We start from the raw sequence: 72,089 nt of genomic DNA on the forward strand, positions 1-72,089 counted from the left end.
CGAGAGACCTGCCCCAATAGTAAATAAGTTAGTAATAAGTATAGATACTCTTTTGATCCCGTGAGGGAAATTTGGTCTCCCAATCCGTAAATTAGTGAAGCACACAGAGCACACAGTGAACACACAGTGAGATGAAGCACACAATGAGCACACAGTGAGATGAAGCACATACTAACCCGGAGCAGTGAGCTGTCTGGAGCGGCGCTCGGGGATCAGTGAGGGGTTAGGTGCCTTACTCAAGGGCACTTCAGCCGTGGATGTGGGCCACATTTTTTCTACTGGTCGGGGATCGAACCGGCAAGCCCGAAGCTTGTCATAGGCTATCATAAAAAAGTTGCATTGTTTGCATGATAAAATGTAATCAGGTAATCCCCAACAATGTAACTGTAGTCTGATTACACTTTTTTTTTTATTGTAATCTGGGCTGATTATAGTTACTTGATTGTTACATGTAATCCGTTACTACCCAACCCTGGCTGCACGTGGCATTTTACATTAAGTCGTCCACTCTCAAGTGAAGGGAATACATTTCTTGCACATCAGACAGCCAGTAAGTCTCGCAGAGAAGGACGTTGCTGAGCACGCCCACATTCCGTTTTTCTAATGTGGCGCAGGTGCAGCACAGCACCGAACACTTATTTCTTGGCAGACGCGGTCCCGTTCCCCAACGCCGCACTCTCTACAGGTGAGACTCTCTACACGTTCAACTTCAGGCTCTGCCGCGGTGCGACGCCAGCCTCATAGTTATTGGAGCCTACTCAGGTAAAGCATAGCCTCTACTTCAGACTCACTCGGGAAAAGTCGGTAAATAGTTTGATAAAACAATTCACATTGTGGATTTCATACTTGTGATATGTAGATGGAATGGACGCATTAACATTAATCTTAACATTATCTGGACCACAAACGAGCTCTTTCCTTTATAATTTACATTAAATCCGTCCAAATGTTTGGGACAGTTGCGTTGTGTTCAGCCGCGCAAGAGGGGCGATGTGGAGGCGTTTACCTGCATGCTGGTTAAAACTCGGCGTCCTCAGACTGCGCAGCAAAGCCTGCCCTCCGCAAACATCGCGCACATGTTGAGATGGGGTGGGGGGCAAGGAGATTCAAATGGAGAAGTTTATGTTTGCGAGCTTTAACAATTTAAAACCCAACGGTTTATCCATTGTGGCTTTTATCTCTGCAGAATCTTTAAAAAGTAAGCTACTACCAGTCAGCCATTCAAGTCCTTTGTGTATCTTTGTTACAATCCTGGTCCTTTTTGGGACAAAAGTATTGATCATAGGCCAAGTCATCCCACGCAGCTATTGATATCTGACGACACGCTGACAGGGATCCGATTGGTATGATTGCTTTCATTCTTTCCTTAGGTGTGAACAAACATTACACTACCAGCACACACACGTTTATTACATTAAGCACATTGGAGGCTCTACTTATTTACCATGATCCCCCTAACTCAGTGATTTTCAACCAGTGTGCCGTGAGAGATCAGGTGTACCGCGGGAAATTGTCCAATTTCACTTAATTGGTCCTAAAACATTAACTATTTAGTTGTTGCAAAGTAGGCTAAGATATTGTTGAGTAGGCTATCTGTGCCTGCAATGTAGCCTTGAGAACTGGCGATGAAAAATAGATTAGAAAGCTAGATACGCATTCGGCTCCAGAACGTAATCATGGTGGCGGCAACAATCAAGGCCAATGGAGCAACAGGTGTCTCTGATTGTCGGCAAGTGTTGCCCAAAGACAATAAGGGCCCGTCTACACGACTCTGGTTTTTTGAAACCGGTGAATTTATTAGATCGGTTAATTATTTCACACAAACATACGGGTATTTGCGAGGTAACCAGGTAGGCTACGCCATGTTGATGGTCAAATTATCAACCAACTCTGATTGTTTGCACCCCAAACAACTTTGACAACATTTGGGAGAGATTCTTAAGAGTGGAGTCTTTTGAATAAAGCTTGAATTGCAGGCATTAGTTAAAAGACTACAATCTTTCAAGAATCTTTCCCAAATCTTGTCAAAGTTGTTTTTTGTAAGGTGGCCATTAGGTGTTTGCCTCAAGCAATATGACGGCCGATGAGAGCGATAGATAAGTAGGCCTAGGCCTATACTTGAAAAGCAAAAAATGCAGAATCTGAACTGATCTGTAAACAAATGAGATTACACTGTGTATTCTGTTACATTTTTGGTTGATGTTGTGCCGCTGGATTTAAAAAAAATAAAATGTAGCCTACCATGGCTCAAAAAAGGTTGAAAACACCTAAAACCCTAACTGCAATCCCAAATGTATTGGTATGCTGTGTTAGTAAAAGGTAGATGGGTAACATCGTGTTTGTATTTACATCGTGTTACATCAAAGTTGATCAAAGATGTGGTGGTTGCTGCTATTTGATGTTGCCCTGATGAACTGGGAAAAGGTCGTAGGTCATACTAACTACATGGTAAGGTCGTAGGTAGGGTTGGGTATCGTTTCAATTTGAACGATTCCAATTCAAATTTCTTATTTCGATTCCGGTTCCTAACGATTCTCGATTCCGATTTTTTATTTTTTATTATTATTTTTTTTTAATTTTTTTTTTTATTTTTTATTTTTTAAAAGGCAGGGTCAAAAAAAGTTTAGGATATTTTAAATGAGCTAGCTAACCAACGGCCTCTCTCAGGGTATCTGCACATTTTCCAAGTGCAAATTTAAAGACTTTTAAGACCTTTTCAAGACATCTAAATGAAAATTAAGACTATACCACGGCAAAAAGATATATATGGCTGTTTATGCAATAGTTTTTTTTTCCTACTAATTTTAACCCCCACCCCATTTTGGATGTCTACAGAAGTTACCAAATATATTTTGGCGCAAGAAAAATAATTGTGTGAATTACCTTCACAGCTATAAATGCCCAATTTTAGGGTCTGGGCTGCTTGCTTTTGAAGCTGGCTGTACATATTTGGTTTTGCTTACTGCTGAGGCTGACTTCTTCACCTGTGTCTGTAGTAGCCTAGGGCTACTTGCCAAAGACATGTGCACTGGACTGGATTCCCTTCAATATTTTTTTCAAAGTTAGACTAAGCTATTTATATATTTTAATAAGCCTACTTTATATAATTTACTATGTGCATCTATTGTCCAATATGCAGCACAGCAAATTAAAGTTAATCTACTACTTTATATGTTGCATACCAGTTGTATCTAAACCAACCAAAGCTTGACTGAAACATTGTAAAACCATTGACTTGTTTTAAATTAAGAGACCGGTCCTCCTTGCATGATCCTGCTGAAAACTGCTGGTTTCATCTCAAGCACGCACGTGTTATGAACGCACTTATTATTATTTTTTTTTTTATGTAGCAGTTGCCGACATTCAAAAAATATGCGGTTATATTTCACAACTTTTGCGAAGTAGGCCTAGCCTACTGGAAAACGCTGGCAAGCAAGCTGCTGGCAGATATTACAGGTAGGCTATTATAACTTAGACAGATATTTTCTTCCCTAGGCTAGGCCAGCAACACACGCTGGAAAGATGCAAACAGATCAACTTAACATATACAGTATTTCCTCCTGATTGTGAAGCACTGCACATACAGTGATGGCCAAAAGTATTGGCACCCATGCTAAAGTTGACTGAAAAGAGGAATATAAAATCATCTTTTGGAAATTGATCTTAATGCCTTAAGTGAAAAATGAGGAAATATCTAACCTTTAAGGACGCCAATTTTCTTAGTGAATGAATAATGTATCATAAATAAATAAATGTTCTTCCTTAAAATACAGGGCTCATAAGTATTCCCACCCCTATGTTAAATTCCCATAGAGACAGGCAGATTTTTATTTTTAAAGGCCAGTTATTTCATGGATCCAGAATACTGTGCATCCTGATAAAGTTACCTTGGCCTTTGGAATTAAAATAGCCCCACATCATCACATACCCTTCACCATACCTAAGATTGGCATGATGTTATTTGAGTTAGCCTATTAGCTGGTTTGATTTGCATTGAGCTCAATGAGCATCAAACCAGCTAATAGGCTAACTGAAATAACACCCATCTAACACTAAATCTGCCTGTCTCTATGGGAATTTAACATAGGGGTGGGAATAAAAAAAAATCTTAAAGATAGTCCCGGTTCCAGCCAATACTCGATATTCGATACCCAAGCCTAGTCGTAGGTCATGCTAACTACATGGTAAGGCAACGGGTAAGGTCGTAGGTCATACTATCTACATGGTAATGTGGGGAAATGTTTGTTTGTGTGGAGACTGAAGTCCAGCACACCGAGGACATCCATGCCTCCCTCTCCCTCTGTCCGCACAGCAGCAGGAGCATCAGGCTGAGTTAAGAGCGTGTTCAGTTAAGAGAATCAGCGCAGAATGGCCCTCACTAGGATCCTGATTGCTGGAGGGCTGCTACTCTGCCTCTACACACTCTGCTCCTCCACAGCAACGCCAGAGCCGTGAGTGTATATATACACACACACACACACACAGCAACACCAGAGCCGTGAGTATACACCCCCCCCCCCCCCCCCCCCCACACACACACATACACACAGCCACGCCAGAGCCGTCAGTATACATACACACACACAGCAACGCCAGAGCCGTGAGTATACACCCCCCCCACACACACACACACACATACACACAGCCACGCCAGAGCCGTCAGTATACATACACACACACAGCAACACCAGAGCCGTGAGTATACACACCCCTCGAGGCTAGTGGGGGCATCTATTAGATGGAGGGGGTAGTGGAAACCAATTGAGAGATAAAGGACTATAAGAAAATAGATGCTTTGTGGTTCCCTTTTGGAGGTGGGATGTGTAGTCTTTGGTTCCGTGTAGTGCTAGGCGGTATCACCAAAAATGTATATGACGGTTTCACGGTATATGACGGTATTTTTTTTTTTTCCATGCCTAATCAGGTGTTCAGCATTTTCTACTGAACAGAACAGAATTCATGTGGATGTCTTGTTAGCAACCATGACAGTCAGGATCTCTGCTAGTCAGCTAGTATTGTTCAGTTCGTGTCTAGAACATGCTTTACTTGCTACCTGGATAATTTCAGCGAATATTTTTAAGGTGAGATGAATGATAAGCCTACTAGCCAAATAGTTACAGCTGTGGAACAATCTTTATGGTATTCCGTGCAACCCCCTAAATAAATCCCTTACTTAAGGAGAAATTAAGCCTTAAGGGTCACAAACAGGGGTCCTGTCTGAAACAGTGTCGTGCGGTGCAGCGTTCCAAACGTTGTCTAATCAAATGCACCGGTATGGCGGTATATCAAACATTCATATCATAACGAAAATATACACCGGTATTCTGTGAACCGGTATACCGCCCAGCATTAGTTCCATCTATACTGCAGGTGAGCTATCTCCTCATTTGCAAGCATGAGTGGCATTAAAACATCCCCTTAGTCCTGGGCTTGCCAACCTTTTTTGGCAGGTAAGCCTATTTTGATGTCACAAAATGTTGGCGACCCATACTCATTCACAATATGAGCGCGCATCTCATCTCTGGTGTAACATCCAGTCGAGAGCGGTACTTTGATTTTTAAGCACATCAATCAAATATATCGCGCTGTCTTAAGTTTATTTTTACGTTGCTAGATTGTAATGAACAATCCATACTAGTTTCAAGAGGTTTTTATAAATATATATTCTTATGTAACATGCTTGTACATTTTAAGATGCCTTATACTCAGCCGACCCCATTTGAATTTCAGGCGACATGGGGTCCTGACCCCAAGGTTGGAAAACGATGCCTTAGTCATTTAATGGTCATTTAATCTGTACGAATGCTCAGAGGGAGTGTGGGGAAACACATTGCTGTAATCTGTACGAATGCTCAGAGGGGGTGTGGGGAAACGCCTTGCATCTCTGTAGGTCGTTCCTGGTGACCTTCCCTGCCCAGATGAGGTCGGCATCCGAAGCCAAACTGTGTGCCAGCCTCCAGAGTCCTAACGAGACTCTGCGCATGTCCATATATCTGACCAGTGGAGACAAGAAGAAGATGCTGCACCAGGAGACCTCAGACACAGACTTCCACCGCTGCGTCCACTTCCAGGTCAGTAGCTCACCTGCAGGGCAGGGGCCAGGTACATACACACCTGGAGAGCAGGGGCCAGGTTATTTAACCAGGTTATTTTTGTTATTTAACAGGCCCCATCGGTAAATAAAGACTCTGTGCAGAGTATCAAAGTAGAGGTCGAGGGTCGTACATCTCACTGGACTTCAGAGAGTCTGGTGAAGTTCAGGCCAAAACCTGATCCCGTGACCTTCATCCAGACAGATAAACCCATATACAGCCCAGGCCAAACAGGTACGTCCTCCTATAGACGCTTGATACAGCCCAGGTACGTCCTCCTATAGACGCTTGCATATACAGCCCAGGCCAAACAGGTATGTCCTCCTATAGACGCTTGATACAGCCCAGGCCAAACAGGTACGTCCTCCTTTAGACGCTTGCATATACAGCCCAGGTATGTCCTCCAATAGATGCTTGATACAGCCCAGGCCAAACAGGTACGTCCTCCTATAGACGCTTGCATGTACAGCCCAGGTATGTCCTCCTATAGACGCTTGCATGTGGTCGCAGAGTCAGTTGTAAACACCCAGATGGTCCAGTTCGAGGTCTGATTCTAACTCTGATTCTCACTTGCAGTGTATTTCAGAGTGGTTACCATGGATACGGAGTTCATTCCCCTTCAGCAGAAGGTGAGTCCTGCTGAGTTTTCTGACTGTTTGTGTAGTGAGATAGACGTCCTCTAAGGAGCTGTACTGTAGTGAAGTAGACGTCCTCTGAGGTAGACGTCCCCTCAGGAGCTGTACTGTAGTGAGGTAGACTTCCTCTAGGGAGCTGTACTGTAGTGAGGTAGACGTCCCCTCAGGGACTTGTGTAGTGAGGTAGACGTCCCCTCAGGAACTGTTGTGTAGTGAAGTACTCCCTGTTATTAAGCCTGATAATAAGCCTATCATTGGTCCTTAATGGTGTCTGTTAGTCACTTGGGGCGGAGCAAACCAGAAGTCTGGGTATTTCTCATGTTTCTGATATTCTAAGTGACACATACTGCCCATGTTCTGCTCTTGACTTTAAAATAAGAAATGCCAGATTTTGAAGCTGCTCTGCCTCAAGCTCATAACTGCCTACCTGGCATGTGAATTACTTTAGTCAACGGAAATGTACGTGTGTGGGCTGAATCTCTTAGCTGAGTGCTTTTTTTCTCTGTATTTTTTTGCTCATATTGGGGAGTTTGGCCCTCTCTCTCTGAGGCGTAATTCAACATACAAACTGAATGTCTGGCTCCCTCTACTGGTAGGTCCTAGTAACTGTAATTGCCAACGGCTCGGAGCAGTTCAATGCACTGCTATGTAATCGATAGAGAGAGAGAGATAGATAGATACTTTATTGATCCCCAAGGGGAAATCCACCATCCATTCCAAATATTCTGGTCTCTGTGTTTAAAAAACAACACTATAAAGCACTATAAAGCACTATAAATCATTTAAATAAAAATAAAAAAGCACTAATCATTTCTCTTCTGTCTCCACAGTACAGCCTGGTGACACTTGAGGTGTGTACATAACGGTGTTTTATATTATATTTATCTATCTTACGTGCCTTTATGTTTACTCCCCCACACCATGCTGTGTTTCTCCCTCGGAATTATTCTGTAGATTAATACAGTAATCTCATATTCCACTTGAAAATATCCTTTATTAAAGGAGAATTCCGGTGTGATTTTGACCTAAAGTGTGTTGAAACATGATACCGAGTGTGAACGTATGTCTCATAGCTCACAAAAATAATTCCGTGGAAATGCATGGATTCCAGTTGCTGCTACTGGAAGCAACTGAATCCATGCATTTCCACTGAATTATTTTTGGAATCTGATCCCTTATCATACCTGTTCGTTTGTACTCGTCGCTCGACTTATCGTGACTAAATTCAAGATGGTGATCGAACGGTAAAATTCCTTAAGGTACTGTCTGTAAATAAACTACCAGTGCTTTTTCAAAGTTCTCCATGTCTCGTTTTAAATGTCAAGGCCCTCGCAAGTCTACCAATGAAGTATGGAGCTACTTTGAACCTCGTAAATGGTGTAAAACAGTGATTTATTTGCATGGCTAGGCCGATGCCCGAGGCACCGCAACGAAACACTGTTGGTAGCATTGGCTAACTAGCGCCAGATTTCTGAGTGCAGGGGACAAGCCGAGGTGAGCTATGAGACATACGTTCACACTCGGTATCATGTTTCAACACACTTTAGGTCAATATCACACCGGAATTCTCCTTTCAATTCCTTTATTAAATATCCTTTATTAAATTCCTTTGAACTTGACCATACATATTGTGTGAGTCTAAGGAAAAAGTGCTTGTAGACTGAAATTGCAACAGCAGCACAAGTTTTAGAGTTCTGTTTTCTCAAAATGTGCGGTTTCATCAGAGTATTAAACTCTGTCGCTTGTTGGCCGTTCTCAGGATCCCCGTGGCAACACCATTGGCCAGTGGCTGAACGTGTCGTCGGAGCGTAAGATGCTGCAGCTGTCTCACGCCCTCAACCCAGAGGCTGACCAGGGCTACTACATGCTGTCTGTGACCGGAGAGCAGGGCGCAGGGTCGCACCAGTTTCAAGTGAAACAATATGGTATGTTGTTGTTGTTGTCTAGAGTGACACGTGTGTGTTGTGTGCTGGTAGCCCGGCATGGACAGAGGCTTCTTGTCCCAAAGTGGGCGTGTCCCTTCGTGCTAGTCCTTCTCCAGAGTCCCACTTTCATTCCAAACTGATGTACATTCTACACTCATATTCATGTGCAGATGAACATTCCACTCATATTCATGTGCAGATGAACATTCCACACTCATTCATGTATCTGTACATTCCACACTCATATTCATGTGCAGATGAACATTCCACTCATATTCATGTGCAGATCAACATTCCACACTCATATTCATGTGCAGATGAACATTCCACACTCATTCATGTATCTGTACATTCCACACTCATATTCATGTGCAGATGAACATTCCACACTCATTCATGTGCAGATGTACGTTCCACAAAAGGTTGTATATTTAGCACAAGAATATATCTGTTATAAAGTCATCCATGCATTTAGAAGACGGGTTGGAAAACTGTCTTGGTGGACAGCCACCAAATCCATGAAGTGATGAGTCTGACATTTTCACTCGATACACATTTGGCCTACAACATTTTTAGTCTGTTCTTGTCAGATGAGCAATCCTAAGAAAGGTTACACGCTATACAGCTTTGTTTGTGTTTATATATAATATGTTATACATATATAATATGTATAGCTATACAGGTTTGTCAGTATGTTTTTTAGGATGTTTAAGAATAGTGTAAAGCCAACTGGCACGTTTAGGACAGTTTTTTTGTTACCATGGCGTCTCTTCCTCCTTTCAGTTTTGCCCAAGTTCGACGTGACGCTCAACAGCCCAGAGTCAGTGAGTGTGGGAGCAGCAGAGATCCGACTGCAAGCATGTGCCAAGTGAGTGACACGGGGACGGGTCATTCTCAGGAAGTGACACGGGGATGTGTAGAATTCTGGGGTAGACCTCTAAAGTTCATGGCCATGCTGCTGGAGGTCCCACGGCTGCTGGAGGCCTTATGGCACCTGGAGTATCAGGGACCGCCCCCGTGATCACGCTGTTTTCCCCACTGAGAGTGTTCATGTGCTTTGCCGTCAGAATGTGTGAAAAACATGGATGCCACAACAAAGGTTAAAACATATGCTCACTAATCTTCAATACAACTGTGTTTGCTTAAAAATATGGTGGAATATGCAGATTTCAATTGACAAAAATGGCAAATTCCCAAGTTCACATTAAAATTGCTGGACATGAAAGTCCACATGGACTACAGATGAACTACGTGACGACAAAAGTGACGACGAGCCCCCAACTGGGCAACTCCGGTGAAGTACAACAATAACATCTTCAAATAAAGTGATCCGGTGAAGTACAGCGGCCATTAAATGGATACATCTTCACACAGTGATCCGGGCTGCATCCCAAAGCTCTCCTCAAAAAGTAAAGAATAATAGAAAGAAAACATAAAACGCACAAGGTAAAATCATTTAAAAATAAAGAACAATTAATAAGAAAAAAAGTAAAGTAATAAACGACAAGGTAGAATAAATATGTAGAAACAGTTTGGTCTTAAATCTATATTTAAAACTGGCTACAGTTGGGGCCTTTTTTGATGTCAAAAACCAGTAGGTTTTACTAACAGGTTTTTCACCTGGGACCATGGAGACATGTCTGATGGGTATTTAGGTCCTGCTCCATTTACTGATTTAGAAACAAGTAGTAGTGCTTTAAAGTCAAGTCCCTGCACTGGCTTCCAGTAAGTCACAGAATTAAGAATTGGAGTAATGTGGCCAGTTCTTTTAGTTTTTGTTAGAATCCTAGCTGCATTTTGGTATCACCTGAAGCTGTTTGATAGTCTTTTTAGGAAGGCCTGTGAACAGTCCATTGCAGTAATCAACCCTGCTGGAGATAAATGCATGAATGAGTTTTTCTAAATCATGTTTTGACATCAGCCCTCTAAGTTTGGCAATATTTTTGAGGTGGTAAAAAGCTGATTTAGCTATCGCTTTCATGTGGCTGTTGAAATTTAGATCACTGTCAATTAATACGCCAAGATTTGTAACCGTACCCTTTGCTTTAAACCCTTTTGTGTCAAGGAGAGTGGCAAAGTCTTTCCTCCTTTTTACCAAATATAATTACTTCAATGTTTTCTTTGTTCAGCTGAAGAAAAATTTGAGACATCCAGGTGTCGATTTGTTCTATACACTGACACATAGATTCAAGAGGACCATAGTCGTTTGGTGACGGAGCTAAGTAAATGTGTCATCTGCCACATCACCCATCTTGCAGTACAGCTGCAGTTGATGGAGGTTTTCACCTGTTAAGTGTTGTGATTGTGTTGGTTTGTAGCCTTTAAGCGTTGTGATTGTGTGGTCTTTTAGCCTTTAAGCGTTGTGCTGTGTGACCTTGTAGGCCGTGACCTTGACCTTGTAGGCCGTGACCTTGTATCCCGTGTTGTCCCTGTTCTCAGATACACGTTTGGGGCGCCTGTGCCAGGGAAGGCTACTCTGTCTTTGTGTCGAGAGTCGGATATCCAAGGAGGCGATGGCGTTGATCCCACACTATCAGTATGTTGGGAAGAACTGGTGGAGGTAAAGATATACTTCCAAACTAAATGATCAACATCCTAGTTATTCACTCTTCTGTAAATGTTGCCTCAATATGATTGATTTTGATATTAACGAAATTAACATTAAAATGTAAAATAACATTTATGTTTGCCACACATTTATTTCATTTCTGCATTTAAAATGAAGTTATAACAGTAGGGATTAAAGGGCCAAGTAGACCATACTTGTCAACCCTCCTGTTTTTTCTGGGTTTCTGACCTATTTTAACTTTTTTCCCACTGCCTTCCCATCTTAATATTTTTTCCCGTAAAATATCCTAATATTTTAATAACATTAGCCCTACCACCGCACCTGTCAGTCTATGTAGCCTACTGTTGTCCTGTTGCTACCCCCTTGCCCTTCCAGCGAAGCAGATGTTTTCAAAGCATTGTTTTGCTTGCTTGAAGGCGACTTGGTGATATTAGTCTATTTAAGATAACAGCGTGGTTGTTGTGAGCATGATTTTGATGCCAATCTGTAAGCCAAGTAACGGTAGACCTAGCTCTACACCTTGTTTAGCTAGTGCAGCAGTTTTGTTGTATGATCGATCTCCCTTATTTTCAACGCTCAATGTTTGACAGCTATGAAGTAGACTGACAAACACTTCCTGAGGCTGTGATGATGCAGGTTTGTGGAGTGTTTAATTGTAACTGTGCTTGTTTTGCCCACAGATGGACAAGTCTGGCTGTGGCTGTTATGCATTCTATATGGCAACATTTACACAGCAAGACTTGAACAAAAAACTGAGGGATATCCTAATATTCAAGGCCACAGTAGTTGAAGAAGGAACAGGTAAGCCAAAGCGACCCTTTTGTAAACTGTTTGTCCACCAAAGGTTCCTTGTCTATATTTCATTTTGTCTTCAGGTATCAGTCGTTCAGAGGTCAAAAACATAGATTTGGACTTCTCTCTTGGGAAACTCTCCTTTGTTGATACACCAAACGTAATTGAGGACGGGGCAGTTATGGAGGGCAAGGTAGGTGAAAAGGTCGTCTCTGCAAACACATCTGCCATGCATGCACTACGGTCATTTAAAATTCTTCTCCATCTTTCAAATGCCTCTCCGTCAACTGTAGTCTTATTCCTCCCCTGCACATGGAGCTTGTTCAAAATATGGTGAGGGTTTTTAGTTTTGGTTGAATATAACGTTAGCACATGTCTAGGTCTGTACTTGCTGTATTATTGGGTAATGGGGACTGAGTTTGGGGAAAGTTTCCTCTCTGATGTTTTGTTTGTGTTTGGTTCAAATACCATCGAATGTGACATCATCTAGAATTGCTGACTATACCTTTGACTTTTGACCACCAGCCTCCGGTATCTTGCCAAACAACCTTTCACTAGACTTATGGACTGTACCTTTAAGTATTTTCACATACTGATCTTGGTGCTGTGTGAGGGGAAAGTGATTCAGACACTGGCCTTGGTGTTGCAGGATTTGATCGAAAAAAGGAGATTCAGCCAGTTGTCTTGTCTGATCAGTGCTATGAGGTACATTTCTGGAACCAGTGGCAAAGACTAGCCAGCGGAAAGCACAAAGTCACACTGCGTTAGTGTTAATTTCGTCAGACGAGACGAGAGGAAATATGTTCGTCAACAACCTTTTTTTTCATGACTAAGACGAGACTATGACGAGATGGCAGTAATGTCCTGAAACACTGACTAAGACTATCTTAAGATGCGTTATTGTTGACGAAAAAAGACGAGACTGAAATGTTTTGCATGAAATAAAAACTAAGATAAAATCTCTCCATTTTTGTCTACAAAATGAGAAGACAGAATATCTAGCTGTTACGTTTTCAAAATATTCCGAATGAGTTCATATGCAACATCTTTCCTGTAGGCTAGTCTACGTGCTGTTGCTGCAACCCTGTGGCTGCAACACCTCCACATTGACCCCATCAATGTGGACTGGTAGCAGAGTGGGCTTAGACCTGCGGAAATCCACCACCATCTCCTTGGTCTTTGAAGTGTTAAGTTGAAGATGATTGAGTTTGCACCATTGCACAAAGTCCTCCACCAGGCTCCTGTACTCCTCCTCCTGCCCGTTCCTGATACACCCCACAATTGCAGTATCATCAGAAAAACTTCTGCATGTGGCATGACTCGGTGTTGTAGCAGAAGTCAGATGTGTACAGGGTGAACAGGACTGGAGAGAGCACAGTTCCCTGTGGCACTCCGGTGCTGCTGATCACAGTGTCAGAGAGACAGTTCTTCAGTCTGACGAACTGTGGTCGCTCGGTCAGGTAATCTGTAATCCAGGTTACCAGGTGAGCGTCCACACCCATCTGCAAGAGCTTGTCTCCCAATCTGAGGGGCTGGATGGTGTTAAAAGCACTTGAGAAATCAAAGAACATGATTCTCACAGCACTCTTCCCCTTGTCCAGGTGGGAATGTGTCCTGTGTAGAAGATAAGTGATGGCATCGTCCACGCCCACTTTCTCCTGGTAAGCAAACTGTAACGGGTCTAGTGCATGGTGTACCTGGGGTCTGAGCATGCCTAAGACCAATCGCTCCATTGTCTTCATCACATGTGATGTGAGAGCGACAGGTCTGTAGTCATTAAGCTCACTAGGGTGTGGCTTCTTAGGGACAGGGGTGAGACATGATGTCTTCCACAGTGTTGGAACTTGTCCAAGGCGTAGGCTCAAATTGAAGATGTGCTTCAGTGGCTCCCCCAGTTCAGCAGCACAGGCCTTGAGTAGCCTTGGGCACAGTCTGTCAGGCCCAGCTGCTTTATTGCTGCGCAATTTCTTAAGTTGGACTGTCACTTGATCTTTTGTAATGGTGAGTGGTGTAAGGGGAGGGGAGGGGAGGGGAGGGGGAGGGGTGCATCTGGGATCTGTGTGTCTGATGGCTGTTGACTGAGGTCGTTGTCACCTCATTGTTTGTGATCGCCATGTGGGGGAGGGGTGCAAAATCCAGTGATGGTGGGGGTACGATAGCCTGTGATGATGGAGGTGAGTGTTGCGCTGGTATTGAGGGGGTGTGAGGGTGGACAGACCACCACCATTGGAGCTGGAGCAGGGCAGTCAAACCTGTTGTAGAAGTGGTTCAACTGGTTCGCCCTGTCCAGGTCCCCCTCCACAGAGCTGCTGTTCTTCTTCAGGCCAGTGATAACCTTCATGCAGTCCCATGTCTCCTTCAAGTTGTTTTCCTGCAGCTTCTGTTCCACCTTCCTTCTGTAGTCCTCCTTAGCTTCCTTCAGCTTGAATTTGAGTTCCCCTTGCACGCGCCTCAGCTCTGCCATGTCCCCCTCTCTGAACGCCATCTTTTTCCTGTTGAGAAGGGTCTTCACATTGCTGGTTATCCAAGGCTTGTTGTTGGGAACGCAGCGTACAGTTCTGGTGGGAACAACAATGTCCATGCAGAAGTGCAGGTAGTCAGTTGTGCACTGTGTGAAGCTTCTCTCATACAAATTAACATCCCCCAGAATGTCCATATGGAAATTTTCATCATTTAATGTCAACTATTTAACTAGTTAGACTGATGATGCAAAGTTTGCTAGCAAGTAAGCTAATATGGTAAGTTCGCTAGCAAGTTAGCTATGGCTAAGATGGAGAGTCTGTTTGGGGAATGTGTTGTGTTTGGGCGCATATCGCCATCTAGCGAGGCGGAGTAAAACATTAATACTTTGGCCTATGACAGTGTTTCTCAAACTTTTTCAGTTTCAGGACCACTTAACTAACCCTAGCTAAAAAAAAATAGTCTACACAATAGGCCTACTCACTGAACCACCTTGCTTATTGTCTTTGCACTTTGCTTATTGTGTGGATTCATACTGTATGATTTAAACTGGCATATATTACATAGACAGTGTTGCAGAACTGTTTTTACAGTTGGTTCAATATTGCAAACAACTCATCTATATTATATTTTACCACGTCTGCTCGCGGACTACTTGGGATAGCTTGCGGACCACCAGTGATCCCCGGACCACACTTTGAGAAACACTGGTCTACGAATATGACAGTGGTCCAGTCAAATCTTTTACTGTCTATGGTCAAATCCCAGCTGTGCATGTAAACATACTGACTGACAAAAAATCAGAATGAGTAATTATAACAGACGAGTAGCCCTGTGGACACAATATTGTTGGAAAATTGAGATGTGTGAAACACTATTTGACTCAAATGGTAATCAGAAATAATTTGTTTTAAAAAAAAAAAGACTAAAATGTGTTGACTAAAACTGACTAAGACTAAGATACCTTTAGTTTTCTTTTGACTAAAACTAGACTAAAATGACGAGACTTTTAGTCGACTAAAATTTGACTAACAAAAATGATATTTGAATGACTAAATATGACAAAGACTAAAAAGGACATTTCGTCACAAGACTAAGACTAAATTAAAAATAGTTGACAAAATTAACACTACTGACTGCGTTTCCTTTCTCTACAGATCAAAGCGACCCATTACAATGACACTGGCATCGCTGGGAGGATGGTCCATCTGTTCAAAGGTCCGAGATGGAATGCAAAGCTTCTGCTGAACCTGACCACAGACTCCGCTGGAGTGGCCCAGTTCTCCCTCAACACAGCTCCTTTCCCAGGGGACTTTGAGCTCTTTGTAAGCTGGTCACTACAGTCAGTTCTCCCTCAACACAGCTCCTTTCCCAGGGGACTTTGAGCTCTTTGTAAGCTGGTCACTACAGTCAGTTCTCCCTCAACACAGCTCCTTTCCCAGGGGACTTTGAGCTCTTTGTAAGCTGGTCTTCTGGAAAAATCAGTGAATGCACTGCAGAAAAGCTACGTCTAGTGTCTATGTGAACGTGTTCTGTATAGATTGTGCACAAGCTAATGCTAGTATATTTTAGTCTCTGCGTGTGAGTGCATGATGTGTATATTCTACACAAGCTAGTGCTAGTGTAGTTGAATCTTTGTGTTGGCGTGTGATGTGTAGGTCGTACACAAGCTAGTGCTAGTGTAGTTGTGACGGTGCTTTGTGGAAGATCCAGGCATTCCTCCTTTCTCGTCTCTAATGCTTCTTCCTTTCCAGGCCAGCCTAACTACAGACACCGACACATACAGACCATATAACACCCCATACTATGACTCGGAATCAAAGTCTGTGTCCAGATTAAGAACAGCATCTCCAGACTCGGCGTCATCCAGCTCTCTGTCCATAATAGATGACAAAATAAATGGTGCTCTTCAGTGTGGCAAAGACGTACCCATCACCATTAAGTACACCTTCACTGGGGAGACTTTCAACGCAGACTCTGTGGATGTCATTTATATGGTATGTGGAATACAGGTTCCATTCCAGACATCTAAAGTCATTTGAATACTTTATGTCATTAGTTTTCCTTGTTTGTTGCAGGTTTTATCAAGAGGACAGATTGTTCATCATGGCTTTGCTGAAGCTTCAGTGAAGGGTTCTCCACCAGTAACTCAGGGTGAGGTTTCTTTCCAGTTGTCCGTCAGTGCTGAGATGGCCCCCTCAGTGCAGGTCCTGGCCTACTGTGTCTTACCCAGTGAGACGGTCCTGGCTGACAGCAAAACCTTCTCAACGGAGAAGTGCTTCATAACCAAGGTACCACACTACAGCATGATGTTGTCATGGTAGCACACTACAGCATGATGTTGTCATGGTAGCACACTACAGCATGATATTGTCATGGTAGCACACTACAGCATGTTGTTGTCATGGTAGCGCACTACAGTGCAATGGTGTAATGGGAGCACACTACAGCATGTTGTTGTCATGGTAGCGCACTATAGCATGTTGTTGTCATGGTAGCGCACTACAGTGCAATGGTGTAATGGGAGCACACTACAGCATGATGTTGTCATGGTAGCACAGTTGAGCATGTTGTTGTCATAGTAGCACACTACAGCACGATGTTGTCATGGTAGCACTCTACAGTGCAATGGTGTAATGGTACCACACTACAGCATGATGTTGTCATAGTAGCACAGTAGAGCATGTTGTTGTCATGGTAGCACAGTAGAGCATGATGTTGTCATGGTAGCACAGTTGAGCATGTTGTTGTCATAGTAGCACACTACAGCACGATGTTGTCATGGTAGCACTCTACAGTGCAATGGTGTAATGGTACCACACTACAGCATGATGTTGTCATAGTAGCACAGTAGAGCATGTTGTTGTCATGGTAGCACAGTAGAGCATGTTGTTGTCATGGTAGCACGCTAGATGAAGGTTGTGGAAAGTTGTCTTTGTCCTCCTCTGCTGCTCTGTGATTGGTTGATAATATGCTGTTGTGTACACAGGTGTCGGTGCAGTTCTCCCCCCCTAAATCGGTTCCTGGAGAGAAGAGCTCCCTGCAGCTGTCTGCTCAGCCTGGCTCTCTCTGCGGCCTCAGCGCTGTGGATCAGAGCATCTACATCCTGGAACCTGGGAAACGACTGAACGCTGACAAGGTTACCAGCACCATGACGACATAGATCTGACCCAGAGGGGACCGGGCCTCTGATGCCCATATGTGTTACTGCCCATTACGGCCTGAAGAGAGGAGGAGGAGGAGGAGGGGGGGGGGGGGTGTGTAATGATAACTGATGAGCGGAGGGGGGTGATGATGCGTTCCTCTTCCCCTCCAGGTTTTTGATCTGTTACCACCGATGGACTCGTTTGTTGATTATGAAGTTGAAGATCCAGTAGAGTGTCTGAAAGTGAGACCTCGGAGATCTTCTGCAACTGATGCCTTTGCAGTTTTCCAGGTCTGAAAAATAAGCACTTGAACACAGAATAAGTCCATATCCTAATGTCCATAATATCTGTGAAGGAGGAGTCTATCTGCGTCTGTGTCTGTTTTAGAGGTTGGGGCTGAAGGCTGCAACTAACCTGGTTTTGCGTCTTTGTCTGTTTTAGAGGTTGGGGCTGAAGGCTGTAACTAACCTGGTTTTAGGGACACCAGACTGCTTACTGTACCGGGGGGAGACGTACCACAAGGGATTCCGTAAGAGCACTTAAACATGAAACACACTGTAGACCTTGAATTGAGACACTGTAACCTAATTTAACAATGAGGCTCATTTTACTTGGTGTTTGTAGACCTGACCATTGACCAAGGCCTCTGATTACGTCAGCTGCTCTGGCCTCTTTTTCCTCCGCATGAAGTGTGATGCATGAACATCACCTCCATGTCTTCCATTTCCGCGGCCTTTGATCCATACTGGGCGTATGCTGGAGGGACGGTGTCCCAAACTCTGACTTAGTCGAGAGGACAGGACCTCTACAGTCCTGTGTCCATGCCATCGCCATAGCAATTAACACTACACAGTCCTGTGTCAATGCCATCTCCATAGCAATTAACACTACACAGTCCTGTGTCAATGCCATCTCCATAGCAATTAACACTACACAGTCCTGTGTCAATGCCATCTCCATAGCAATTAACACTACAGTCCTGTGTTAATGCCATCGCCATAGCAATTAACACTACACAGTCCTGTGTCAATGCCATCTCCATAGCAATTAACACTACACAGTCCTGTGTCAATGCCATTGCCATAGCAATTAACACTACAGTCCTGTGTCAATGCCATCGCCATAGCAATTAACAATGGCTCCCAAGCCTCTCCGAAGGCCTCCAAGCCATTTGTAAAGCAGAGAGCAGGACTCTGCTGCACAGGAGCAGAGAGGGCAGTTACTACAGGACTCTGCTGCACAGGAGCAGAGAGGGCAGTTACTACAGGACTCTGCTGCACAGGAGCAGAGAGGGCAGTTACTACAGGACTCTGCTGCACAGGAGCAGAGAGGGCAGTTACTACAGGACTCTGCTGCACATGTTGTAGGAGTTTGTTTCTCCTTGATGGGGTATCCCGAGGTGGCCTATGATTTTGTTTCTCCTTAATAGGGTATGCAATTGCTGCAGCAGGTAAAGCAATTGCTGCAAATGCTGCACCAGTTGCTTCAGTGCCGGACAATGTTGGTGTGACTGTTCGTACAATCTTCCCTGAGACGTGGATCTGGGAACTGGCAGAGGTCGGGTAAGTGGCCACGTAGAATCAGGGATCCTGTTTCCAGCACTAGATCCCCATCACCATTGCTCCCCATATCCAGCCCCATCACCATTGTTCCCCATATCCAGCCCAATCACCATTGCTCCCCATATCCAGCCCCATCACCATTGCTCCCCATATCCAGCCCCATCACCGTTGCTCCCCATATCCAGCCCCATCACCGTTGCTCTAACGTTGCTCTAACGTTGCTCTTCACAGGGGGTCTGGAGAAACACAAGTCCCTCTCACTGTCCCTGACACCATCACCACCTGGGAGATGGAGGCGTTCTGCCTGTCCCCCCAGGGCTTCGGTCTGGCCCCCCCAGTTCAGCTCACTGTGTTCCAGCCCTTCTTCCTGGAGCTCTCCCTGCCCTACTCCATCATCCGTGGAGAGACCTTTGAGCTCAAAGCAACAGTTTTCAACTACCTGCCCCAGTGCATCATGGTATTGCAACAGTTTTCAACTACCTGCCCCAGTGCATCATGGTATTGCAACAGTTTTCAACTACCTGCCCCAGTGCATCATGGTATTACAACAGTTTTCAACTACCTGCCCAAGTGCATCATGGTATTGCAACAGTTTTCAATTACCTGCCCCAGTGCATCATGGTATAGCAACAGATCATGCTCTGAGCATAAGGACTTTGAACCTTCTGGTAGCCAAAGTGTGTTCTGATTGAATTACTTAATTAACTGTGTGTGTGTGTGTGTGTGTGTGTGTGAAACTCGATTCCCTCTCTAGCTTTTTATTTCAACATACCGTATTCGCCCCACAGGGTTACATTGTAGAATCATTCGACGTTGGTATGAAACATGGTGCCCATGATTTGAGTTGTCCTAACTCTTTTTATATATATATATATATATATATGGCTCTGTTCAATAATATACTGTGTAATTCAATTCAATTTATTGTGCTTATAGAGCGCCGAAACATTACACATGTATCATGGCGCTTTACAGAATGTAGGCAATCAGAGAAAAAGGAAAGAAAGGAAGAAAAGAAAAGAAAGAGAGAGGCCCATGGGTAACAGGGGCGAGGAAAAACTCCCTAGAATTGGAGATACATATAGGAAGAAACCTCGAGCAGATCCACGACTCAAGGGCCTGACCCATCTGCCTAGGGTCAATACAGGACAGTAAGGTCTGTATACATGACAAATGCATATGATAGTCAGATGTAGAGAATAAGACATGGTGTTAAAAGCACTTGAGCTAGTGCTTGAGCTTGAGCTGTGTACCGTTGCATCTCGTGTGTGTGTGTGTGTCTGTTAAACGAGTCCCTCTCTGGTAGGTCACAGTGTGTGTTAAACTCAAATCCCTCTCTGGTAGGTCACAGTGACTCCAACCCCTTCATCAGACTTCACTCTGACTCCCTCCTCTGATGGCCAGTACTCCTCCTGTCTGTGTGCAGATGGGAGAAAGACCTTCAAATGGACACTGGTGCCCTCTGTATTAGGTGAGTAACGCTGAGAGAGTTAAAGGAAAGTGGGTAACTTTATTAGACTCTGGTGCTCTCTGTACTCTGTGAGTAATGCTGAGAGCGTAGAGACACTGTAGTAGTGGACACTGCTGAAGCTGACCTGGGAAACTTGCCTGCAGGAGAGATGAGCGTGACGGTGAGTGCGGCCGCTGGGCCGTCCCAGACTCTGTGTGGCAATGAAGTGGTGACCGTCCCAGAGAGAGGCCGCGTAGACGCAGTCACTCGCTCCCTCAAGGTCAAGGTAGGCCTGCCAGTAGTCCTGCACAAGATCAGTCATTTTGAAGTCCCAAGAAAATCTCCAAAGAACCTCTAGAGCTAAAATCACACTTCTAACATCTGTAACTTCTCTCTTGTAAGGCTGAAGGAACCGAGAGGGTTAGAAGTTTCAGCTTGCTCTTATGTCCAAAGGGTGAGCTCCAATCTTCTGTATCTATAGTTCACGTGTTGTCCTTATGCATACTCTATGGAATGTATTAATAGATTCTTGTGTTAAAAGGAAACTGATGCTATTCTTGCATGCACTGTTATGTCCATGTAATTTGGCCAGACCTTTATTCGTGTTAGACCACTGGCCATTGGCCTGCTTGGCCCTCAACTCAGTTCCATGTTGTATCCACAGGGGGCGCCCTGACGGAGGAGGTGGAGCTGACCCTCCCAGGGGATGTAGTTAAGGGATCAGCCAGAGCCTCTGTGTCTGTGCTAGGTACCAACAGTCACATACAACACACGCTTCATATGCACAGCAGAGCCTTACATTGAGCCTTTCATTTGCTCACTGACTGCTGAAACCCTAACCACGTTTGTCCAAGAGAGCCTTACATTGGCTCACTGTCTGCTGAAACCCTAACCACGTTTGTCCAAGAGAGCCTTACATTGGCTCACTGACTGCTGAAACCCTAACCATATTTGTCCATGTTTGTCCAAGAGAGCCTTACATTGGCTGGCTGACTGCTGAAACCCTAACCATGTTTGTCCAAGAGAGCCTTACATTTGCTGACTGACTGCTGAAACCCTAACCATGTTTGTCCAAGAGAGCCTTACATTGGCTGGATGACTGCTGAAACCTTAACCATGTTTGTCCATGTTTGTCCAAGAGAGCCTTACATTGGCTGACTGACTGCTGACACCCTAACCATGTTTGTCCAAGAGAGCCTTACATTGGCTGACTGACTGACTGCTGAAATCCTAACCATGTTTGTCCAACACTCCATGCCTCCTGCAGGAGACATCATAGGTCGCGCTCTGAAGAACATCGACAGCCTCCTGCAGATGCCTTATGGTTGTGGGGAGCAAAATATGGCCATCCTCTCCCCAAATATCTACATTATGCAGTACCTGCAGAACACTGGCCAGCTCACTGCAGACATTAAGGAGAAGGCCACCAATTTCCTCAAAAGTGGTGAGATGTTCTCTTCCTTTTGACAGTAGAGGGCAGTAGAGGGCACATGTCTATGTTCATTATTATGTATCCATCCTGGATAGTGAACCCCTGAACAATATGGCACCTCTAACTTTAGAGTTCTGTGTGGTAGGCATGACTAATGACTATTTCCCATTTACCTTTGTAGCACCAGGTTGAACCCCTTTTGCCTTCAGAATTGCCTTAATTCTTTATAGCATACACTACCAGTCAAAAGTATGGACACACACACACACACACACACACTTAGCATAGTTTTTTATTTGATTCTTTTTTTTTGTACTACATGGTACAACAATACCTACAACATCCAAAGTATGACAGAAGACAAAGCTCTCTAGAAATATATTATTTCCATGTGCCACATTTCATATTCTTCACCGTTTACCTCTATATCAAATTTGTTGATAATTGATAATTTTATTGATTTGATATTATTAAAGCCAACTTCGTTCTTTTGAAGCGGTGCCTCCCCATGGCCACGCCCCTGGACACGCCCCTGATCTTTAGCAGATGCTCTCGATCACGTCTACATGCCTAAATGCATTGAGTTACTGCCATGTGATTGGCTGAATAGATATCTGTTAATGAGCAGTTGAACACATGTGCCTAATAAAGTGGCTGGTGATTTGGAACATAATTATGAGTAATCAACAGGATACCAGAGGCAGCTGAACTACAAGCTTCCTAATGGAGCATACAGCACGTTTGGAACAGGAGATGGAAACACATGGTGAGTCCATCCTGGTTCACAAAGTAAGACACCTGTAGACCACAAGACTGTTGATGTTCTATCACATGGTTTTAATCTGGACGTGGTTGATGTAATAGATACTGCATGCTCCGACCACAAATCAGTAACGTTTAATGCGCCGTTTCCCATGATGCAACACATGGCTACTAAAACGTCACAGTGCCACTCAAGGAGGTCCTCCCCCTCTACGGCCTCAAGTGCATCCTCCCCGATCCTCATCTGCACTGAGCACTGAACAGGTGGCTGTTTTTAAAGCTAATAAAGCGTAACTCTAACCAAAATGCAACCTAGGGTCGTCTTGTGAATGTACCCGAGTCAAACTTTCATTTAAAAGCATAATTAGGACAGAAGCGCCACTTTTAAGATTGACAGTATTGTAATGCCCTTTATACTGGAGTTGATGAATCATCTCTTGCAAGAGTTAGTACAAAACGCAACCGCTAGACTGCTTACCAGGACAAGGAAACAGGAACACATCACTCCAGTACTGCCGGCCGTGTACTGGCTTCCTGTTAAATGTACAATCCAGTATAAAGTGGCATTGACTGTTTTTTTAAATCACTAAATGAGCGTGCTCCCGGTTATGTCCAAAACATGCTGAACTTTTCCACTCCATCACGAGCACTAGGATCTGCATCCCACGCAGAGCTGCAGAGCCCGAGCGAGGAGCGGAGCGGATGGAATTTTGTTGGAGCGCTTTTTCCCCTCTGTTGCGCTCCAATTTCGCTCCGATTCCGCTCACACCAAGCGGAAATGCATGCCCAAATCCACCCAGATTTCATGTCTTCGGAATGAAACCAAGAGCGTTACATTTCAAAGATATTGGCCATAGTAAGTTCGTTAGGGATGGAGTTGCTAAATATTTTAAAAAAGGAAACTGAAAGTCATAGCCTAGGGCCTACTGTACAAGCGTACTATTCCTACAAAATAACTAGATGCTAATAATTTAGAGCAAGAACAACCATGTGGTGGTTCCAGTGAGTAAAGATTCATTTTGGAATTTAAGAAGATGTGGAATTTTGCAGAAACATGAGCGTTACGGAGAGCAAAAACGTGAGCAATTAGAATATGCTTCATATCAAGTAGCCTAAGGCTGAAGTATAACTTGGATGCTAAACCTGTATTATTTAGGCAATTAATCCCACTGATCCTTTTAGTTTTAGGTTTATGTGTATTGACGTTACCAAGCTTGTTCGTTGTTGCACTGTCTGTGTTGCATTATCTTTTACAATAAATGTTCTATAGTGACATTGCCGTTGCTCTTAGATCTTTGGGATTTACGTTTTCTAAGGTGACGATTCGGCTTGTAGATTATTTCTCCCTCTTTTAAATTGGAGCGAGCCTGGAGCGATTTCACTGGAGCGGGAGGATTTTGAAGTGGAGCGAGATTGAGCGGAGCGGCCTGATGTGCATTTGAGCGGAGGAGCGGCCGAGTGGACAGCCACCGGAGCGAGGAGCGGCCGAGTGAACAGCCACCGGAGCGAGGAGCGGCCGAGCGGTCAGCCACCTGAGCGAGGAGCGGGATATTCGCACCGCTCAGCTCCACTCACTAGCTCTGATTCCACGCACGCCTGGACACACCCCTTTCCCGCAAACAGAAAGGTGACTGTGCTTTCAGTATCCATGCAACGCCTCTGGAACAGCTTACCACCGGAACTCTAATCGGCATCACCTGTGACTGTTTTTAAATCTTTACTAAAAACCCATCTCTTCAGCCCCAGCTGTGGCGCAACTGGCTGGGGCACCTGCACCGTACGGCGGCGGCCCGGGTTCGATTCCCGCCCCGTGGTCCTTTCCGGATCCCACCCTTGCTCTCTCTCCCATTCACTTCCTGTCACTCTCCACTGTCCTATCATTAAACGCATAAAAAGACCAAAAATGTAATTATATAATAAAAAAACCCATCTCTTCAGACTTGCTTTTAATAGCCACTGAGCCTGTGGAACTATGGATTTGATGCCACTTGTATTTTGTCTGTATATTTATACGTCTGTCTCTCTTTTGTTTTTGTCTGGAGGTGTCAGCTGTAGTTGATGCTTGAATCATCTTTTAAACTCTGTCTTTTTTAACTGTGAAGCACTTTGGAATGTAATGTGCTATAGAAATTAAAATGACTTGCATACAATGCTTAGACCACAGCTCTTACCTCTGGACAGAAGCAAACTCAGCGTTGTGTCCATCTCTTCTCCCAGGCTCACTGCATTTGTGTTGAGGTCGTTTGGAAAAGCAAAGTCCTTTATCTACATTGATCGATCCAAAAGTTATAACGGATGCGAGCACTTGGCTTGGAGGAAACCTTCGACCAGATGGTGTTTTCAATATGCAGGGGAAACTCTTCAACAACAGAATGAAGGTCTGACCTGTATGATGCTACTCATAAACAAACTCCTTATTTGGGATGGATGCTGAATTTTCAGTGTTGATGAGGGTTTTTCATTGTGTTCTAGGGGGGTGTAAGCGATGATGTAACAATAACAGCTTACATCGCTGCATCAATGCTTGAGCTGAATATGAGCACTGTTACGGTAGGTAAATCTGTCTCAAACCATCTCCTCTATCAAAGGTTTCATTCAGATGCTTTTTCTTTTCCATAGCTGTCTGAACATGACTAGAAAGTCATACCCCTTTGTACCACTCATGACAAATATAACCTTTGACCAGAAGGTTTAAAAAAAGAATCTATTTTTTTACTTCAGCAAGAAACCATGAGGTTCCTGAAGTCCTCCGCCAGTAAGCGCTCCAACACCTACACCACCGCTCTGCTGGCCTACACCTTCAGCCTCGCTGGGGAAGCAGACCTCCGAGCTGAGCTGCTGAAACACTTGGACAGTGTAGCGACCTCTGCTGGTAGGAGACACTGCAGTGTGCCACAACCGACATTGATGAGCAAACACGTGCACCTGCTCCCTTCATCTCCTACGGCTCGTGTCTTTTTATCTCCTACGGCTCGTGTCTTTATCTCATACGGCTCGTGTCTTTATCTCATACGGCTCGTGTCTTTATCTCCTAATCTCCTACGGCTAATGTCTTTATCTCATACGGCTCATGTCTTTATCTCCTAATCTCGTACGGCTCATGTCTTTATCTCATACGGCTCGTGTCTTTATCTCCTAATCTCCTACGGCTCATGTCTTTATCTCCTAATCTCCTACGGCTCGTGTCTTTATCTCATACGGCTCATGTCTTCTCAGGGAGTCTCCTGCACTGGTCTCAGTCCTCATCAGAGCAAGCTGATTCCCTGGCGGTGGAGACGAGCGCTTATGTGCTGTTAGCTGTTCTCACCAAACCCGCGCTGACGGCTGCAGACTTGGGCTATGCTTCCAGGATCGTCAACTGGCTGGTGAAGCAGCAGAATCCGTATGGAGGCTTCTCTTCCACACAGGTGCTCCACACACCTTTCCTTTCTAAACGTCGTGTGTGTGTGTGTGTGTGTGTGTGTGTGTGTGTGTGCTGGTCTCCAGCTTCAGTGTTTGCCCGTGCTGACAGCTGGGTGGGTGTGTGCTGACGGCTGGGTGTGTGTGTGTGTGTGTGTGTGTGCTGACGGCTGGGTGTGTGTGTGCTGACGGCTGGGTGTGTGTGCGTGTGTGCTGACGGCTGGATGTGTGTTCTCTCAGGACACGGTGGTGGCGCTGCAGGCTCTGGCTCTGTACGCCACCAAGGTCTTCAGCCCACATGGGTCCAGCACAGTGACCGTGCGGTCAGCAGGGGGCGACACACACCAGTTTGATGTGAACCAGCTCAACACACTGCTGTACCAGGAGGGGGCGCTGCGCCACGTTCCTGGGAAGTACAGAGTGGACGTGAAGGGCTCTGCATGCGCTTCTGTGGGGGTCAGTGGAAAAGAACTTCTCCTCGGTTTCTAAACTATTGATGATGGATACTCTGTCTGTGACATTTCTTCACATCTCTTCTGTAACAGGTCGCGCTCTTCTACAACATCCCCACTCCCAGTAAACATTCAACCCTGAGCATTACGACTCAAGCCAAGCCTCTGACTGAGGGACAGTGCAACAAGGCCGATGGGCAGCAGGCCTTCAGCCTCCACATCACAGTCCAGTATGGAGCGCCATGCAACGCCTGCTTCTGTTCTCTTTGACTGAACTAGTCTGACCGCATCCGTTCTAATAGTTATTCCTCCTTTCTTGTGCAGATACACATCTGTTCTAATAGTTATTCCTCTTTTCTTGTGCAGATACACATCTGTTCTAATAGTTATTCCTCCTTTCTTGTGCAGATATAACGGACCACTGCAGAGCACCAACATGGCGATAATAGATGTGAAAATCTTATCTGGGTTCACTGCTGACACTGAAAAAGTAAGTTGTCCAATGTCCCTCCTACATCTGTTGCTCTGTGTGCACCATCCATAATGTTACTGATGGAGGCTGTGTTGCTCTGTGTGCACCATCCATAATGTTACTGATGGAGGCTGTGTTGGTGTGTGTGCACCATCCATAATGTTGCTGATTGAGGCTGTGTTGTTGTGTGTGTGCACCATCCATAATGTTGCTGATGGAGGCTGTGTGCACCATCCATAATGTTGCTGATGGAGGCTGTGTTGGGGTGTGTGCACCATCCATAATGTTGCTGATGGAGGCTGTGTTGGTGTGTGTGTGCACCATCCATAATGTTCTTGTGTTTTAACAGCTTCAGGGCAGCAGGTTTGTGGACCGAGTCGACAGCAAAGATGACCACATCCTTGTGTATCTGTCAGAGGTAAGGCCATCTGTAAGAATCCTGGTTTTCACTGAAACATGCTGCACCTACTTGCGCTCTGTCCATCTGATGTGATGTGTTTCTTTTGATTTCCAAACAGGTTCCAAAGGATATACCTGTTCACTGCGAACTGACCATCCGACAGGATCTGCCAGTCACCAACCTGAAGCCAGCAGGGGTCAAGGTGTATGACTACTACCAGACCAGTAAGACTCCATAGACCAAGACCAGCATTACATATATGTATAATTACATTGCCATGGATATATGTATAATTACATTGCCATGGATACAGCAGTGCTAGTAAGCCCCTGACCAATGAAATCTCTCTCTCTCTCAATCAGGTGACCAAGCTGAGGCTGAGTACTCCTCCCCTTGTGCAGGTCAGTTAGTCTGCCGAGTCCTCTAAAGAACAATCACCACAACAGGTCCCAATATTCTATTTAACGTGTGTGTGTGTGTGTGTGTGTGTCCTCCCCTTGTGCAGGTCAGGGGACAGCTGAAGGAAGAGGTCATTAAGTGGAAATTATTTTGACATTTCAACCCTTTAACTTGCTGATGTGTTGACATGATGATTTTGAGATTGTATATCTGTAATAAATACTGCAATCCTAGCATTTGTCTCATGTTCATACTGTTCGGAGGATTGTCAGTTGAAGACTATATGTTTATGAAAGAATATGAAAAACAATATTACCGTACATCCCTGCTGAAAAAAACAGCTAGAAACCAGCTTATGCTGGTCTTTGCTGGTTTTCTTCCAGCTATTGCTGGTCTTTGCTGGTGTAGCTGGTTGGGCCACCAGCTGGATATGCTGGCGTGACCATCGGAGGAAGCTGCTCATGCTGGTGTGACCAGCCTGTCTTGTGGGATACAGCTGGTGCAAGATGGTCATGCTGGTGACCAGCCTGTCAAGCCGGTCATGCTGGTTTGCTAGAATGACCAACATAAGCTGGAATGGCCAGTTAAACCAGCACTGTAGACCAGCAACACCAGCTAAAATGACCAGCTTGAGGTGGTACGACAAGCAAAACCAGCTGAATTACCATCATAAGCTGGGAAAACCAGCCGAAGGTATGTTTTCGCAAGAGTTTTGCTGGTCTAGCAGGTCAACCATCATAGGGTGGTCAAACAAACTGGTTAACAACAGGGATGTAGAGCTCAGCATTGTCATTTTATGAAGGAATATGGTTGAAAACAATATCATGAAACAAGGAACATTGTTATATATGGGTTCACGGCATCCTGATAAAAAAAACCCATAATATCCACAAGTGGTGATCATCAGGGACTTGAGGAGATCTCAAAATGGATCAGTAGCAGCTCCCGCTACGGACAGGTGGTTTTTATTATGATTTTAAATTTGCCTTGCAACTTTAGCTTAATAGAAGTGGTTGAGAAGAGGGCAAGTGTGCCGCGCTGCTGAGAAGTGGCTTTGACGTCACGTGACATGGCAATGTTTGCAGTGATTTGGTATTTTCTTCAAGCTGTGGTTCCTAGGTTTAAGAAGAAACACATTAACAGCAAATCTACTCCTTCCCATTGTACTTGGTACAACTCCTTTTAACCTGGATCTTTATGTTTAACCTTCTATACTAATGAGCCCATGAGTGCATTCACATCTTTATTTGTAACCTGGGGTACTTCTATACTAATGAGTCCACAGAAAATTTCGACGACACACAGTGCACAGCTACAGTAGTCCCTAGATGCAGAGGCGATTCTAGAGTCTGGGGGCCACAAGCAAAAATTTCAAGGGGGCCCTACCGACCAGTGTTCATCACCATTATGTTAGGCTATAAATAATCTGATGCCAACGGAAAATTTATTAAATAAAATCCAAATGTTCCAAACATGAAAGACTTTATCCAAAGAAGTTTATCTTTTATTCTTAAATAAGCTACTTGGTTGACCCATCTCCTGACAATGTTACAATGTGTATTGTTTGCTTACAAGAATTATTAGCATGCAGAGTGAGAAGCGAGCTAAAGGAGTTGGAGCTGGAGAAAAATAGCTGGGCCTATAAACAGGAATGGAAATAGCTGGGCCTATAAACAGGAATGGAAATAGCTGGGCCTATAAACAGGAATGGAAAGAAAAAATTGCGTTCATCTTACCCGGTTTCACAAATGCAAAACCTGTGTATCAGATATGCAAAAACGCTGTCACGATAAATATCATACCACACTACAAAACGCAGCTATTTGCTCCAAACAAGCACAGAGGCGCAATATTGAAGCGCTGGCCGAGGGCTATGCAGAGCTAACAGGATCCAGTGCGATCTGGGGCCTCATTTATAAAAGGGTTGCGTAGAAACCATCCTTCATTTGATCTTAGATCATGTACATGAAATGATCGTACATGTGATTCAGAGAAAACGAACGTACGCACAAAAAAACGTGCGTACGCCACCCTTCCAGATGTGCCCATTATAAATCACAAATGAACGTCAACTTGTGCGCAGCCGGATGGTTTTAGGTCTCCGCCTTGTAAACACCCCCTCATCAATATCATTAGCATATGTGTTAATGAAATCAATGGCCTAAAAGCTGTAGCTTATGTAAAATTATATATTGAAAACATTGTATAGGCCTAGCCTTTGCCATCTGATGTTAACTAGCCTATATGCGTCAGTTCGAATAGCTTACCTAATTATGTTTTTTCCAGCAAAGCTTTCTGGAAAGAGATCGTATGCATCCATGTCTATTGTCCTGTGCTCGCTTTCATTCCTTTTGCTTGCAGGAATGTGAATAATCAACATTTCGTATGTTTAGGCCTACTTTGTAGAAAAAAAAAGGGTAGGCCTATGAAGGAAAGACCTCTAGGCCTATATAATCCTGTACGTTATGGTACGGTAGGCTACGTATCCAATATGACCCAGGGTAATATGCTGATTTAGCCTACTAAACAGAGGACTAAATTATAAGCGTGATATGTCATGTAGGCTTAACGTTTCTTTTAGGGTAGGCTATGTTTTTGCTGAAAAAGTAGCCTAGTTAGCCGGTCATTTTTCATTCATTCTGCATATCTTTGCTATCATTTTCTTTCAATAATGTCCAATGGCTTAAACATTGTCCTTTATTGTTTGCTTTAGGCTTACCTTTATATTTTATCCTACATTATTCAGCTCACGTATTGTCATCTGATCTTGGGCACTGCCAGTCAAAAAAAGCAAACAGGTGCGCGCTCTGCACCTCTTTACGCAACTCCGACGCAACACTAAATATGAAGATGCCCTGCTTTCAGAGGATAACTTCCGTCCCTTGGTTGTGTAGGCTATATATGATATAAAATATCGATAGCCTACATTGTATAGCTTACAGTCAAATATTACCTTTTTGTTACGAAGCGCAAATTAGGATGTAGTGGAGGCTAAACGCGAGTAAACGCAGTTTATCCACCTCTGAAATTTCATAAATAGAGTTTAGGCCTACCCACCTCTTATTAGAGTTTATCCACCTCTCAAAAAAGTTTATTCACTTTTAACATTCAAAACTGTATGATCAAATACTATCCTATATTCCCAATACTGCACAATAACCTCCAACATTATCAAACTGTTCGAATGCCTTTTTGAATGCCTTCCTCTCCTAAACGAGGGCAATTGGACATTTGATGGTCAATATTAGATTGGTGAAAACACTAAATATACTAGATCACCTGTAAGAATGTTTCAATTATTCCATCGTAGGTCTTGGTGTTTTTTTTTTTTAGATATTGTGAAATAAGTAAGCTATACGTCTTTTCACTTTCTTAAGTGGGCTATAGTTCTCATTAGCAGTTTTATGCCAAACCATGAAACAATAAGCTGCGTCCAAAAACGTCGTTAAAAATCTTCTGATATTGATCATGCATATGGCAAAGAAAGACATGAGATCGTTGGTCTTGGAATTTTGAAAAACACTTAGACCTCAGATTACTTGCAGTACCCCGGCATTACCACAAGGAAATGGTCGTACGTCAAGTTTGAACCTGACGTGGAGATAAGCACTTTTCCACGTCAAAGACGGTTTTTATAAATCTGAGCGTTGGCATGGATTTGAGCGTACGCACCGTCTAAGATCAAATCTGTGCGTAAGAACGCTTTATAAATGAGGCCCCTGGTGTTCTTTCTCATATTTGTTAAGCACCAACTCACAGTCTGATTGGTGAATAGGCTATTTGTAAATCAATATCGTAAAATGAAAGATTTTAAAAATTAGGACTGCCAGAATAATTTGACTGGGCCAAACAATATCAGTGGCGGCAGCTTTGGCCGCCTGTTGCCGACCCATGTCGTAGATTATAGTTTAACTCGAGGTGTGTCAATGATATTGTAACAAACTGCTAGGTTGTCTCAAAATGGTCTTTATTGGTTACGCACCAAAACACACGAACGTCATTAAACAGGCAACACAAGGGAGGTCAATTAAACAAGCACGATACACAAACAGGGTAGTCACATACAATACACGGGGTAAACACATGAGGTACAACATAAAGAAAGACTATATCAGCTAACACATACATGACAAGGTAAACGCCATTACTCATACTAAAACCAACATCAACATTACACACACACACACACGCACAGCATTATGGGAGTACAGTCATAACAGCTAGGCTCAGATCATTACAATATTTTAATTCCATGTCGACTGAGCCGACAGGGATTTTATTTATTTTTTAAAAGTATAACGCCCATTCAGCTGACCGGGAGTTCAGAACTGCGTTAGTGTTTATTATCTTCATGACTAGGCTAAGGCTTACAGGAGGAAGGCAGACAGAAGTATAGCCTAGCCTGCTGGGTGTCTGTGTCAGTTTGAGGATAAAACGATGCATCAAAGAGTCAAAATATTGGCAGCCAAAGAGAATTGTTGATAACAGAACAAGTGACGGTGTAAAATTAAAAATCTTTGGCGGCACAAATTAATGTGATTAAAAAAATGAACGTGTATGATTGATCCTTACTCATACTCATACTAACACGTTATGCTGACAGCCCTAATACAAACATAAACTTAACCATCTCCTTGCTTAACTAGTTGTAACTGTCGCTAGCTAGCTGAAGTATATTGTCGTATAGATGTAGCAAACCATGTTCAATCTTTCTGCCAATTAACATTAGCCTACTGTATAACTTCATTGAGTAAATGTCAAATTCCGATGTTGATCCGTCATCACTGCACCCTCGATTGACGTTTACCACAGTAGCCTAAATATGTGTGGATTCTTTGAACTCTTTTGAACACAGATCATAGCCTAGGGCCTACATGTACAGATGTACTGTTTGTAGCCTACAACAGGACAGGAGCATGCAAAATCTCGCTTGTCCCACCGGCAAACACCTTGAGACCAGGTCAGGGGCCCCCTAGCGGCTCGGGGCTCCAAGCAGTTGCTTGGTTTGCCTGTTGACAAGGTGCGCCTCTGCCTAGATGGTGCCCTCATAACTGTCAAAAAGTTGAGTGTGGAATGGACATTTTTTGCCCTCAACGGCTGCCATCTTGGCCACAGAGCAGAGGAGGAGGAGCGTTTTCAAACTTGTGGTGATTGCGGTGGAAGCTGGAGCAGCAGCAGTGGGAAACACACTTTACAGTAGAAGTATACTCTTTTGATCCCTGTATAAGTATATATACTCTTTTGATCCCTGTATAAGTATATATACTCTTTTGATCCCTGTATAAGTATATATACTCTTTTGATCCCTACATAAGTATATATACTCTTTTGATCCCTGTATAAGTATATATACTCTTTTGATCCCTGTATAAGTATATATACTCTTTTGATCCCTGTAGAAGTATATATACTCTTTTGATCCCTACATAAGTATATATACTCTTTTGATCCCTACATAAGTATATATACTCTTTTGATCCCTACATAAGTATATATACTCTTTTGATCCCTGTATAAGTATATATACTCTTTTGATCCCTGTATAAGTATATATACTCTTTTGATCCCTGTATAAGTATAAGTATATATACTCTTTTGATCCCTACATAAGTATATATACTCTTTTGATCCCTGTAGAAGTATATATACTCTTTTGATCCCTGTAGAAGTATATATACTCTTTTGATCCCTACATAAGTATATATACTCTTTTGATCCCTGTAGAAGTATATATACTCTTTTGATCCCTGTATAAGTATATATACTCTTTTGATCCCTGTATAAGTATATATACTCTTTTGATCCCTACATAAGTATATATACTCTTTTGATCCCTGTAGAAGTATATATACTCTTTTGATCCCTACATAAGTATATATACTCTTTTGATCCCTGTATAAGTATATATACTCTTTTGATCCCTGTATAAGTATATCCCTGTATAAGTATATATACTCTTTTGATCCCTGTAGAAGTATATATACTCTTTTGATCCCTACATAAGTATATATACTCTTTTGATCCCTGTATAAGTATATATACTCTTTTGATCCCTGTATAAGTATATATACTCTTTTGATCCCTGTATAAGTATATATACTCTTTTGATCCCTACATAAGTATACGTATACTCTTTTGATCCCTACATAAGTATATATACTCTTTTGATCCCTGTATAAGTATATATACTCTTTTGATCCCTGTATAAGTATATATACTCTTTTGATCCCTGTATAAGTATATATACTCTTTTGATCCCTGTATAAGTATATATACTCTTTTGATCCCTGTATAAGTATGTATACTCTTTTGATCCCTGTATAAGTATAAGTATATATACTCTTTTGATCCCTGTATAAGTATATATACTCTTTTGATCCCTGTATAAGTATGTATACTCTTTTGATCGATCCCTGTATAAGTATATATACTCTTTTGATCCCTGTATAAGTATATATACTCTTTTGATCCCTGTATAAGTATATATACTCTTTTGATCCCTGTATAAGTATAAGTATATATACATACTCTTTTGATCCCTGTATAAGTATATATACTCTTTTGATCCCTGTATAAGTATATATACTCTTTTGATCCCTGTATAAGTATAAGTATATATACTCTTTTGATCCCTGTATAAGTATATATACTCTTTTGATCCCTGTATAAGTATATATACTCTTTTGATCCCTGTATAAGTATAAGTATATATACTCTTTTGATCCCTGTATAAGTATATATACTCTTTTGATCCCTGTATAAGTATATATACTCTTTTGATTCCTGTACAAGTATATATACTCTTTTGATCCCTGTATAAGTATAAGTATATATACTCTTTTGATCCCTACATAAGTATAAGTATATATACTCTTTTGATCCCTGTACATGTATATATACTCTTTTGATCCCTGTATAAGTATATATACTCTTTTGATCCCTGTATAAGTATATATACTCTTTTGATCCCTGTATAAGTATATATACTCTTTTGATCCCTACATAAGTATACGTATACTCTTTTGACCCTGTATAAGTATAAGTATATATACTCTTTTGATCCCTGTACAAGTATATATACTCTTTTGATCCCTGTATAAGTATATATACTCTTTTGATCCCTGTATAAGTATACATACTCTAGTATACATACTCTTTTGATCCCTGTATAAGTGTATATACTCTTTTGATCCCGTGAGGGAAATTTGGTCTCTGCATTTATCCCAATCCGTGAATTAGTGAAACACGCTCGGCGCAGTGAGCTGCCTGCAACAACAGCGGCGCTCGGGGAGCAGTTGGGTGGGGTTGGGTGCCTTGCTCAAGGGCACTTCAGCCGTGCCTACTGGTCGGGGTTCGAACCGGCAACCCTCCGGTTACAAGTCCGAAGCGCTAACCAGTAGGCCACGACTGCCCCCTAATCCCGGCGCAGTGAGCTGCCTGCTACAGTGGCGCTCGGGTTTACAGGTGTACACACAAGTTAGAACACAGTACGACTATGTCACTGTTGAATAGAGGACACCAATAAAGTTATATCTAAATGTGATTGACATTTCTGTTAAGTGCACGAGTTGGTGTTTGATTGAAGTCTACGCTATCTTGTTGAAGTTCATACGCTATGCGAGCTAGCACACAGTGTACTGACGGAAGTACGCCATCTGAGATGGACGCTGTGTGAAGCCCCGCCTTCCGCCGTGACCCCAAGGGCACAGGTGAGCTCAGGTGCTGCCCAGGGAGGCACAGGGTCAACACGACCACTGAGGCACGGGGTCAACACGACCACGGAGAGAATATCCTGGGGCCCTCACACAACCCTATGGACATACCACAGGTCATTATGGACCCAGGCTACACAACCCTATGGACATACCACAGGTCATTATGGACCAAGGCTACACAACCCTGTGGACATACCACAGGTCATTATGGACCCAGGCTACACAACCCTATGGACATACCACAAGTCATTATGGACCCAGTCTGAGGGCTAGGAGCTGTTGGTGCATCTCATTCCCTAGAGGTTGGAAATCCAATAACTGCTTTGCTGCTGTACCCACAGCTGGACACAGCATTCTCATGTAGCAACATTAGTTACATTACTGAGGCCCTCCGCTGGACACAGCATTCTCATGTAGCAACATTAGTTACATTACTGAGGCCCTTCGCTGGACACAACATTCTTATTCAGTTCCATCTCTAGAAGTCCCCTGAACATTCTAAAGGGTATGAGAGGCGGGGCCTGTTGGTCACATGGCACTCAAACTAATCAGAGGGCTGAATATGATTGGATAAAGGCCTCGGGTGCCACATTTGAACTGAAGAGTGTATAGAGCAGCAGAATGAGCAACAACAATTAAAGGGATAATCATCAAGAAATACAGTATAAGCTCTATAGGGGGCGCTAAGTAGAAATACAGATACGCTCTATAGGGGGCGCTAAGTAGAAATACAGAATACGCTTTATAGGGGGCGCTAAGTAGAAATACAGTATAAGGTCTATAGGGGGAGCTAAGTAGAAATACAGTATAAGGTCTATAGGGGCGCTGAGTAGAAATACAGTATAAGGTCTATAGGGGGCGCTGAGTAGAAATACAGTAAAAGGTCTATAGGGGAGCTGAGTAGAAATACAGTATAAACTCTGTAGAGGGAGCTGAGTAGAAATAGGCTACAGATAAACTCTACCATGTTACAAACTCGAAACAAATCATACTGGTCCTAAAAATAAAGTATGATCACCAGAAGCAACAGTGGTGACCCCAATGCATATCATATGGAAGCCATTCCACTAACTTTCCCATGGGGACCGAGATGCCTATCGTAAACGTGCTAATTACCAACCATTTCGTTCGAAAATTCTAAAACAACAATGTTTTTTAATACTTCAAAATAACATTTGTTAAATGAACCTTACATTTTTCAGTAGCCATACATGTGTAGATTTGAACAAAATCTAGTTTAGTTCTTACCGGGGCTTTTACTGCCTGAAATATCTGATTTTGTTTACCACGCTTGGAGTTTAGTGCTGGGCTGGTGGGTACTTATTCCCAACCTTTCTCGCTGCACATCAACGGTTAGCCCGAGAATTCTCGTCATCGCAATTCAAAATTCCAATGGAGCTCCAAGTGGATTTGTACGCAGCCTTACAACACTGTTTACAGCTCTTCGAGTCACGGTAAAATGTAATTTTTGGTACATAGCTAATTTAGATAAACTTATGGTGTGGGTTCTTGCGCTCTTTAGGAATCCGCCGTCTTGGTTTGTATAGAAATCAATATTAAGTGACATACACGTAAGAGATGACGTTCCTAAAGATTTTTTCTAAAAAACGAGCTATGGAAAATCCATAGACAGCAAAAATCCCATTAATTTTGCCAAACTGTAGGAACGCAACCAGTAGGGGGCGATGAGGTTACTTTTCCTCCCCATGTGCCCCTGTGTTTTGTGTCTGGCACCAGAGACAAATTAACTCCTGACTAACTAAGCTCATTTCTCAGTCCAGCAGGGCCCGTAATTCACAAAGAATTTTAAGGCTAAAACAGAGCCCATCTACGGAGAGCCTGGCCACTCCCTATTAAGTCCCATTGTACTGAATTTTGGTTGCAGTTTTGAATTTCTTGAATTTCCCCTTGGGGATCAATAAAGTATATATCTATCTATCTATCTAGTTCCACCAGAGTTCCACTGGGGATGATCGCCATGAGTGAAAAATGAATGGGAGTCTATGGAGCTAGACAGCTAAATGTGTCTCCTTCACCTGATTGTCGTTGAGAAATCTCAGATTTGATTGTAGTTTTTACAACAACATGGGTTATAGGTCGAAAGTACTTGTCCTTTCTATTTCTTACAGGTTGGGTCGTTGTTGCCCATAACACGCTAGCATTGTGCTAATGAATGACATCATTAACACGTTTGAAAGGCTTTTTAGAACAATTAAGTGACTTTAAACAATATAATAGTCAACAGTGTGTAGGCCTATTTTATTTGCCCCCCCGAAATATAACAAAAAATGATTTCATATCCCGAGAAAAGTGGATTTTGAGGGGTACAGCTCCATAGACCTCCATTCATTCTGCACTCGTGGACGAGCGCCCTCACGTGGAACCAGAGAAGGAACTGCAACCAGTTCAGAAACCGGAAGTTTCGCCTTATTCACCCAGCCGGCGGCGGCTACACTTGCCAGTTTGCAAACAGAGTGCATTACCACCATCTGCTGGACTGAGGTGTAATAGCACCATCTGCTGGACTGAGGCGTAGTGGCAAGTGTACCCTGTAGCCTCGTTCTGGCCGCCGGGTGAATAAGGCCAATTAGACATTCTCTAAAAAATAATGGGCGTGTCACTCGTAGGCCTAACTTTAGGACTCCTAATTTTTTTGACTCACGGCTCGTGTCCATTATTGCGGCGCGTAGACGCTTGCAGACGCCTAGCCCTCCCTCCCGTCGCCGCTTGTGGGCGTGTATAGGCTAAAGTGTATGGTTTTCAAGTTTTTTTTTTTGTAATTACACAATGCCAGCTAATGTAGGCTACTAAAGTGGAGGTAGCCTACTACTGTTAACATATTTTATTGAAACACTCAGAAATATCACTGACATGTTCCTCCAAAGCACATTCTGAGCTGTATTTTGGGCCACCAGCGCATGGCGTAATACTCGTTATTCACCCGCGGAAAGTTGAATTCGGTATTTTGCACGTTTATTTTTTAAGCATTGCGCCCAGGGGTGTGGCAATTAACAACCTAGGGAGGGACCTAGCGCGTTGTCTAAAATTCGCTATCATACACCACCTAAACCTGGTCAGAAGTCAATGGCGAGTTGTTCATATGCTATTTTAAGAGCGCATGTCAACAGTCATATTGGCAGGTGCACGCACCATCCTTCTATCATTCATGAACGCACACCAGCGCACGTCCATGCAAAGCATTACAAATTGCACGATTACAATGGGAAACATAATTAGAACAAAGATATTACGAAATACTGTACATCTCATAATGAGTAGTTATTCACCATCATTTGCAAATTGGTAATGATGGTTAAAAGTGATTAGGGGAGAGGCGAGAGACACGTATGGAGCACAGCTGAAGACGCACTGTCACGAGATATAAGCAACTCCTCTGCAGGATAAATGTTGTTTTTTCAGTCATTTGAGCAATATTAGGGTAAGTGTTGCTTTTTCCAGCCTATGTTTTCGGTGGTAACCCATTGTCAGTCAATAGTGACAGTAACTGCATATAACTGTCTTGTCGTTGACTGACTCCTTGGTGAAGTTAGTTTTTACTTTTTACTTTGCCAATGAGTTCAAATAGACGAGTGCAAATGCGTGAGGGCTATGCTAGGTTTTAGCATGGTTTAAGAATGACTATTCTATACGGTCTCGCAAGCAGCCACCTTCAAATGCGCCTTTGAATGCCAAAATACCGATGCATTTATTTGACATATCGCGCGTTGCGCCGTTAAAGGGAATGACAGATGTCATTCTCATTGGTTTAACATGATGTTACGCCCCAAACACACCCATATGACTGATTAAAAGACCTAGGAACACCTTGTTACGCCATGCGCTCCACTTTTGATAGCGAAACTCCTCCCAATGTGAACTGGACATCCTACTAAATTTGAATAGACTTTTGACGAGTGACGATGCACTTTAGAATGTCATGTCTTGGTTCAAGTTGCCAACAAGGTCTTTTTGATAGGGTGCAGTGGCGAACTTGTTCTAAACTTAACTTCTTCGCCACTATATAGCTTAATATATTTTCATAAAACCTACACGATTATCAGGGGAAACAAATCTTTCTGGCAGGCTATTGTTCCGGACCGGAAGACTAGAGCAAAGGACAGAACTTGTTTACTGAAGATGTACTTTAATTGGCTAACCGCCTCGCGTTAACCGCTCTCATTTGCATAAAGTTCAGCTGAGCCAAACTTCCTGACGCGCCGCCTCGAATGGCCGCGCCGCCTTCCCAAGGTGCATTGCAGAAGCGTAAACCACGCCTTGCCGCTCTCCATAGGAAATCAATGGGCTATGTGCGGCGCGGTGGGCTATGTGCGGCGCGGTGGGCTTTGCCGCGATAATGGACACGAGCCGTAAGAGTAATTCACGAAGCATTTTAACCCTAAATGCAGCACCTAAGTCTGGGACAGCTTAAAAGAAGATGAGAGGACTCCTAGACCTAATCCTGTAATGTCTTTTGGTTGTTGGTGGCGCATCCCTTAGTTACAATGCACAATTATTCCCTCGCAATTGAGTGCTCTGCAAAACAAATACATTTCATACCTGTGTTGCAGCATGTAGCCTAGCTGCCTGCCTGGCTAGGTTTACAATGAAATCCAATGTCTGAACATATTTAGCAGTTGGCCTGTCGGCTAGCTGAAAAGTTTGAGTGTTTAACTTTAAACCATAGGTTCTCAAAGTGCGGCCCGGGGCCAATGGCGGCCCGCGGAAACATTTCTGGCGGCCCGCGATAACATCTTTGCAAATTCACAATTTCGTCGCCGTTTAAAAAAAAACAAAAAAACATAGTCCAGTATTTATTTTGAAATTGAAATGAAGTTGTATGGTCTGGACTATGTTTTTTTTTTTTTTTTTAAACGGCGACGAAATTGTGAATTTCCAGAGCGTGTTACTCCACACTTGGCGATCGACTCCTACGGACTTTCCCCTAAAGATGGCAGCAAAGATGGCAGCAAAGATGGCAACATTTCCGGAAAGGTACTGGCTTGATGAAATTCATTCTGGACTCTCTATCCGACCACATAAAGACCTCGGGATACTTCGGTTTGGCTTTAGGGACCCTCTACTCACTACCACGTAAGTGTAATGTTGTTTGGAACTGTAGAAGAGGTATAAAAATAGCGTTTTGTAGCGGCGAAATAATATGCCCTTCTCACTTCCACGCTAACGAGTTTTGACTAAAAACGGTAAAATCGAACTTTCTCAAAACACATCCTAATGACATGATTTTGATGTCAACTCAACGTATGTACTCCCAATCATCCGTAAATAAGTCCTTTAAGTAAAAGACACCACCACTGAATTGATGAAAGAATTCTCATTTTATTTTTCTCTTTATTATTTCATTACATCTAAGAAATCTCTTTGCTCTGAGTAAAGCATTCCTGTGTGAATTAACTGATCTTTTCCTCCAAAAATCTTAATGTAGCCCCTTGTGTTAGTGTTACCATTTACTTTGAGATCACCAGGTCCCATTGTCTGAAAAACACCCAAAACTAATAGGCCTACATTTCTATAGCTATTCTCCACTTTGGGGGTGATGTTTTGGTGGTTGAAATTTTCACCCCATCCCAAAATTGATCACTTAGTCATCATGGATGTGATCATGGATCACTATTCTCCAAACATGCACAACTCAGCTTAACCTTTATAAGGGCACACCTGGACAATGAATTTAGCTTTCGCTGGATTTTTTTTTGACCCAGGGACATGGCCTGAGATTGAATGACACCATGTCCATTTCAATTGTGGGGCTGAGAAAATTATTCCTTTGGGATGTTTTTCAACCAGGGGGATCTGCTGACTTTCTCAGAGTAAACGGTAACACTAAAACAAGAGGCTACATTAAGATTAGGAGGAAAATATCAGACAGTGTGCCGAGAGACCTGCCCCAATAGTAAATAAGTTAGTAATAAGTATAGATACTCTTTTGATCCCGTGAGGGAAATTTGGTCTCCCAATCCGTAAATTAGTGAAGCACACAGAGCACACAGTGAACACACAGTGAGATGAAGCACACAATGAGCACACAGTGAGGTGAAGCACATACTAACCCGGAGCAGTGAGCTGTCTGGAGCGGCGCTCGGGGATCAGTGAGGGGTTAGGTGCCTTACTCAAGGGCACTTCAGCCGTGGATGTGGGCCACATTTTTTCTACTGGTCGGGGATCGAACCGGCAAGCCCGAAGCTTGTCATAGGCTATCATAAAAAAGTTGCATTGTTTGCATGATAAAATGTAATCAGGTAATCCCCAACAATGTAACTGTAGTCTGATTACACTTTTTTTTTTATTGTAATCTGGGCTGATTATAGTTACTTGATTGTTACATGTAATCCGTTACTACCCAACCCTGGCTGCACGTGGCATTTTACATTAAGTCGTCCACTCTCAAGTGAAGGGAATACATTTCTTGCACATCAGACAGCCAGTAAGTCTCGCAGAGAAGGACGTTGCTGAGCACGCCCACATTCCGTTTTTCTAATGTGGCGCAGGTGCAGCACAGCACCGAACACTTATTTCTTGGCAGACGCGGTCCCGTTCCCCAACGCCGCACTCTCTACAGGTGAGACTCTCTACACGTTCAACTTCAGGCTCTGCCGCGGTGCGACGCCAGCCTCATAGTTATTGGAGCCTACTCAGGTAAAGCATAGCCTCTACTTCAGACTCACTCGGGAAAAGTCGGTAAATAGTTTGATAAAACAATTCACATTGTGGATTTCATACTTGTGATATGTAGATGGAATGGACGCATTAACATTAATCTTAACATTATCTGGACCACAAACGAGCTCTTTCCTTTATAATTTACATTAAATCCGTCCAAATGTTTGGGACAGTTGCGTTGTGTTCAGCCGCGCAAGAGGGGCGATGTGGAGGCGTTTACCTGCATGCTGGTTAAAACTCGGCGTCCTCAGACTGCGCAGCAAAGCCTGCCCTCCGCAAACATCGCGCACATGTTGAGATGGGGTGGGGGGCAAGGAGATTCAAATGGAGAAGTTTATGTTTGCGAGCTTTAACAATTTAAAACCCAACGGTTTATCCATTGTGGCTTTTATCTCTGCAGAATCTTTAAAAAGTAAGCTACTACCAGTCAGCCATTCAAGTCCTTTGTGTATCTTTGTTACAATCCTGGTCCTTTTTGGGACAAAAGTATTGATCATAGGCCAAGTCATCCCACGCAGCTATTGATATCTGACGACACGCTGACAGGGATCCGATTGGTATGATTGCTTTCATTCTTTCCTTAGGTGTGAACAAACATTACACTACCAGCACACACACGTTTATTACATTAAGCACATTGGAGGCTCTACTTATTTACCATGATCCCCCTAACTCAGTGATTTTCAACCAGTGTGCCGTGAGAGATCAGGTGTACCGCGGGAAATTGTCCAATTTCACTTAATTGGTCCTAAAACATTAACTATTTAGTTGTTGCAAAGTAGGCTAAGATATTGTTGAGTAGGCTATCTGTGCCTGCAATGTAGCCTTGAGAACTGGCGATGAAAAATAGATTAGAAAGCTAGATACGCATTCGGCTCCAGAACGTAATCATGGTGGCGGCAACAATCAAGGCCAATGGAGCAACAGGTGTCTCTGATTGTCGGCAAGTGTTGCCCAAAGACAATAAGGGCCCGTCTACACGACTCTGGTTTTTTGAAACCGGTGAATTTATTAGATCGGTTAATTATTTCACACAAACATACGGGTATTTGCGAGGTAACCAGGTAGGCTACGCCATGTTGATGGTCAAATTATCAACCAACTCTGATTGTTTGCACCCCAAACAACTTTGACAACATTTGGGAGAGATTCTTAAGAGTGGAGTCTTTTGAATAAAGCTTGAATTGCAGGCATTAGTTAAAAGACTACAATCTTTCAAGAATCTTTCCCAAATCTTGTCAAAGTTGTTTTTTGTAAGGTGGCCATTAGGTGTTTGCCTCAAGCAATATGACGGCCGATGAGAGCGATAGATAAGTAGGCCTAGGCCTATACTTGAAAAGCAAAAAATGCAGAATCTGAACTGATCTGTAAACAAATGAGATTACACTGTGTATTCTGTTACATTTTTGGTTGATGTTGTGCCGCTGGATTTAAAAAAAATAAAATGTAGCCTACCATGGCTCAAAAAAGGTTGAAAACACCTAAAACCCTAACTGCAATCCCAAATGTATTGGTATGCTGTGTTAGTAAAAGGTAGATGGGTAACATCGTGTTTGTATTTACATCGTGTTACATCAAAGTTGATCAAAGATGTGGTGGTTGCTGCTATTTGATGTTGCCCTGATGAACTGGGAAAAGGTCGTAGGTCATACTAACTACATGGTAAGGTCGTAGGTAGGGTTGGGTATCGTTTCAATTTGAACGATTCCAATTCAAATTTCTTATTTCGATTCCGGTTCCTAACGATTCTCGATTCCGATTTTTTATTTTTTATTATTATTTTTTTTAAATTTTTTTTTTAATTTTTTTTTTTTTAAAAGGCAGGGTCAAAAAAAGTTTAGGATATTTTAAATGAGCTAGCTAACCAACGGCCTCTCTCAGGGTATCTGCACATTTTCCAAGTGCAAATTTAAAGACTTTTAAGACCTTTTCAAGACATCTAAATGAAAATTAAGACTATACCACGGCAAAAAGATATATATGGCTGTTTATGCAATAGTTTTTTTTTCCTACTAATTTTAACCCCCACCCCATTTTGGATGTCTACAGAAGTTACCAAATATATTTTGGCGCAAGAAAAATAATTGTGTGAATTACCTTCACAGCTATAAATGCCCAATTTTAGGGTCTGGGCTGCTTGCTTTTGAAGCTGGCTGTACATATTTGGTTTTGCTTACTGCTGAGGCTGACTTCTTCACCTGTGTCTGTAGTAGCCTAGGGCTACTTGCCAAAGACATGTGCACTGGACTGGATTCCCTTCAATATTTTTTTCAAAGTTAGACTAAGCTATTTATATATTTTAATAAGCCTACTTTATATAATTTACTATGTGCATCTATTGTCCAATATGCAGCACAGCAAATTAAAGTTAATCTACTACTTTATATGTTGCATACCAGTTGTATCTAAACCAACCAAAGCTTGACTGAAACATTGTAAAACCATTGACTTGTTTTAAATTAAGAGACCGGTCCTCCTTGCATGATCCTGCTGAAAACTGCTGGTTTCATCTCAAGCACGCACGTGTTATGAACGCACTTATTATTATTTATTTTTTTATGTAGCAGTTGCCGACATTCAAAAAATATGCGGTTATATTTCACAACTTTTGCGAAGTAGGCCTAGCCTACTGGAAAACGCTGGCAAGCAAGCTGCTGGCAGATATTACAGGTAGGCTATTATAACTTAGACAGATATTTTCTTCCCTAGGCTAGGCCAGCAACACACGCTGGAAAGATGCAAACAGATCAACTTAACATATACAGTATTTCCTCCTGATTGTGAAGCACTGCACATACAGTGATGGCCAAAAGTATTGGCACCCATGCTAAAGTTGACTGAAAAGAGGAATATAAAATCATCTTTTGGAAATTGATCTTAATGCCTTAAGTGAAAAATGAGGAAATATCTAACCTTTAAGGACGCCAATTTTCTTAGTGAATGAATAATGTATCATAAATAAATAAATGTTCTTCCTTAAAATACAGGGCTCATAAGTATTCCCACCCCTATGTTAAATTCCCATAGAGACAGGCAGATTTTTATTTTTAAAGGCCAGTTATTTCATGGATCCAGAATACTGTGCATCCTGATAAAGTTACCTTGGCCTTTGGAATTAAAATAGCCCCACATCATCACATACCCTTCACCATACCTAAGATTGGCATGATGTTATTTGAGTTAGCCTATTAGCTGGTTTGATTTGCATTGAGCTCAATGAGCATCAAACCAGCTAATAGGCTAACTGAAATAACACCCATCTAACACTAAATCTGCCTGTCTCTATGGGAATTTAACATAGGGGTGGGAATAAAAAAAAATCTTAAAGATAGTCCCGGTTCCAGCCAATACTCGATATTCGATACCCAAGCCTAGTCGTAGGTCATGCTAACTACATGGTAAGGCAACGGGTAAGGTCGTAGGTCATACTATCTACATGGTAATGTGGGGAAATGTTTGTTTGTGTGGAGACTGAAGTCCAGCACACCGAGGACATCCATGCCTCCCTCTCCCTCTGTCCGCACAGCAGCAGGAGCATCAGGCTGAGTTAAGAGCGTGTTCAGTTAAGAGAATCAGCGCAGAATGGCCCTCACTAGGATCCTGATTGCTGGAGGGCTGCTACTCTGCCTCTACACACTCTGCTCCTCCACAGCAACGCCAGAGCCGTGAGTGTATATATACACACACACACACACACACAGCAACACCAGAGCCGTGAGTATACACCCCCCCCCCCCCACACACACACATACACACAGCCACGCCAGAGCCGTCAGTATACATACACACACACAGCAACGCCAGAGCCGTGAGTATACACCCCCCCCCCACACACACACACACATACACACAGCCACGCCAGAGCCGTCAGTATACATACACACACACAGCAACACCAGAGCCGTGAGTATACACACCCCTCGAGGCTAGTGGGGGCATCTATTAGATGGAGGGGGTAGTGGAAACCAATTGAGAGATAAAGGACTATAAGAAAATAGATGCTTTGTGGTTCCCTTTTGGAGGTGGGATGTGTAGTCTTTGGTTCCGTGTAGTGCTGGGCGGTATCACCAAAAATGTATATGACGGTTTCACGGTATATGACGGTATTTTTTTTTTTTCCATGCCTAATCAGGTGTTCAGCATTTTCTACTGAACAGAACAGAATTCATGTGGATGTCTTGTTAGCAACCATGACAGTCAGGATCTCTGCTAGTCAGCTAGTATTGTTCAGTTCGTGTCTAGAACATGCTTTACTTGCTACCTGGATAATTTCAGCGAATATTTTTAAGGTGAGATGAATGATAAGCCTACTAGCCAAATAGTTACAGCTGTGGAACAATCTTTATGGTATTCCGTGCAACCCCCTAAATAAATCCCTTACTTAAGGAGAAATTAAGCCTTAAGGGTCACAAACAGGGGTCCTGTCTGAAACAGTGTCGTGCGGTGCAGCGTTCCAAACGTTGTCTAATCAAATGCACCGGTATGGCGGTATATCAAACATTCATATCATAACGAAAATATACACCGGTATTCTGTGAACCGGTATACCGCCCAGCATTAGTTCCATCTATACTGCAGGTGAGCTATCTCCTCATTTGCAAGCATGAGTGGCATTAAAACATCCCCTTAGTCCTGGGCTTGCCAACCTTTTTTGGCAGGTAAGCCTATTTTGATGTCACAAAATGTTGGCGACCCATACTCATTCACAATATGAGCGCGCATCTCATCTCTGGTGTAACATCCAGTCGAGAGCGGTACTTTGATTTTTAAGCACATCAATCAAATATATCGCGCTGTCTTAAGTTTATTTTTACGTTGCTAGATTGTAATGAACAATCCATACTAGTTTCAAGAGGTTTTTATAAATATATATTCTTATGTAACATGCTTGTACATTTTAAGATGCCTTATACTCAGCCGACCCCATTTGAATTTCAGGCGACATGGGGTCCTGACCCCAAGGTTGGAAAACGATGCCTTAGTCATTTAATGGTCATTTAATCTGTACGAATGCTCAGAGGGAGTGTGGGGAAACACATTGCTGTAATCTGTACGAATGCTCAGAGGGGGTGTGGGGAAACGCCTTGCATCTCTGTAGGTCGTTCCTGGTGACCTTCCCTGCCCAGATGAGGTCGGCATCCGAAGCCAAACTGTGTGCCAGCCTCCAGAGTCCTAACGAGACTCTGCGCATGTCCATATATCTGACCAGTGGAGACAAGAAGAAGATGCTGCACCAGGAGACCTCAGACACAGACTTCCACCGCTGCGTCCACTTCCAGGTCAGTAGCTCACCTGCAGGGCAGGGGCCAGGTACATACACACCTGGAGAGCAGGGGCCAGGTTATTTAACCAGGTTATTTTTGTTATTTAACAGGCCCCATCGGTAAATAAAGACTCTGTGCAGAGTATCAAAGTAGAGGTCGAGGGTCGTACATCTCACTGGACTTCAGAGAGTCTGGTGAAGTTCAGGCCAAAACCTGATCCCGTGACCTTCATCCAGACAGATAAACCCATATACAGCCCAGGCCAAACAGGTACGTCCTCCTATAGACGCTTGATACAGCCCAGGTACGTCCTCCTATAGACGCTTGCATATACAGCCCAGGCCAAACAGGTACGTCCTCCTATAGACGCTTGATACAGCCCAGGCCAAACAGGTACGTCCTCCTTTAGACGCTTGCATATACAGCCCAGGTATGTCCTCCAATAGATGCTTGATACAGCCCAGGCCAAACAGGTACGTCCTCCTATAGACGCTTGCATGTACAGCCCAGGTATGTCCTCCTATAGACGCTTGCATGTGGTCGCAGAGTCAGTTGTAAACACCCAGATGGTCCAGTTCGAGGTCTGATTCTAACTCTGATTCTCACTTGCAGTGTATTTCAGAGTGGTTACCATGGATACGGAGTTCATTCCCCTTCAGCAGAAGGTGAGTCCTGCTGAGTTTTCTGACTGTTTGTGTAGTGAGATAGACGTCCTCTAAGGAGCTGTACTGTAGTGAAGTAGACGTCCTCTGAGGTAGACGTCCCCTCAGGAGCTGTACTGTAGTGAGGTAGACTTCCTCTAGGGAGCTGTACTGTAGTGAGGTAGACGTCCCCTCAGGGACTTGTGTAGTGAGGTAGACGTCCCCTCAGGAACTGTTGTGTAGTGAAGTACTCCCTGTTATTAAGCCTGATAATAAGCCTATCATTGGTCCTTAATGGTGTCTGTTAGTCACTTGGGGCGGAGCAAACCAGAAGTCTGGGTATTTCTCATGTTTCTGATATTCTAAGTGACACATACTGCCCATGTTCTGCTCTTGACTTTAAAATAAGAAATGCCAGATTTTGAAGCTGCTCTGCCTCAAGCTCATAACTGCCTACCTGGCATGTGAATTACTTTAGTCAACGGAAATGTACGTGTGTGGGCTGAATCTCTTAGCTGAGTGCTTTTTTTCTCTGTATTTTTTTGCTCATATTGGGGAGTTTGGCCCTCTCTCTCTGAGGCGTAATTCAACATACAAACTGAATGTCTGGCTCCCTCTACTGGTAGGTCCTAGTAACTGTAATTGCCAACGGCTCGGAGCAGTTCAATGCACTGCTATGTAATCGATAGAGAGAGAGATAGATAGATACTTTATTGATCCCCAAGGGGAAATCCACCATCCATTCCAAATATTCTGGTCTATGTGTTTAAAAAACAACACTATAAAGCACTATAAAGCACTATAAATCATTTAAATAAAAATAAAAAAGCACTAATCATTTCTCTTCTGTCTCCACAGTACAGCCTGGTGACACTTGAGGTGTGTACATAACGGTGTTTTATATTATATTTATCTATCTTACGTGCCTTTATGTTTACTCCCCCACACCATGCTGTGTTTCTCCCTCGGAATTATTCTGTAGATTAATACAGTAATCTCATATTCCACTTGAAAATATCCTTTATTAAAGGAGAATTCCGGTGTGATTTTGACCTAAAGTGTGTTGAAACATGATACCGAGTGTGAACGTATGTCTCATAGCTCACAAAAATAATTCCGTGGAAATGCATGGATTCCAGTTGCTGCTACTGGAAGCAACTGAATCCATGCATTTCCACTGAATTATTTTTGGAATCTGATCCCTTATCATACCTGTTCGTTTGTACTCGTCGCTCGACTTATCGTGACTAAATTCAAGATGGTGATCGAACGGTAAAATTCCTTAAGGTACTGTCTGTATAAATCGTCTTGTAAATAAACTACCAGTGCTTTTTCAAAGTTCTCCATGTCTCGTTTTAAATGTCAAGGCCCTCGGAAGTCTACCAATGAAGTATGGAGCTACTTTGAACCTCGTAAATGGTGTAAAACAGTGATTTATTTGCATGGCTAGGCCGATGCCCGAGGCAGCGAACGAAACACTGTTGGTAGCATTGGCTAACTAGCGCCAGATTTCTGAGTGCAGGGGACAAGCCGAGGTGAGCTATGAGACATACGTTCACACTCGGTATCATGTTTCAACACACTTTAGGTCAATATCACACCGGAATTCTCCTTTCAATTCCTTTATTAAATATCCTTTATTAAATTCCTTTGAACTTGACCATACATATTGTGTGAGTCTAAGGAAAAAGTGCTTGTAGACTGAAATTGCAACAGCAGCACAAGTTTTAGAGTTCTGTTTTCTCAAAATGTGCGGTTTCATCAGAGTATTAAACTCTGTCGCTTGTTGGCCGTTCTCAGGATCCCCGTGGCAACACCATTGGCCAGTGGCTGAACGTGTCGTCGGAGCGTAAGATGCTGCAGCTGTCTCACGCCCTCAACCCAGAGGCTGACCAGGGCTACTACATGCTGTCTGTGACTGGAGAGCAGGGCGCAGGGTCGCACCAGTTTCAAGTGAAACAATATGGTATGTTGTTGTTGTTGTCTAGAGTGACACGTGTGTGTTGTGTGCTGGTAGCCCGGCATGGACAGAGGCTTCTTGTCCCAAAGTGGGCGTGTCCCTTCGTGCTAGTCCTTCTCCAGAGTCCCACTTTCATTTCAAACTGATGTACATTCCACACTCATATTCATGTGCAGATGTACATTCCACACTCGTATTCATGTACATTCCACACTCGTATTCATGTGCAGATGAACATTCCACACTCATATTCATGTGCAGATGTACATTACATACAAAAGGTTGTGTATTTAGCACAAGAATATATCTGTTATAAAGTCATCCATGTATTTAGACATTGGTTGGTTGGAAAACTGTCTTGGTGGACAGCCACCAAACCCATGAAGTGATGAGTCTGACATTTTCACTCGATACACATTTGGCCTACAACCTTTTTAGTCTGTTCTTGTCAGATGAGCAATCCTTCAAGATGACACGCTATACAGCTTTGTTTGTGTTTATATATATATATATATATATATATATATTATACATATATAATATGTATAGCTATACAGGTTTGTCAGTATTTTTTTTAGGATGTTTAAGAATAGTGTAAAGCCAACTGGCACGTTTAGGATAATAACGTTTTTTTGTTACCATGGCGTCTCTTCCTCCTTTCAGTTTTGCCCAAGTTTGACGTGACGCTCAACAGCCCAGAGTCGGTGAGTGTGGGAGCAGCAGAGATCCGACTGCAAGCATGTGCCAAGTGAGTGACATGGGGACGGGTCATTCTCAGGAAGTGACACGGGGACGGGTCATTCTCAGGAAGTTCATGTGCTTTGCCGTCAGAATGTGTGAAAAACATGGATGCCACAACAAAGGTTAAAACATACGCTCACTAATCTTCAATACAACTGTGTTTGCTTAAAAATATGGTGTAAGACGCTGGTGAAAGGATATGCAGATTTCAAGTGACAAAAATGGCAAATTCCCAAGTTCACATTAAAATTGCTGGACATGAAAGTCCACATGGACTACAGATAAACTACGTGACGACAAAAGTGACGACGAGCCCCCAACTGGGCAACTCCGGTGAAGTACAACAATAACATCTTCAAATAAAGTGATCCGGTGAAGTACAGCGGCCATTAAATGGATACATCTTCACACAGTGATCCGGGCTGCATCCCAAAGCTCTCCTCGCTCCTCCTGCTAGTGCCCCGGAAATCGTTCAAAGCTCGACGTCATCGAGGACATCTCATTTATCTAATCGTTCAAAGCTCGACGTCATCGAGGACGTCTCATTTATCTAAATGCAACCAGAGGAGGAGAGAATGAGGAGAGGAGAGAGGCGACAGCGCCGATACGCCAGGAAATATGAGGGCATCCTATGGGGAAGCGTTTTCGGACGAAATTGTGCGATCATGGTCCAAGTCAAGTCAACTTTATTTATATAGCGCATTTCATACAGAGCTCATTCAATGTGCTTTACATAAACAAAAGCAAACAGGAATAGCTGATAAAAGCATAGAAGGGCAATAGTCAAAGAATGGTTTAAAAAGTAAAGAATAATAGAAAGAAAACATAAAACGCACAAGGTAAAATCATTTAAAAATAAAGAACAATTAATAAGAAAAAAAGTAAAGTAATAAACGACAAGGTAGAATAAATATGTAGAAACAGTTTGGTCTTAAATCTATATTTAAAACTGGCTACAGTTGGGGCCTTTTTTGATGTCAAAAACCAGTAGGTTTTACTAACAGGTTTTTCACCTGGGACCATGGAGACATGTCTGATGGGTATTTAGGTCCTGCTCCATTTACTGATTTAGAAACAAGTAGTAGTGCTTTAAAGTCAAGTCCCTGCACTGGCTTCCAGTAAGTCACAGAATTAAGAATTGGAGTAATGTGGCCAGTTCTTTTAGTTTTTGTTAGAATCCTAGCTGCATTTTGGTATCACCTGAAGCTGTTTGATAGTCTTTTTAGGAAGGCCTGTGAACAGTCCATTGCAGTAATCAACCCTGCTGGAGATAAATGCATGAATGAGTTTTTCTAAATCATGTTTTGACATCAGCCCTCTAAGTTTGGCAATATTTTTGAGGTGGTAAAAAGCTGATTTAGCTATCGCTTTCATGTGGCTGTTGAAATTTAGATCACTCTCAATTAATACACCAAGATTTGTAACCGTACCCTTTGCTTTAAACCCTTTTGTGTCAAGGAGAGTGGCAAAGTCTTACCTCCTTTTTACCAAATATAATTACTTAAATTTTTTCTTTGTTCAGCTGAAAAATTTGAGACATCCAGGTGTCTATTTGTTCTATACACTGACACATAGATTCAAGAGGACCATAGTCGTTTGGTGACGGAGCTAAGTAAATGTGTGTCATCTGCCATCACCCATCTTGCAGTACAGCTGCAGTTGATGGAGGTTGTTTTCACCTGTTAAGTGTTGTGATTGTGTTGGTTTGTAGCCTTTAAGCGTTGTGCTGTGTGACCTTGTAGGCCGTGACCTTGACCTTGTAGGCCGTGACCTTGTATCCCGTGTTGTCCCTGTTCTCAGATACACGTTTGGGGCGCCTGTGCCAGGGAAGGCTACTCTGTCTTTGTGTCGAGAGTCGGATATCCAAGGAGGCGATGGCGTTGATCCCACACTATCAGTATGTTGGGAAGAACTGGTGGAGGTAAAGATATACTTCCAAACTAAATGATCAACATCCTAGTTATTCACTCTTCTGTAAATGTTGCCTCAATATGATTGATTTTGATATTAACGAAATTAACATTAAAATGTAAAATAACATTTATGTTTGCCACACATTTATTTCATTTCTGCATTTAAAATGAAGTTATAACAGTAGGGATTAAAGGGCCAAGTAGACCATACTTGTCAACCCTCCTGTTTTTTCTGGGTTTCTGACCTATTTTAGCTTTTTTCCCACTGCCTTCCCATCTTAATATTTTTTCCCGTAAAATATCCTAATATTTTAATAACATTAGCCCTACCACCGCACCTGTCAGTCTATGTAGCCTACTGTTGTCCTGTTGCTACCCCCTTGCCCTTCCAGCGAAGCAGATGTTTTCAAAGCATTGTTTTGCTTGCTTGAAGGCGACTTGGTGATATTAGTCTATTTAAGATAACAGCGTGGTTGTTGTGAGCATGATTTTGATGCCAATCTGTAAGCCAAGTAACGGTAGACCTAGCTCTACACCTTGTTTAGCTAGTGCAGCAGTTTTGTTGTATGATCTTCCTGTTGCTATCAGCAAGAATTCTATGTTGATGTTCTTGTATTTTGGGTGAGACCTGGGGGATCTCCCTTATTTTCAACGCTCAATGTTTGACAGCTATGAAGTAGACTGACAAACACTTCCTGAGGCTGTGATGATGCAGGTTTGTGGAGTGTTTAATTGTAACTGTGCTTGTTTTGCCCACAGATGGACAAGTCTGGCTGTGGCTGTTATGCATTCTATATGGCAACATTTACACAGCAAGACTTGAACAAAAAACTGAGGGATATCCTAATATTCAAGGCCACAGTAGTTGAAGAAGGAACCGGTAAGCCAAAGCGACCCTTTTGTAAACCGTTTGTCCACCAAAGGTTCCTTGTCTATATTTCATTTTGTCTTCAGGTATCAGTAATTCAGAGGTCAAAAACATAGATTTGGACTTCTCTCTTGGGAAACTCTCCTTTGTTGATACACCAAACGTAATTGAGGACGGGGCAGTTATGGAGGGCAAGGTAGGTGAAAAGGTCGTCTCTGCTAACACATCTGCCATGCATGCACTACGGTCATTTAAAATTCTTCTCCATCTTTCAAATGCCTCTCCGTCAACTGTAGTCTTATTCCTCCCCTGCACATGGAGCTTGTTAAAAATATGGTGAGGGTTTTTAGTTTTGGTTGAATATAACGTTAGCACTTGTACTTGCTGTATTATTGGGTAATGGGGACTGAGTTTGGGGAAAGTTTCCTCTCTGATGTTTTCTTTGTGTTTGGTTCAAATACCATCGAATGTGACATCATCTAGAATTGCTGACGATACCTTTGAGTTTTGACCACCAGCCTCCGGTATCTTGCCAAACAACCTTTCACTAGACTTATGGACTGTACCTTTTTAAGTATTTTCACATACTGATCTTGGTGCTGTGTGAGTGTGAGGGGAAAGTGATTCAGATACTGACCTTGGTGTTGCAGGATTTGATCGAAAAAAGGAGATTCAGCCAGTTGTCTTGTCTGATCAGTGCTATGAGGTACATTTCTGGAACCAGTGGCAAAGACTAGCCAGCGGAAAGCACAAAGTCACACTGCGTTTCCTTTCTCTACAGATCAAAGCGACCCATTACAATGACACTGGCATCGCTAGGAGGATGGTCCATCTGTTCAAAGGTCCGAGATGGAATGCAGAGCTTCTGCTGAACCTGACCACAGACTCCGCTGGAGTAGCCCAGTTCTCCCTCAACACAGCTCCTTTCCCAGGGGACTTTGAGCTCTTTGTAAGCTGGTCACTACAGTCAGTTCTCCCTCAACACAGCTCCTTTCCCAGGGGACTTTGAGCTCTTTGTAAGCTGGTTTTCTGGAAAAATCAGTGAATGCACTGCAGAAAAGCTACGTCTAGTGTCTATGTGAACGTGTTCTGTATAGATTGTGCACAAGCTAATGCTAGTATATTTGAGTCTCTGCGTGTGAGTGCATGATGTGTATATTCTACACAAGCTAGTGCTAGTGTAGTTGAATCTTTGTGTGAGTGTGTCATGTGTATATTGTACACAAGCTAGTGCTAGTGTAGTTGTGACGGTGCTTTGTGGAAGATCCAGGCATTCCTCCTTTCTCGTCTCTAATGCTTCTTCCTTTCCAGGCCAGCCTAACTACAGACACCGACACATACAGACCATATAACACCCCATACTATGACTCGGAATCAAAGTCTGTGTCCAGATTAAGAACGGCATCTCCAGACTCGGCGTCATCCAGCTCTCTGTCCATAATAGATGACAAAATAGATGGTGCTCTTCAGTGTGGCAAAGACGTACCCATCACCATTAAGTACACCTTCACTGGGGAGACTTTCAACGCAGACTCTGTGGATGTCATTTATATGGTATGTGGAATACAGGTTCCATTCCAGACATCTAAAGTCATTTGAATACTGTATGTCAATAGTTTTCCTTGTTTGTTGCAGGTTTTATCAAGAGGACAGATTGTTCATCATGGCTTTGCTGAAGCTTCAGTGAAGGGTTCTCCACCAGTAACTCAGGGTGAGGTTTCCTTCCGGTTGTCCGTCAGTGTTGAGATGGCCCCCTCAGTGCAGGTCCTGGCCTACTGTGTCTTACCCAGTGAGACTTTCCTGGCTGACAGCAAAACCTTCTCAACGGAGAAGTGCTTCGTAAACAAGGTACCACACTACAGCATGATGTTGTCATGGTAGCACACTACAGTGCAATGGTGTAATAGGAGCACACTACAGCATGTTGTCATGGTAGCGCACTACAGCATGATGTTGTCATGGTAGCACACTACAGTGCAATGTTGTCATGGTAGCACACTACAGTGCAATGTTTTAATGGTACCACACTACAGCATGATGTTGTCATGGTAGCGCACTACAGCATGTTGTTGTCATAGTAGCACACTACAGCACGATGTTGTCATGGTAGCACAGTTGAGCATGTTGTTGTCATGGTAGCGCACTACAGTGCAATGGTGTAATGGGAGCACACTACAGCATGTTGTTGTCATGGTAGCACAGTAGAGCATGTCATGGTAGCACACTACAGCACGATGTTGTCATGGTAGCACACTACAGCATGATGTTGTCATAGTAGCACAGTAGAGCATGTTGTTGTCATGGTAGCACAGTAGAGCATGTTGTTGTCATGGTAGCACGCTAGATGAAGGTTGTGGAAAGTTGTCTTTGTCCTCCTCTGCTGCTCTGTGATTGGTTGATAATATGCTGTTGTGTACACAGGTGTCGGTGCAGTTCTCCCCCCCTAAATCGGTTCCTGGAGAGAAGAGCTCCCTGCAGCTGTCTGCTCAGCCTGGCTCTCTCTGCGGCCTCAGCGCTGTGGATCAGAGCATCTACATCCTGGAACCTGGGAAACGACTGAACGCTGACAAGGTTACCAGCACCATGACGACATAGATCTGACCCAGAGGGGACCGGGCCTCTGATGCCCATATGTGTTACTGCCCATTACGGCCTGAAGAGAGGAGGGGGGGTGATAATGATGCCCATATGTGTTACTGCCTGAAGAGAGGAGGGGGGTGATAATGATGCCTGATGAGAGGAGGGGGGTGATGATACCCATATGTGTTACTGCCCATTACTGCCTGAAGAGAGGGGGGGGGTGATGATGCGTTCCTCTTCCCCTCTAGGTTTTTGATCTGTTACCACCGATGGACTCGTTTGTTGATTATGAAGTTGAAGATCCAGTAGAGTGTCTGAAAGTGAGACCTCGGAGATCTTCTCCGTACTATCCTCCGAAACGCTCTGCAACTGATGCCTTTGCAGTTTTCCAGGTCTGAAAAATAAGCACTTGAACACAGAATAAGTCCATATCCTAATGTCCATAATATCTGTGAAGGAGGAGTCTATCTGCGTCTGTGTCTGTTTTAGAGGTTGGGGCTGAAGGCTGCAACTAACCTGGTTTTGCGTCTTTGTCTGTTTTAGAGGTTGGGGCTGAAGGCTGCAACTAACCTGGTTTTAGGGACACCAGACTGCTTACTGTACCGGGGGGAGACGTACCACAAGGGATTCCGTAAGAGCACTTAAACATGAAACACACTGTAGACCTTGAATTGAGACACTGTAACCTAATTTAACAATGAGGCTCATTTTACTTGGTGTTTGTAGACCTGACCAATGAGGCTCATTTTACTTGGTTTTTGTAGACCTGACCATTGACCAAGGCCTCTGATTACGTCAGCTGCTCTGGCCTCTTTTTCCTCCGCATGAACGCGTGATGCATGAACATCACCTGCATGTCTTCCATTTCCACGGCCTTTGATCCATACAGGGCGTATGCTGGAGGGACGGTGTCCCAAACTCTGACGTACTCCAGAGGACAGGACCTCTACAGTCCTGTGTCCATGCCATCGCCATAGCAATTAACACTACACAGTCCTGTGTCCATGCCATCTCCATAGCAATTAACACTACACAGTCCTGTGTCAATGCCATCTCCATAGCAATTAACACTACACAGTCCTGTGTCAATGCCATCTCCATAGCAATTAACACTACACAGTCCTGTGTCAATGCCATCTCCATAGCAATTAACACTACACAGTCCTGTGTCAATGCCATCGCCATAGCAATTAACATTACAGTCCTGTGTCAATGCCATCGCCATAGCAATTAACACTACAGTCCTGTGTCAATGCCATCGCCATAGCAATTAACACTACACAGTCCTGTGTCAATGCCATCGCCATAGCAATTAACACTACAGTCCTGTGTCAATGCCATCGCCATAGCAATTAACACTACACAGTCCTGTGTCAATGCCATCTCCATAGCAATTAACACTACACAGTCCTGTGTCAATGCCATCTCCATAGCAATTAACACTACACAGTCCTGTGTCAATGCCATCTCCATAGCAATTAACAATGGCTCCCAAGCCTCTCCGAAGGCCTCCAAGCCATTTGTAAAGCAGAGAGCAGTTTGTTGCTTGCGCTGTGGATGGCAGTAGTAGCACCTTATTTTCAGATCAGCGTAGCATCACAGAGATATATGGCACATTCACTGCCTTCAGATCAGCGTAGCATCACAGAGAGATATGGCACATTCACTGCCTTCAATATCAATGGGATCAGATCTCTTACGAAATTCTTGCCTTTATGTCAGCAATAATTGTTCAGGCGCAAACACAAATTCACCATTTAACAATCGAGGGACATTTTCTAAATCAGTGAACCCCATTTTAATACCTTAATGCTGTCTGTGTCTGTCTGTGTCTGTCTGTCTGTCGTTGTAAAGGATTTGGTCAGCGTCAGTAGGTCAGTAGGTATGGGCACTCTACCTTTCATGTCCACAGATGCAGGTAGACAATCACCTCAAGCCTCTGCTGCTGACGTGGGGGGTTAATCGTGATGAGCACCGGTGCCCTGACAGGTGGGGGGGGGGGGGGGGTGTGTGTGAGACTGGACTGGTTACTACAGGACTCTGCTGCACAGGAGCAGAGAGGGCAGTTACTACAGGACTCTGCTGCACATGTTGTAGGAGTTTGTTTCTCCTTGATAGGGTATCCCATGGTGGCCTTTGGAAGTGGTGCAAATGCTGCACCAGGTGCTCCAGTGCTGTTGGAAAAACAAAATGTTGGTGTGACTGTTCGTACAATCTTCCCTGAGACGTGGATCTGGGAACTGGCAGAGGTCGGGTAAGTGGCCACGTAGAATCAGGGATCCTGTTTCCAGCACTAGATCCCCATCACCATTGCTCCCCATATCCAGCCCCATCACCATTGCTCCCCATATCCAGCCCCATCACCATTGCTCCCCATATCCAGCCCCATCACCGTTGCTCCCCATATCCAGCCCCATCACCGTTGCTCCCCATATCCAGCCCCATCACCATTGCTCCCCATATCCAGCCCCATCACCGTTGCTCTAATGTTGCTCTAACGTGTCTCTTCACAGGGGGTCTGGAGAAACACAAGTCCCTCTCACTGTCCCTGACACCATCACCACCTGGGAGATGGAGGCGTTCTGCCTGTCCCCCCAGGGCTTCGGTCTGGCCCCCCCAGTTCAGCTCACTGTGTTCCAGCCCTTCTTCCTGGAGCTCTCCCTGCCCTACTCCATCATCCGTGGAGAGACCTTTGAGCTCAAAGCAACAGTTTTCAACTACCTGCCCCAGTGCATCATGGTATTACAACAGTTTTCAACTACCTGCCCCAGTGCATCATGGTATTGCAACAGTTTTCAACTACCTGCCCAAGTGCATCATGGTATAGCAACAGATCATGCTCTGAGCATAAGGACTTTGAACCTTCTGGTAGCCAAAGTGTGTTCTGATTGAATTACTTAATTAGCTGTGTGTGTGTGTGTGTTAAACGAGTCCCTCTCTGGTAGGTCACAGTGTGTGTTAAACTCAAATCCCTCTCTGGTAGGTCACAGTGACTCCAACCCCTTCATCAGACTTCACTCTGACCCCCTCCTCTGATGGCCAGTACTCCTCCTGTCTGTGTGCAGATGGGAGAAAGACCTTCAAATGGACACTGGTGCCCTCTGTATTAGGTGAGTAATGCTGAGAGAGTTAAAGGAAAGTGGGTAACTTTATTAGACACTGGTGCCCTCTGTACTCTGTGAGTAACGCTGAGAGAGTTAAAGGAAAGTGGGTAACTTTATCAGACTCTGGTGCTCTCTGTACTCTGTGAGTAATGCTGAGAGCGTAGAGACACTGTAGTAGTGGACACTGCTGAAGCTGACCTGGGAAACTTGCCTGCAGGAGAGATGAGCGTGACTGTGAGTGCGGCCGCTGGGCCGTCCCAGACTCTGTGTGGCAATGAAGTGGTGACCGTCCCAGAGAGAGGCCGCGTAGACGCAGTCACTCGCTCCCTCAAGGTCAAGGTAGGCCTGCCAGTAGTCCTGAACAAGATCAGTCATTTTGAAGTCCCAAGAAAATCTCCAAAGAACCTCTAGAGCTAAAATCACACTTCTAACATCTGTAACTTCTCTTTTGTAAGGCGGAAGGAACCGAGAGGGTTAGAAGTTTCAGCTTGCTCTTATGTCCAAAGGGTGAGCTCCAATCTTCTGTATCTATAGTTCACGTGTTGTCCTTATGCATACTCTATGGAATGCATTAATAGATTCTTGTGTTAAAAGAAAACTGATGCTATTCTTGCATGCACTGTTATGTCCATGTAATTTGCCCAGACCTTTATTCATATTAGACCACTGGCCATTGGCCTGCTTGGCCCTCAACTCAGTTCCATGTTGTATCCACAGGGGGCGCCCTGACGGAGGAGGTGGAGCTGACCCTCCCAGGGGATGTAGTTAAGGGATCAGCCAGAGCCTCTGTGTCTGTGCTAGGTACCAACAGTCACATACAACACACGCTTCTTATGCACAGCAGAGCCTTACATTGAGCCTTTCATTTGCTCACTGTCTGCTGAAACCCTAACCACGTTTGTCCATGTTTGTCCAAGAGAGCCTTACATTGGCTCACTGACTGCTGAAACCCTCACCATGTTTGTCCAAGAGAGCCTTACATTGGCTCACTGACTGCTGAAACCCTAACCATGTTTGTCCAAGAGAGCCTTGCATTGGCTCACTGACTGCTGAAACCCTAACCATGTTTGTCCATGTTTGTCCAATAGAGCCTTACATTGGCTGACTGACTGACTGCTGAAACCCTAACCATGTTTGTCCATGTTTGTCCAAGAGAGCCTTACATTGGCTCACTGACTGCTGAAACCCTAACCATGTTTGTCCAACACTCCATGCCTCCTGCAGGGGACATCTTAGGTCGCGCTCTGAAGAACATCGACAGCCTCCTGCAGATGCCTTATGGTTGTGGGGAGCAAAATATGGCCATCCTCTCCCCAAATATCTACATTCTGCAGTACCTGCAGAACACTGGCCAGCTCACTGCAGACATTAAGGAGAAGGCCACCAATTTCCTCAGGAGTGGTGAGATGTTCTCTTCCTTTTGACAGTAGAGGGCAGTAGAGGGCACATGTCCATGTTAATTATTATGTATCCATCCTGGATAGTGAACCCCTGAACAAGATGGCACCTCTAACTTTAGAGTTCTGTGTGGTAGGCATGACTAATGACTATTTCCCATTTACCTTTGTAGCACCGGGTTGAACCCCTTTTGCCTTCAGAATTGCCTTAATTCTTAATAGCATACACTACCACTACCTCACAGGATCAAAAGAGTATATATACCCGTCAAAAGTATGGAGACACACACACACACACACACACACACACACACACTACATGGTACAACAATACCTACAACATCCAAACTATGACAGAAGACAAAGCTCTCTAGAAATATATTATTTCCATGTGCCACATTTCATATTCTTCACTGTTTACCTCTATATCAAATTTGTTGATAATTGATAATTTTATTGATTTGATATTATTAAAGCCAACTTCATTCTTTTGAAGCAGTGCCTCCCCATGGCCACGCCCCTGGACACGCCCCTGATCTTTAGTTACTGCCATGTGATTGGCTGAATAGATATCTGTTAATGAGCAGTTGAACACATGTGCCTAATAAAGTGGCTGGTGATTTGGAACATAATGATGAGTAATCAACAGGATACCAGAGGCAGCTGAACTACAAGCTTCCTAATGGAGCATACAGCACGTTTGGAACAGGAGATGGAAACACATGGTGAGTCCATCCTGGTTCACAAAGTAAGACACCTGTACACCACAAGACTCTTGATGTTCTATCACATGGTTTTAATCTGAACATGGTTGATGTAATAGATACTGCATGCTCCGACCACAAATCAGTAACCTTTAATGCGCCGTTTCCCATGATGCAACACATGGCTACTAAAACGTCACGGTGCCACTCAAGGAGGTCCTCCCCCTCTACGGCCTCAAGTGCATCCTCCCCGATCCTCATCTGCACTGAGCACTGAACAGGTGGCTGTTTTTAAAGCTAATTGTGTTTCTGCATTAAAGCGTAACTCACCAAAATGCAACCTAGGGTCGTCTTGTGAATGTACCCGAGTCAAACTTTCATTTAAAAGCATAATTAGGATATAAATATTGTAATGTCCTTTATACTAGAGTTGATGAATCAGCTCTTCAAGAGTTAGTACAAAATGCAACCGCTAGACTGCTTACCAGGACAAGGAAACAGGAACACATCACTCCAGTACTGCCGTACTGCACTGGCTTCCTGTTAAATTTACAATCCAGTATATATCCAGTGTTTTTAAATCACTAAATCAGCGTGCTCCAGGTTATGTCCCAAACATGCTGAACTTTTCCACTCCATCACGAGCACTAGGATCTGCATCCCACGCAGAGCTGCAGAGCCCGAGCGAGGAGCGGAGCGGATGGAATTTTGTTGGAGTGCGTTTTCATTTGGAGGCCGGAGCGGCCCCTCTGTTGTGCTCCAATTTCGCTCCGATTCCGCTCACACCAAGAGTCTGAGGCATGCCCAAATCCACCCAGATTTCATGTCTTCGGAATCAAACCAAGACCGTTACATTTCAAAGATATTGGCCATAGTAAGTTCATTAGGGACTGTACGATATTTAGCGGGGGGGGGAGGGCCGGTCGCCAGACGATCGGGTTAAAAATGTTCTGCCTGGCCCTCCCCCCTGGTCAAATTTGTTTTCCCAGGGGCCTCCCCCCGGCTCAAAAAAATTCTCCTAGGCCCTCCCCCCTACGTGAATCAAATAAAACTGGTCGAAAAATGACGTTTACAAGGTTAAAACGGCCAGAAAATGCAGATCTCGCCCAGGGAGTAATTGAGTCTAGAACCGCCACTGGCTTCGCAAGAAGTAGGCCTACATAGACCATAACTTGTACGGTCATCTTCTTTAAGAACTTTTCCCAATATTTCCCATAGCCTATATCGCTTTTCCTGAAGGGGTGTCTTTATTATTTTAACTCGCGTCTTCAGCTTCTTTACTGTTGAGTTACTGTATTGATGCTTTACTGTATTGATGCTAGCCTTTTCGTGATATTTCACTGTAAAAAAATATTAGTTGATTCAACTTAAAAACGCGTGTAACCTGGTTGCCTTGGAATTTTGAGTTAATTGAAAATAATACAATAAGTTAACTAAATGAGGCAAATAAGTTGTGTCAACTTGAGATGGCTAGTTGATCTGACAAATATGACCTGTTCCATCAACTAAGGAGTCATTGTTGACACAACATTCTATTTAGTGGATGCAACTTAAATTATGCATCATGTCAACTAACCTAGTTGAGTTGAGTCAACTCAAGTAGTCATTAACTTAACAACATAGAAGTCGTACTGACTAGTATTTTGAATTTGTATTGACCAAACATTTTACTTAATACAACAAGCTTTATGAAGTTGATCTAACTTTTTTCACATAAGTAACCTGGTTGCCTTGAAAATTTAAGTTGTCCTAACTCTTGCTTAAGTGAACATGACAAATGCCCTTTGCTATGCATTGTGTTAACCAAACTGGTTTGTAATACAAAAATATATACGTAAACATGATGTACAAGTCAAGAAGACAACATTTATTAAGCATATTCAATGAGCAACAGATTATATACAAAGATTTGTTGCTTGACAAATCCACAAGTGTGGTTGTGTGAGTGAGTGTGTGTGTGAATGTTTGACCCAAAATTTCTGTGCCCACCACTCTAGTTCATCCAAAACAATCCAGAAAAGGGACTCAGTAAAAGTCAGGTGTCTGTAAAAAGAGAAAGAAAGCATATGTTACAATTGACCCTGTCCATGAATATAATTAACTCAGCTTGTGTGACAAATAAAAGCAAACCCACAATAGCAGCCTAGAAGTCAGGTGCAATAGTTAGAAGTAATGGAGATATGTATTACAGTTGTGCTCATAAGTTAACATAACCTTAGCATACACATACATTTAAAGATCATCTGATCTTAATGTCGTAATTTAAAAAAAATGAGGAAAAATCCAACCTTTAAGGAACACTTATTTATTTACGATACATTATTCATTCACAAAGAAAATTGTTGTACTAAAGGCTGGATTTTTCCTCATTTTTTTTTTTTTAAATTAAGGCATTAAGATCAATTTCCAAAAGTATCATACTTAATTGCAACACTGTCTGCAGAAGCTCTTGCCTTCTTGCTTAAACCACCTTTCTGATGCGACTCCGTCGGGGAGTTTTTGCCCCTCGCCCTCGTCCATTAATTCCGTATCACAGGACACCTCGGCGGCCGTTATCCCTTACTTAAGATATAAATCAAAGCATTACAAAATAAGTTGGTAAGTGAATCAGGTGTACAAACAAAAAGTATAAATTACCTTATGAAGGCACCCTTGCCACCATCACCATCAATGTTAATTCTTGATTTGTGACTTTATTTGTGAGGGTTTCAGTTTCTGTCAATAGAAAACAAGATTTAACAAAATTATGATTATGCTCAGTTTGGCATATATTCAACACCTTATTTACATTACCACCAACATAATGGTAAACATGGCTAAACTTCATGTGATGTGCTTTGGACATATTGTATAAGTAAGTATAAGTATATATACTTTTTTGATCCCGTGAGGGAAATTTGGTCTCTGCATTTAACCCAATCGGTGAATTAGTGAAACACAAACAGCACACAGTGAACACAGTGAGGTGAAGCACACACTAATCCCGGCGCAGTGAGCTGCCTGCTTCAACGGCGGCGCTCGGGGAGCAGTGAGGGGTTAGGTGTCTTGCTCAAGAGCACTTCAGCCGCGGCCCACTGGTCGGGGCTCGAACCGGCAACTCTCCGGGTACAAGTCCAGAGTGCTAACCAGTCGGCCACGGCTACAAAAGACAAGCAGGCAAATTGCATTTGCATAGATAGCATTGCTAGGTAGGCAATGTTAGCCAACGTTTACAGTAGCCTATAGGCTATATATTTATTCATGATGCGCCCTTCTCAGCTCGTCTTAGCGGCACGGCATGTGGCAAATAGTAGGAACAAACTCAGCGGAGAAAGATATCAGTAGATACTTCTGGCTATAAATAAATATCGGGGTAAGTTACAGCTGACAATAATGACGGGTCTTTACTTAATGCTATTGAGTTTATTATATGGGTCCATACGTTTATCTACTTATATTGAGGCCATCCTTAAAAATATTTTCGTTTGCCGTAACCCGACCGACCCTGTCAATTTAGAACCGACCCAAATATTTATTTTTTTCCCCTTTTAGTCTGACCGACTTGCCGGTTGTAAACTTGCGTTAATACCGACCGATTGTTTTTTTCACTCTAAACAACCAATAGAAATGCAATGAAATAATATCTCTTTTAGTAGGCCCAAGTATTGTGAATATAAATTGCCTACATGCAAACGTGGCTCACTTAAATAAAACCCCGTGGCGTCATCTCTACACCATTAGTTTTACGCATGTCACACTATGGCCTACGCTTCGTTTCATTCACACAAACTGATAACGCTTTTACTTGGCACGAAGTTCTGGAAGAACTGTGGCCAGATCTTTTCTCAACCCTTCTCCCCCCTAGTCTAACGGTGACCGTGTCGGAGTATTGAAATTGGTTGTGGTCTATTCAGCATTTCTCAACATATGGGTCCGCAACATGGAGACTGCTGGTCCGCGGAGTCGTGGAGTGAAATTAGGCCCGGTGCTTCATCTGATAATTTGCTGCGCAGTTGATCAAGAAACCGCGGATCGACGAAAAAAGAAAACAAACGTTTCTGCTATCGATGTCATTAAACATGGAGCCCTACAATTAAGTGGTGAGCACTCATTCAATGCGCGTCTGCGTGAGAGAAACTGAAACTAATTGATAACGTTGGTATCAAAGCTCCGCTTCAACCTGTTGGAAGGCTATTTATTTATTTAACGAAACTTAATAGAACGATGTTGTTTTTTGGAACTTCCTTAGAAACAGAGCAGAGACTGTATAAAACACTGTATAGCATTGAGTATTGTATAGTCAAATTTCAATATAACGTGGCCAAGAGCTAGTAGCCTTCTTTCTGGGTACATGTAGATGAGCCCTATGACCCCAAAGTCTGCCATGACCGGGCCTCAGGTCAAAGATGAGTTTGAGAAAGGCTGGTCTATATAACCTGCATCAGAATGAGATTTGCAATGGTGCGCCTGAAGGCACGGGTTGAAGACCCAGTCAGTTACGTCACGATATGCACATTTGTGTGAATTCATTCCTACGTAATCACCATGACCTAAATTGTACTTTTTTTTTTACTTTGAATCTTGAAAAAAAAAATATTGACCTACCTACCGACCCATTTTTTATTTTTTTTGGCTGTTACTGCAAACAAAAATATTTTTAAGGATGGCCTGACGAGATGAAGCCGTAGGCTATGTGCTCTGCTCAGCTCAAATCTACGCGCTACAGGCGATTGTCACATAGAATAGTCTATAGAACTGGAATGTCATATCAACAATATGGCCGTGGCGGTGTTTGTGAATAAGCCCTATTATAAAAAGCTACAATAATGATGATTAGTTTCTGTATTAATGCATTACATTGCACATTTGTCAAACAAATTAGAGTGTGCACAGTGACATACCCCATAGCCCTCATTGAAAACACACAAACACTTACAGCATGTTGAGGGCAGCAGCCATGGCTTCCAGACATAGTCAAGTAGCATGTTGTAGTAGCGGGACAGACCGACTTTGCCCTGGTCTGTTGATGAAGCCCACTACAGTCATAACAACAAACAGACACATGAAAAAAGGGGATAAACTAAACACAGTAACAGACACAAATACATGCAAATAATGTTATTTGCTATTCTATGTGTGTGTGTGTGTGTGTCTGTCTGTCTCTACCTGGTGAGTGAACTCTCTTGCGGGATTCAAACTTCTTTTGTATGGAAGTGGCACACATTTGGAATATTCCAGAATGCACTCAGTGTTTTCAGGGAAGCAGTCCTCACAACTCACTGCCTGCAAACAGGGAACAGAGGGAAATTAAGAATAATAAATTGCAAAATACACATAACATGAAAAGACCATCACTGAAGCACTACTGCCCTCACATGCATCTTAAATGAACACATGCCTTGGCACAAGTCAGGTACAACCAAATAAGGGCTATGGAATGAAGAACATTTTGCCTAATGCTACCCATACATCAGAATACTTTGACAAGATTTGGGAAAGATTGGCGTTTTTTAACTAATGCCCCCCTTTCAAGCTTTACTCAAAAGACTACAATCTTTCAATAATCTTACCCAAATCTGGTCAAGTCTTCTGGTGTAAGGATGGCTAAATATAACACTATAGGTTACCCTTCACAAACTAAAGATCCCTTGACTTGTCGGAATCATATTGAGGTAGGTCAACAACCTGTTCACGTTAGCCTACTTTAGTGGCTCCTAATGACCATGCAGGCTAAGTTATAGCTAGGTTAGCTAATGTACTCGTGCCTGATAGCCTTGGCCATTTCATTCAAACTAAAACTTTACATCCATAACGAAATCTCAGACAGACTTATTGTTGGATATGATATTACTACCATTCCAGATATTTCACACAATGGTAAAGCTAGTTATTGGAAAAGTTAACATTAACAGCTAACGTTAGCGATGTTAGCTCGCTAGCTAGCAAACGTTAGCTAATTCTAACATGACGGTTAACAAACGGTTTTGGTTAACATTAATGCTACAATATAAAAACAGTATTTTCCTAATTAATTCCAGTTTTCAATTGGCATACAAAAGTACTGTAGTTCTTACCTTGGATATGATGACGGCAGAGTTTGTACAGCTTGCAGTCAGATGCATGACAGAAAAGTGACGGTTGAAGTCACCACCACAGGCTCTGGTTCACCCTAACGAAAAATTACTTCGAGGTGCGGTTAGGTGTCTGCGCATGCGCCATTTACGTGACGCAGGTGAAACGGAGGTGAACTATGATAACAAGTGGATATGACAAGAAAAAATAAGTTGTACCAATTGTGTCATTGGTTTTCACCACTAAAACCCAAATATATAAGTTATCTGAACAACAGAGTTAAATGTAAGTCTACTTGGCTAAATATTACAAGTTAACATGACTAAAAGGGAAAATATTTTTTTACAGTGTAGGCCTATTTGTAGAAAATATATATTTAATTAATTTTAACTGACCCGCCCGCAAATGACCCGAATATCATTAAACTATTTGGTTTATGACTCATAACCGCGGGTGACCTGTAAGCTTACGAGGGGAGTTGTGGGAGATTCAGGTAGGGTTGCGACTTTTTGGACTTGCCCACTCTGTCAGAGACGTGAATCATGTTTTGCCCTACAAACCTTTCAAAATATCGAAAACGGATCATTGATCAGGGGAAAAAAATATCATGGATCAGGAAAAAATAATTTTCCTCGGCCCTCCCCCCACGCCAAAACATTTCTCCTGGGCCTTCCCCTAAGGCTTAAAAAATTCTCTTAGGCCCTCCCCCCCCCCTGACGACCGGCCCTCCCCCCCCGGTAAATATCGTACAGTCCCTTAGGGATGGAGTTGCTAATTATTTTAGAAAGAAAACTGAAAGTCATAGCCTAGGGCCTGCTGTACAAGCGTACTATTCCTACAAAACAACTAGATGCTAATAATGTAGAGCAAGAACAACCATGTGGTGGTTCCAGTGAGTAAAGATTCATTTTGGAATTTAAGAAGATGTGGAATTTTGCAGAAACATGAGTTACGGAGAGCAAAAACGTGAGCAATTAGAATATGCTTCATATCAAGTAGCCTAAGGCTGAAGTATAACTTGCATGCTAAACCTGTATTATTTAGGCAATTAATCCCACTGATCCTTTTAGTTTTAGGTTTATGTGTATTGACGTTACCAAGCTTGTTCGTTGTTGCACTGTCGGTGTTGCATTATCTTTTACAATAAATGTTCTATGAGTGACATTGCCGTTGCTCTTAGATCTTTGGGATTTACGTTTTCTAAGGTGACAATTCGGCTTGTAGATTATTTCTCCCTCTTTTAAATTGGAGCGAGCGTGGATCGATTTCACTGGAGCGGGAGGATTTTGAAGTGGAGCGAGATTGAGCGGAGCGACCTGACGTGAATTTGAGCGGAGGAGCGGTCGAGTGGTCAGCCACCTGAGCGAGGAGCGGCCGAGTGGACAGCCACCGGAGCGAGGAGCGGGATATTCGCACCGCTCAGCTCCACTCACTAGCTCTGATTCCACGCACGCCTGGACACACCCCCTTCCCGCAAACAGAAAGGTGACTGCTTTCAGTATCCATGCAACGCCTCTGGAACAGCTTACCACCGGAACTCTAATCGGCATCACCTGTGACTGTTTTTAAATCTTTACTAAAAACCCATCTCTTCAGCCCCAGCTGTGGCGCAACTGGCTGGGGCACCTGCACCGTACGGCGGCGGCCCGGGTTCGATTCCCGCCCCGTGGTCCTTTCCGGATCCCACCCCTGCTCTCTCTCCCATTCACTTCCTGTCACTCTCCACTGTCCTATCATTAAACGCATAAAAAGACCAAAAAATTATTATAAATTATATAATAAAAAAAAAACCATCTCTTCAGACTTGCTTTTAACAGCCACTGAGCCTGTGGAACTATGGATTTGATGCCACTTGTATTTTGTCTGTATATTTATACGTCTGTCTCTCGTTTTGTTTTTGTCTGGAGGTGTCAGCTGTAGTTGATGCTTGAATCATCTTTTAAACTCTGTCTTTTTTAACTGTGAAGCACTTTGGAATGTAATGTGCTATAGAAATTAAAATGACTTGCATACAATGCTTAGACCACAGCTCTTACCTCTGGACAGAAGCAAACTCAGCGTTGTGTCCATCTCTTCTCCCAGGCTCACTGCATTTGTGTTGAGGTCGTTTGGAAAAGCAAAGTCCTTTATCTACATTGATCCAAAAGTTATAACGGATGCGAGCACTTGGCTTGGAGGAAACCTTCGACCAGATGGTGTTTTCAATATGCAGGGGAAACTCTTCAACAACAGAATGAAGGTCTGACCTGTATGATGCTACTCATAAACAAACTCCTTATTTGGGATGGATGCTGAATTTTCAGTGTTGATGAGGGTTTTTCATTGTGTTCTAGGGGGGTGTAAGCGATGATGTAACAATAACAGCTTACATCGCTGCATCAATGCTTGAGCTGAATATGAGCACTGTTACGGTAGGTAAATCTGTCTCAAACCATCTCCTCTATCAAAGGTTTCATTCAGATGCTTTATCTTTTCCATAGCTGTCTGAACATGACTAGAAAGTCATACCCCTTTGTACCACTCATGAGAAATATAACCTTTGACCAGAATGTTTAAAAAAAGAATCTATTTTTTTACTTCAGCAAGAAACCATGAGGTTCCTGAAGTCCTCCGCCAGTAAGCGCTCCAACACCTACACCACCGCTCTGCTGGCCTACACCTTCAGCCTCGCTGGGGAAGCAGACCTCCGAGCTGAGCTGCTGAAACACTTGGACAGTGTAGCGACCTCTGCTGGTAGGACACATTGTGCAGTGTGCCAGAACCGACATTGATGAGCAAACACGTGCACCTGCTCCCTTCATCCTACGGCTCATGTCTTAATCTCCTAATCTCATACGGCTCATGTCTTTATCTCATACGGCTCATGTTTATCTCATACGGCTCATGTCTTTATCTCATACGGCTCATACGGCTCATGTCTTTATCTCATACGGCTCATGTTTATCTCATACGGCTCGTGTCTTTATCTCATACGGCTCATGTCTTTATCTCCTAATCTCCTACGGCTCATGTCTTTATCTCATACGGCTCATGTCTTTATCTCTTAATCTCATGTCTTTATCTCCTAATCTCCTACGGCTCATGTCTTTATCTCTTAATCTCATGTCTTTATCTCCTAATCTCCTACGGCTCATGTCTTTATCTCATACGGCTCATGTCTTTATCTCATACGGCTCATGTCTTTATCTCATACTGCTCATGTCTTTATCTCATATACGGCTCATGTCTTTATCTCCTAAACTCCTACGGCTCATGTCTATCTCCTAACCTCCTACGGCTCGTGTCTTTATCTCATACGGCTCATACGGCTCATGTCTTTATCTCATACGGCTCATGTCTTTATCTCATACGGCTCATGTTTATCTCATACGGCTCGTGTCTTTATCTCATACGGCTCGTGTCTTTATCTCATACGGCTCATGTCTTTATCTCCTAATCTCCTACGGCTCATGTCTTTATCTCATACGGCTCATGTCTTTATCTCCTAATCTCCTACGGCTCATGTCTTTATCTCTTAATCTCATGTCTTTATCTCCTAATCTCCTACGGCTCATGTCTTTATCTCATACGGCTCATGTCTTTATCTCATACGGCTCATGTCTTTATCTCATACTGCTCATGTCTTTATCTCATATACGGCTCATGTCTTTATCTCCTAAACTCCTACGGCTCATGTCTATCTCCTAACCTCCTACGGCTCGTGTCTTTATCTCATACTGCTCATGTCTTTATCTCATACGGCTCATGTCTTTATCTCCTAATCTCCTACGGCTCGTGTCTTTATCTCATACGGCTCATGTCTTCTCAGGGAGTCTCCTGCACTGGTCTCAGTCCTCATCAGAGCAAGCTGATTCCCTGGCGGTGGAGACGAGCGCTTATGTGCTGTTAGCTGTTCTCACCAAACCCGCGCTGACGGCTGCAGACTTGGGCTATGCTTCCAGGATCGTCAACTGGCTGGTGAAGCAGCAGAATCCGTATGGAGGCTTCTCTTCCACACAGGTGCTCCACACACCTTTCTTTTCTAAGCTTCGTGTGTGTGTGAGCTGGTCTCCAGCTTCAGTGTTTGCCCGTGCTGACGGCTGGGTGTGTGTGTGTGTGTGCTGACGGCTGGGTGTGTGTGCTGACGGCTGGGTGTGTGTGCTGACGGCTGGTTGTGCGTGTGCGTGTGCGTGTGCGTGTGCGTGTGCGTGTGTGTGTGTGTGTGTGCTGACGGCTGGGTGTGTGTTCTCTCAGGACACGGTGGTGGCGCTGCAGGCTCTGGCTCTGTACGCCACCAAGGTCTTCAGCCCACATGGGTCCAGCACAGTGACCGTGCGGTCAGCAGGGGGCGACACACACCAGTTTGATGTGAACCAGCTCAACACACTGCTGTACCAGGAGGGGGCGCTGCGCCACGTTCCTGGGAAGTACAGAGTGGACGTGAAGGGCTCTGCATGCGCTTCTGTGGGGGTCAGTGGAAAAGAACTTCTCCTCTGTTTCTAAACTATTGATGATGGATACTCTGTCCGTGACATTTCTTCACATCT

General features: G+C 43.3%; 1 protein-coding gene and 1 pseudogene across 1 annotated transcript in view; both read left to right on the forward strand.

Moving 5' to 3' along the window:
* Positions 1-6,671: 6,671 nt before the first annotated feature.
* Positions 6,672-28,130, forward strand: LOC143131809 (alpha-2-macroglobulin-like protein 1; annotated as a pseudogene).
* A 21,863-nt stretch (positions 28,131-49,993) lies between these two features.
* LOC143131810 (alpha-2-macroglobulin-like protein 1) overlaps positions 49,994-72,089 on the forward strand; it is a 23,855-nt gene continuing 1,759 nt past the window's right edge. The window contains exons 1-25 of the mRNA XM_076291398.1: positions 49,994-50,011; positions 50,046-50,211; positions 50,869-50,953; positions 52,747-52,867; positions 53,619-53,739; positions 53,814-53,923; positions 54,509-54,676; positions 55,039-55,281; positions 55,363-55,575; positions 56,149-56,298; positions 56,556-56,699; positions 56,851-56,938; positions 58,426-58,561; positions 58,821-59,046; positions 59,291-59,417; positions 59,629-59,750; positions 59,867-59,918; positions 60,129-60,212; positions 60,636-60,812; positions 61,458-61,533; positions 69,646-69,802; positions 69,897-69,974; positions 70,146-70,296; positions 71,351-71,562; positions 71,797-72,012. Of these exons, the coding sequence (XP_076147513.1) occupies positions 49,994-50,011; positions 50,046-50,211; positions 50,869-50,953; positions 52,747-52,867; positions 53,619-53,739; positions 53,814-53,923; positions 54,509-54,676; positions 55,039-55,281; positions 55,363-55,575; positions 56,149-56,298; positions 56,556-56,699; positions 56,851-56,938; positions 58,426-58,561; positions 58,821-59,046; positions 59,291-59,417; positions 59,629-59,750; positions 59,867-59,918; positions 60,129-60,212; positions 60,636-60,812; positions 61,458-61,533; positions 69,646-69,802; positions 69,897-69,974; positions 70,146-70,296; positions 71,351-71,562; positions 71,797-72,012 (3,441 nt within the window). The remainder of the gene's footprint in view (positions 50,012-50,045; positions 50,212-50,868; positions 50,954-52,746; positions 52,868-53,618; positions 53,740-53,813; positions 53,924-54,508; positions 54,677-55,038; positions 55,282-55,362; positions 55,576-56,148; positions 56,299-56,555; positions 56,700-56,850; positions 56,939-58,425; positions 58,562-58,820; positions 59,047-59,290; positions 59,418-59,628; positions 59,751-59,866; positions 59,919-60,128; positions 60,213-60,635; positions 60,813-61,457; positions 61,534-69,645; positions 69,803-69,896; positions 69,975-70,145; positions 70,297-71,350; positions 71,563-71,796; positions 72,013-72,089) is intronic.

This window comes from Alosa pseudoharengus, unplaced genomic scaffold (assembly GCF_046254945.1).
Source record: "Alosa pseudoharengus isolate Yale_2024_CS ecotype anadromous, Long Island Sound unplaced genomic scaffold, YU_APseudo_1.1 YU_APseudo_1.1_scf_18, whole genome shotgun sequence".
In the NCBI taxonomy this organism is placed as follows: domain Eukaryota; kingdom Metazoa; phylum Chordata; class Actinopteri; order Clupeiformes; family Clupeidae; genus Alosa; species Alosa pseudoharengus.